At 36.1% G+C, this 52611-nt stretch overlaps 4 protein-coding genes and 1 long non-coding RNA gene across 8 annotated transcripts; 2 read left to right on the top strand and 3 right to left on the bottom strand.

The window, feature by feature from the left end:
• Positions 1-2132: 2132 nt before the first annotated feature.
• LOC105841497 (uncharacterized) lies at positions 2133-18466 on the top strand. Of its 4 annotated transcripts, none has more exons than XR_009973338.1 (4): positions 2133-3309; positions 3563-6153; positions 6239-6482; positions 6993-10090. It is a non-coding gene; the product is annotated as an uncharacterized LOC105841497 (long non-coding RNA). The 4 variants fall into 4 exon arrangements; XR_005244812.2 differs by adding an exon at positions 6695-6707 and having other exon boundaries at positions 2156-6153; XR_009973339.1 differs by lacking the exon at positions 6993-10090 and adding an exon at positions 17070-18466 and having other exon boundaries at positions 2158-6153.
• LOC101744027 (uncharacterized) lies at positions 7226-28648 on the bottom strand. The gene is made up of 8 exons (XM_038011802.2): positions 28501-28648; positions 25269-28291; positions 24216-24319; positions 23477-23628; positions 21367-21655; positions 19677-19814; positions 18441-18678; positions 7226-17140 (listed from the first exon to the last, which is right to left on the bottom strand). Exons 2-8 carry the CDS (start codon positions 28068-28070, stop codon positions 16634-16636), a joined length of 4230 nt encoding a protein of 1409 aa, XP_037867730.1. The 5' UTR covers positions 28071-28291; positions 28501-28648; the 3' UTR covers positions 7226-16633.
• Positions 28649-29841: 1193 nt separating this feature from the next.
• On the top strand, positions 29842-35889 carry LOC101739356 (ER membrane protein complex subunit 2). The gene is made up of 7 exons (XM_038011803.2): positions 29842-30124; positions 31407-31520; positions 32263-32413; positions 32714-32857; positions 32964-33120; positions 33856-33951; positions 34687-35889. Exons 1-7 carry the CDS (start codon positions 30091-30093, stop codon positions 34846-34848), a joined length of 858 nt encoding a protein of 285 aa, XP_037867731.1. The 5' UTR covers positions 29842-30090; the 3' UTR covers positions 34849-35889.
• A 254-nt stretch (positions 35890-36143) lies between these two features.
• LOC101739217 (tRNA (guanine(10)-N2)-methyltransferase homolog) lies at positions 36144-43075 on the bottom strand. Its single transcript, XM_004925208.4, has 9 exons — positions 42847-43075; positions 42400-42774; positions 41993-42127; positions 41579-41768; positions 40745-40818; positions 40070-40208; positions 38716-38914; positions 37640-37810; positions 36144-36299 (listed from the first exon to the last, which is right to left on the bottom strand). The coding sequence occupies exons 1-9, from the start codon at positions 42901-42903 to the stop codon at positions 36185-36187; spliced, it is 1455 nt and encodes a 484-aa protein (XP_004925265.2). The 5' UTR covers positions 42904-43075; the 3' UTR covers positions 36144-36184.
• A 248-nt stretch (positions 43076-43323) lies between these two features.
• LOC101739072 (esterase AGAP003155) lies at positions 43324-46488 on the bottom strand. The gene is made up of 4 exons (XM_004925207.5): positions 45941-46488; positions 44970-45167; positions 43994-44134; positions 43324-43568 (listed from the first exon to the last, which is right to left on the bottom strand). Exons 1-4 carry the CDS (start codon positions 46206-46208, stop codon positions 43396-43398), a joined length of 780 nt encoding a protein of 259 aa, XP_004925264.1. The 5' UTR covers positions 46209-46488; the 3' UTR covers positions 43324-43395.
• Positions 46489-52611: the final 6123 nt, after the last annotated feature.

Here is a 52611-nt window from a genome sequence, read left to right on the forward strand (position 1 = left end):
TTGCTATGCAAGCACTCTAGCCTCTGCTACTGAAATATGTAACATTGATCAATTGAGATCCTTGTGCAGGAATTATGAAATTGTTCAGTCTAGGCTCGTCCACTTTCGAGAACCATCTGCAGCGACTTCCGATACCTTGGCACCAGAATTTGCGTACAAATATGCGACCAAGGCGAAATCGACCTACGACTATAAATCTAGCTATAGTTACAACAAACAGTCGTATCAACCATTAAAAATAAACAGGAACACTAATATTAATCAAAAATATCTACACAGTATTGAAGAAAGTCATCACGATGCAAGGGAAAAATTACCCTATTGTCCTAGGTGCCGCAACAATACGCATAGTTTTAGGGACTGCACTAATACGGAAGTTTTGTGTTTTAAGTGTGGTCGCAAGGGAGTTAAGAAACCTGAGTGTTCACATTGTACTGGCAAACAGGCTCCAAAAAACTAAATTTGCAGAATTGTAGCAAACCATTGTCCCTGGAACATGTAAAGATACACCGTACCAGCCGGGATGAATGGAAGAATTGGTTAAAAACAATTAGTTTATTTTTTAATGGCTACAAGGTTGCTTCAATTCTGCATACAAAACCAACTAACGATAAAAGACCCTATGTTAATATTAAGATACACGATTTGACAGTTTCCGGCCTTTTGGATTCAGGCTCAGCGGTTACTATTTTAGGCAACAATGCTCATAGTGCATTAGTTAGTCGTGGGCTGGAGTTGTGTACTGATGATAAATTGACTATTATTGCGGCTGGTGGACAAAATCTTAGAAGTATAGGCTATATTAATATGCCAGTGCATTTCGAAAACCAGTTCCACATTATTCAGAGTCACGTAGTTCCAGAAGTTCAATCATCGCTTATTTTAGGGATTGACTTTTGGCACACATTTAAAATTTGCCCGAAGTACTTGAGTTCTCTTCATTTCCCCGGCCCTCCATTGGCTAATTTAGATGTTGGTAGCCCAACCAATTTTTTGCGCTCGTATGATTATTTGGACGAATCACAAAAGGCCGTCGTTGACAATATTACCAAGCAGTTTGAAGAAATATCTTTTGAGCGCAAAGGACTTGGACGCACAAACTTAATTACTCACCACATCGACACGGGGAATTCTCCTCCTGTGAGACAGCGCTACTATAGGCTTTCACCAGAGAAACAGAGAATCCTAGTCGAGCAAGTAGACGAAATGCTCCAGCTTGATGTAGTTGAGCCTTGTGAGAGTGCCTGGCAATCCCCGGTATTGCTAGTCACTAAAAAAGATGGTCAGCCGCGGTTCTGCTTAGATAGTAGGAAGCTAAACTCTGTTACAAAACGCGACGCTTATAACTTACCTTACATATCGGAGATATTGGACAACTTGCGAGACGCGCGCTATCTTAGCAGTATTGACTTATCAAAGGCTTTCTGGCAATTACCAATAGCACTCGAAGATAGGGACAAGACGGCATTTTACGTTCCGGGACGAGGGACGTTACGGTTCAAGACTACACCGTTTGGTTTGACCAATGCGCCTTCTACGCAACAGCGGTTAGTCGATTTATTGTTTGGCGACATGGATCACAAGGCGTTCGCATATTTAGATGATGTGATAATAGTAAGTAGCACGTTTGATGAGCATGTTAGTCTTCTTCTTCGCGTGTTAGACAAGCTGCGCCATGCTAATCTAACAATTAATTTAGAAAAGTGTGAATTTTTTCGAAGTAAACTTAAATATTTAGGCTATGTGGTCGACGCGAATGGTTTGCGGACTGATCCGGATAAAGTTACAGCCATTCTAAATTACCCAACTCCTACATGTCGTAAGGACTTGAAACGGTTCCTAGGCACGGCAACATGGTACCGGAGATTTGTCCCAAACTTTAGCACTATCGCAGGGCCGCTTAATAGGTTGTCGAACAAAAAATCAACACCTCCCTTCCAGTGGACAGATGAGGCCGACACTGCGTTCAAAAAACTTAAGGAATCTTTGGTCTCGGCACCTGTTCTCTCCTGCCCAAATTATGATCTGCCTTTCGAAGTCCATACAGATGCAAGTAACTATGGGATAGGTGGTATGCTCACACAAACTATTGACGGGAAAGAGCACCCTATAGCGTATATGAGCATGAATACCGTAGAGCGGTATAATAAAACAATTATTACTTGTATTTCTACGTTTGTTGATAGCGATCATCGGTCATGGGATACTTTTATTCCTAGTGTCCAGTTTGCCATTAATAATTCGGTTAACGAGGCTACTGGTTTCACTCCGTCATTTCTTGTCTTTGGCAGAGAACTAGTAATATGTGGCTCTCATTATACTGATATTGATTTGGGTGATCAAGTTTTGTTTCTACCTCGAGATCTGTATGCCGAAAACCTAGGGTGTTTGAGCTCCATCTTCGATCAAGTTCAGAAATCTTTATATCACGCACACGTAAAAAACACTGCTAACTATAATTTACGCAGAAAGCCTTTTGAATTTAATGTAGGAGATACTGTTTATAAACGCGCTTACGTCCTGAGTGACAAAGATAAGTATTTTAGTAAGAAGTTAGCACCGAAATATATCAAGTGCAAAGTTGTCGAAAAACTCTCGCCACTTGTCTACGTTCTAGAAGACATGTCGGGTAAAAACATAGGCACTTGGCATATTAAAGACTTGAAAATATTAGGTCAACACTCATAGTTTTTACGTTTCGTTTTTGTTGCCCATGTCCATTAAAATCTTTTTTACATTTCTTGCAAAAAGTCGTAAGCCGATTCTTATGACTTATGACTTTCGTTATGCTGTGGAGTCTTATAATTTTGCATATTATTTGATTTATTTTGACTGTTGGTGAAGTATGAAAGGTTGTGTGAAAGGTGATTGTAAGAAATTGATACAAGTTTGAAAATTGCGGATTTTAATTCTAAGATTAAAATCCTTATGCGCGACGGGGGGTAATGTAACGTAATGTTACAACTTAAATTGTCTGCAAAATAAAAAGATAAAAAAAAACCTTAAAACAAAAGTATTAATGTTCAAAGCAGTTATTTTATCGACTGTACCGCTGAGGTGAGAACAATAGTTCCCACCTCCCCCCGAGACGTAGGTTCGGCTGGCGCAGACACTGCGCAGCCGCCGGCAGTCGTCACTAGACTTCCTTATTAGTCTTACGTTTGTATTCGAGTTCAGTTAAAGTTCGTTTTCAAACCTAGACGACTTACCTACAAATAATTTATTTAAAAAATATATTTAGTACAGCAATATCGTGTGCTGTTTAATATTAACACGATTAAAATAAACGGATTCGACCCCGCTTTTAGGGTGAGTTGGAAATGGCATATTATTATTTTTTAACGCATTACTTCTTTTTTTATTTTTTTTGCTAATGATGCACAGGTATATTTCACTTGTTTTTTTTTTGCTTTCATTTTTTATTGTGAATTTACTCCGTTCTGGTTGTCCACTACCACGATAATCTCGCCACAAGATGTGGGTACCTTGCTCGAGTTCTCGTTGGTCAACCAGATCGGAAGGTAGATAAACCAGTTCGTGAAATTGGTCTTATCGCTTCCAGGGTTCATGCCTAGCTGCTTTTTCACGCTTCTTGCTTATTGCTTCACCCGATAACTGCGTGTGCTGAAAAGGTCATCTCCGCCCAGTAACCCGTACCCTGGTGATCTAGCCAGCCCAGGAAACCTCCAGGAGTCCAGACGTGGTGCTTCAGCGGGTCAACCCACGTCCGTTGGCTGCCGGAATTCAGGAGGGTAACCTACAGAGGGAGAGTCAGATCGGCCGTACAACCACACCCTATAAATTTGTGTGCTCAACTGCCGTTTTTTTTTTTGTAATATATATTTTTTTAACTGAGACACTAGTTTTTTTTTTTTTTTTAAAGGAAAGACTAAGCAGTTGTCGCAAGGGTGGGGCAGCCGTTGTAACTATACTGAGATCTTAGAACTATATCTCAAGGTGTGTAGCACATTTACGTTGTAGATGTCTATGGACTCCAGTAACCACTTAACACCAGGTGGGCTGTGAGCTCGTCCACACATCTAAGCAATAAAATAAAAAAGAAAAAAAACGCGGCCCGCCATGTTTTAAAATTTGTAAACTTGAATTTATTTTATCGACTTTCCGTTCGTTTTTCTGTTCTTTTCTTGTTTGTTTTTATCTTGCATTAGTATATTATGAAATCTTTACTTTTTTTAGTTTTATATGATATCCAACGGTGCGTTTATGCCGAAGTTCAAATCACGCAGTCAGGTAAGGTCTACGAACGACGAAGGAACAACATCGTCTAGTAAAAGTTCTGTAGTTCTGTAGTTACTTGATTAGTTAAGATTCGTTTTTGAAGTTATACCTCTTTAGGCGCGTTATGATAAATTGATGAGAGTGAAATTTTACGATGCGCGCGCACCGTGACACAAAATTAACAGAAATGAAGTTGCCCACTAAATCGCTCATTACAATACGACTGACGCGACGTAACTTGGCGAGTCTGAATATAGCAGCAGGTGATCTTTCGCGCAGCACTCGTAAAAAAAAGTGTTATTAGCATTCATTTTTTAGTAATATAAATGACAACATTATTATTTAATATAATTCATACTAAATAGTATTTTTAAATTATTAACGTTAAATATTTATTAAAAATTATTTAATATTTAAAAAAAAACAAAAAATTATAATAAAAATAAAGTATAACTTCTTACGCGCGTACATAAGTACACGCACCCTTTTTTTTGCGAGGTTGAATCGTAATTTGATGTGGGTGACCGCATCCACATTGTTATATCTATGACTCCTTTAACCAGATTACGCCAGCCGGGCAGTCGGATTGTTCAGCCAATCACGCAATAAAATAAGTTTTAACAACCCAAATTATCAAAATCGAGTATAATATATTCTAGACAAAACCGCAATATTAATAATTAAATTAAATAAACACAGACCCGCGTTATCGCGAAACACTAATTACTACGTTTTTAATGTTTAATTATATAATAATTTTTTTATCTAAAAATAAGTATTATATTGACTGGGGGTTTTAGATATCAGGGGGTCTTAGATATGAGGGGTTCTTAATTTGAATAAATCCAATAAATCAACATTTATTTCACATATTTATTTATTTATTTATTTATTACACTTCATGTAAAATTTACATTGGCGGACTTAATGCCTAAGGCATTCTCTACCAGTCAACCAAAGATAGTGCAGAGTGGATAGTGGTAGGTAGGTGCAATGAAATTTATATTAAGTTACAAAAAGTATATACATACATAAATACATACATACATACATACATATAATAGTTTATACAGTATTAAAAGGAATATATTAATGTTCCATGTTTGCCGAGTAGAATTTTCTCTTGTTCCTAGCAATGGACGTCAAATACCAATGTCTTAGCAGATACTGAGTTGCGTCATGATACATGATGTCGATAGGTGAAAGGCTATTTGGTTTAAGCGACATTTTTGCATTTGAGCCACTTAATGTTTAACATTTGGATAAAATATAATAAAAAAACTTCTTCAGCTATTTCAATGTGGTAAACCTAAAGTTCAATTAAAAACATCGAACTATTGATACGAATACCAAATTACAAAAATAAATGTCGCGTATTTAAGCGAAATGTCGCTTAAAACAACTGCCCTTTCACCCCTTAATGCATTATTTTCTTCGGTTTTCGAGAGCCGTAGACATAAACTACTTTTATGGATTTTTTTCGTTAATATTAAACCAGCCTAATAAGCTATTAAACTTAAGTCGTTCGTGACCACGAAAACTATCGAGTATCCCAAATGTCGGAAATAACATTGTAACGCTGGAAAAATTAATTTAGATGTTTTTGAAATTAACGCCATCTAGCGTATACGTGGCGCAGTGTGGGGAAATAAAATAATTTTAATACACTGATTACTTCACTCACTCGACGCTGCATGACGTGACTGTGCGATCTTGTCTATTGTTCGAAGACGAGGTTTGCACATCACTGGCATGCAGAACCTTCGAGAACCGTCAGATTATTACTATAAAAGGACAAGTCACTTTGTCCAAGTCCTTTTTCTATCAACATCTCTCGAGCTGCGAGGTGAAAGTATTCGTAAGCATTTGCCTAAGTCAATTTAATAGTTCCTTGGTGTCGTGTATTAAACCAGGGTAAGTGTTTTATAATTTATTCTCCACACTGTGTCCACAAACTGTAATTAAATAGAATTTAACATCACTATGTCTTATCGTGTAGGTCCTAGTAACTGGTACATAATATGTACAATAGTTAGGGTGCGGAGAGTGACCTTCAGTTCACCTTTAAGATCCCGCAGTACTTTTCTGTGTGGACGCTGCCGGAAGCGAGGTGCTCTGGCAAGGCGATCCAAGAAAGAGTACTTGACTACGGTAGACTAAGAACACACCTGCATTCACAGCCTTGCTCGGATCCAGTAACCCCAGTTGCTGGGAACCCTTTATCGTCTTTTTTAACTAAATCGGTGAGATCTTCATTGTTTCTGATTATTTAATTTTAAATAAATTTTCTTTGTATATCTTTCTCGTGTGTTCGGTATACCTACCGACACACCTGTAACATTGTACCTGACCACTAACTTGGAACTTTGTAAACTTTTGTAATAATTTTAACCGTGTTACCTGTGTAGAATAAACACAACATTGTTATTTTATAATTGTTTTTATTTATTGGTAGGTCTCCCAGAGCGGTAAGTGGTGGCGCCCTGAGATCCTCCTCACAGAGTCTCCTGTTCACCGGTTGTCTACCGGTGGTGACGTGTCTAGAAGTGGTGCGACTCGGCCCCGTGTCTCTCGACCCATAGACCACCATTTGTGGAGTGACGCGACTGGGCCTCATGTAACATCGGCATACCAGGGGCACCCTTAGACACAGGCACGTTACCACATAAAGATAATAAAAAACCTAGATTATGCCGTAAAGTAGTTCTGATTATAAATAATTGTTTTTGAATCTCCCATCTTTTCCATTTCAGATACGAGCACCCTTTTTTATTGCCCTTGTTGGCAGACGAGCGTGCGGCTCACCTGATGGTGAGTGGTTAGCGTCGCCCATGGACTTCAGAAATGCCAGGGGCAGAGCCAAGCCGCTGCCTACCATCACTTGTCTACACGCGGTAGACTATCTCTGCAAGCTGGCCCAAATTAAACTTATAATTACAAATGTCATATTTCGTATTTTTGAAAGAGGTTAAATAAAACAGATTAGTTTAAATCCTTATTAAATATTTATTGCAAACACAAACCCCTCAGTTCAGTGACCCCGCCGAACCGTTCGCAAAGTGTTGCCGTACAAAAAAAAAATTATCTACATTAAATACAGCCTATAACAAAATAAATAACCGAATTCCCTCTTACAACCGAGGATGTTTAAGCTGTAGCGTAAAATCAGCCCACATACTGTAGCTTAGCCGGAAACGATAATTATGAGAAGCACATGACATAGCGAAACAAGTTCTTTTTTTTTTAATTAATTAAAATCGCTGTTTTTAAGAGCCTTTTTATCTAAACTATAAGGACCATATCTCAGTGACTCTATTAAAACAATAAGCACCAACAATATTTTGTTCAATTTTCAGTAGACTACAATCGAAGCGCTTACGACTGTTAGGTCCTTAACAAAACTCCCAATTAGTATTTTCCTCGTTTTTATACATTTATACATATATAGCTAAGTTAATAATAAATTTAACTCATTCAACATTTACAACTTAAAACATGACTTATTGAGATCAGAATGTTTGTAGCGACCTCTATCGGCGATTAGCGGAGACCTGGCAGTAGCCTAAAACGAACAAAAATTAAATTTTAAAAAAAATCGTTCTACCATAGTATTCGGTAAATCAATTTTCGCCGGGCCCAGAACTATCAGTGCGCTTAGTGCGAGATTTTAACGTTCTCGATAGCGTAAAAGTTAACTCAAATTTGTATGGAGTAGGAACGTTTGCCTACGTTTGTCGCTAGGGGCGCTGTTCCGACTGCATACAAATCTGAGTTAGCTTTACGCTATCTAGGACGTTAAAAAACTCGCACTAAGCACTCTAGCCGCTGAAAGAAGTCGCTACAAATTTACATATAGTTACTAAAAAGTCCACGAGAAGATCAAAATCATTTCGATAAGAACATTGCTCAGAACAAACGCGCTTGAAGATTATACATTATCAAACGATAATTGCCTAGTATTTATTGTCGACACGCACATCAAGATATATGAAAATAATAAATTGATCAGGGTAGCTTAAGCTTTCAGTTTAACATTAGCCCACTTACTCACTTTTTAGATATTTATTTATTTTTCCAAACGGGATACATGTTACCATAGACTTTGAAATTTTTAAATCGGAGGTTTATTATTGAACGACGAAAGCGCGCCAAAATTCGATATCTGTCAACAAAACTTTTGTTTCTTGAGGTTGATTGTGATGTGGTAGTAGGGAGGTAATAAATGAAACATCGCTGCAAAGTTTTTTTATATTCATACTCTATCCACATCGCTGTGATACGCAAAAAAAAGGGTGCGTGTACTTGTACGCGCGTAAGAAGTTATACTTTATTTTTACTAAATTTATTTCTTTTTTTTTATTAATCAATTTGAAAAAAAATCAATTAAACAACATCCTCAAACACGCATATTGGACATCCCTTTTCTTGACATCGCATAAATTCGGTAATTCTCGGTACGGTTCGGAAAGTTCACCTGCGGCTATATTCAGACTCGCCAACGATTATTACGTCGGTCGTATTGTAATGAGCGATTTAGTGGGCAACTTCATTCTGTTAATTTTGTGTCACGGTGCGCGCGCATCGTAACATTTCACTCTCATCAATTTTTCATAACGCGCCTAAAGAAGTATTACTTCAAAAATTACAATATAAAAAAAAATTGATGCTTATACGGTTCGTAGAAAGGTATCTACATAATATCGCTTCAAAACAATGTCCATAAACGAAATCGTTTCACTCACACGAACATGTACCGACTTCTCGGGAACCTTTCCTTGTAAAAAAAACATAAGTCCTGTAAAATATATGAACATGTACATACATACTTTACATATTTAAAATATAACTGGTTGAATTTTAGAATCTTTTTTAAATTTAGAATTATGACTTGAATGAAAATTTAGATTTTTTTAATACATACAGGGTGCTATTTTAATTGAATATGCCATTTCGAAAAGGGCACATGTCACATATTTTGTCAAATACGTTTTTTCATATACATGTAGTTTTGAGGCTTACCTACACCCATTTTATAATAATTTCAGTAATTTTCAATTGCTAATTAACACTAAAATATATCTCAAAAGGTAATATTTTAAATTTTACACTGCCTTAGAAAATAATCAGTTTTTTTTCATTTCCTGAACATTTTACATTTTCAGAGATGTGCCCTTTTCGAAATGGCATATTCAATTGAACTTCAATTAAGTTTACTCCATTCAAATAGCCGAGACAGTTTTTTTGTGTTATGATATTTTTTTGGAAATTTTAATCTTTAAATCGCTTTCCCGTAAGTTACAAAAATGTTGCTTAAATCAAATAACCTTTTACCCTTCTATGTGATTTCGACTCGTATTCATTTTATAAATTATATTTGCAGACGTTTCTAATGCGATGACAAAGAAATTAAAAATACTTTTTTTAAAAATTAAAACGCTTTTAATTTTAAATAGCCGAAAAATCAATGTTGAATTTGAAAAGAAATATAATGGTAAAATATTAACTGTATGTCGATACAAGACATGCATAAATAATAACAATTTATAATGATTGTTACGTACGTCTAATAAATAATTTTAATTTTTTGCTTATATACTAAAAGTGATGCTTTAAATATTATGATTTTACTTTAGAGATTGCATTGTATTAATCTGTTTTACAATCATAAAGTTAATCTGAGTGACTTTTCTGATGATATAACTTAAGTATGTATATTTTTTTAAGCAACATCTAACTCAGATTTCTTTTCTGTGTTAAAATAATATACAATGTCTGAGCTTCTCTAAAATTACGCTTGATATGTGAAATATAAATGTTGTTAATTGTAAATAAAGGCAAACGAACATACAAATTCTATTATTTATTATATAATAAAATTACATATAAGAACGTTAAATACTGACTGGTTTGTTTTATGAGTGCTACTTTTGTATCATAATAATGAAAATGAGTAAAATGTCATTTAAAATTTTAAATGACATTTCATAACTTTTTTCTCTATCCGGCTAAGCTAACGTACATGGATTTAAAAAAAAAACACCTTACGCATTAATTTTACTTGCGGGTCCGCTACGAACCATAGACAACGGATTTACAAAAAAAAAAAAAACATTTACATAACCTCAACTTTACACTAGCGTTATTTTAAAACCTTAACGAAAAAAAAAAAAAACACTTCTTTTGTTTTAATTTAAATATAACGAGATCATTGTTATTCTATGCGTAAAAAATTACATTCATTCATTATATGAACACAGCTGGTGTGTTTTTATAATATATAAAGAAGAAGAAGAAGAGGAAAAATAAACGAACCGAGTATATGTAATGGAGTCTACTAAAATATGTATTAGGTGCACGTTTGTGGAATTTTAAAGTAACAATTCTTTGGCGCCACTTCGTGAATCACGTGGAAATCTATCAAGTATTAACTTTAGATACGGAAGGCCTGGTCACCATATTTTTTTTTTTTTTTTTTTTTTTTTTATTGCCTTTGTAGGCAGACGGGCATACGGCCCACCTGATGGTGAGTGGTTACCGTCGCCCATGGACTTCAGCAATGCCAGGGGCAGAGCCAAGCCGCTGCCTACCGCTTAATACTCTCCATAAGCCTCGTTTGAAGAAGGACATGTCATAGCGCTCGGGAAACACCGTGGAGGGGAGCTCATTCCATAGCCGGATGGTACGTGGCAAAAAAGATCTCTGGAAACGCACTGTGGATGACCGCAGTGGCTCCAGGTAGTATGGATGAACTCTACTCCGATGGCGGGCGGTGCGATATATGTCGCAGAACCGATAACCGTTGGGGTTGACGTGTTCTGGAGTGGAGACCGCGAACCGGCAAACTTAGTGTAGGATGCCCTCCTGCTAGATGGAGCGACGACCTGCGTAAGGCAGCTGGCAGTGACTGGATGCATATAAGCCGCGCCAATAAAGAAACGAATCGAAAATGGTGTCTATGTACCTGCACTGACAGATGGTAGGGTCAACAATTAAAAAGAAAGATATCAAGAAAAAGTTGTTTATTGTAAAAAAAATATAAAAAAACAAATGAGAATGTACTTTAGTGCCCTGGCAGAGGGAGAGGTGTCTCATCTGGTATGCAACTTGCGTAAACACTTTTACTGCCCGTCATCTAAGTCGATATTTTTTTTATATTTATTTTGATATTTTTTGAACTGATATTTTTTTTGCATGCAGTACACGCCGTGTGCGACTAAAGACAGCAATAGTTTAGAGTGAGAGCGCATGATCGCCGCCGCCATTTTAGATTCGTTTCTTTATTAGCGCGGCTTATAGAACCGAACATCGGGTTCAGTGGCGAGCTTTGGCCTATGTCCGGCACTGGACTGCCGCAGGCTGATAATGATGGAAGATTGGTTCATTTTTGCGAGATTTAAAAATTTTATGATAGTAAAGGCCTTGCAGCGTAACGTTATACGACAAGTAGCCAATTTGTAGTTGAAGTAAAATAAAGATCATAGCTTATCTTGCAAGGGCTATGCGATACGATGCGATGCGATTTGTAGTGGCAGTGGCTTCATATTTATATCTTTTGAATGAGACTATACGCTTTATAATTGAACTAGATTCATTAGTCATAGTTTATACTCAAAACGAGTTTTTATACGTGTGTCCTTCGTTACACAAGTCGCATTATATCGCGCCGCAACTCGTGGCTCAAAAGATGAACTTTGCGACATCGAAAAATATCACAATAAAACGTTTTCATTAGCAAATTCTTAACGAGCACTTATTGGAAAACGATTTTTTTTATTGCTTAGATGGGTGGACGAGCTCACAGCCCACCTAGTGTTAAGTGGTTACTGGAGCCCATAGACAGGTACAACGTAAATGCGCCACCCACCTTGAGATATAAGTTCTAAGGTCTCAAGTGTAGTTACAACGGGTGCCCCACCCTTCAAACCGAAACGCATTACTGCTTCACGGCAGAAATAGGCAGCGTGGTGGTACCCACCCGCGTGGACTCACAAGAGGTCCTACCACCAGTAAACTCACAAGAGGTCCTACCACCAGTAATATTTTCCGAATTATAATGAAAGCCTGTAGATGTTCCTAAATTAGTCACCCTGACATGATATTAGCTCTCGTTTTTCTGTCTCGAATACGTAATTAATATGAGTGACCAATCATACGTCATGTTATAAATAATCATTCTTCAAAACACAATCCTAATCACACGTCGTGACAAAAACTAGTTCATCCTTATGATCGAACGAAGGAGCCGATATTTTAACGTAAAAAATAAAATTATTTAATACAAGACCGAATGTCTAGACCTTTTTTAAGAGAACTTTTTTTTGCGCACAAAGCTAATCTGAATTAAACACATATTTAAATTTTGTACATTAAATGTGACCAGTATTATGAAATACATTAAAGCATATGTAATAATAATAATTAAAATATTCTACAGAGACAAAAACAAAACCTTTTTTTTTTCAATGACGTCTAAGCGTTATTTATAATATAGATAAACACAGATAAAAATATTTTAAATAAATTGGTTTAGAGTTTATTATGAAACAATTGCGGAGCTAATTTTTTTAAATATTTCAAGATATTATGTAATTTTTCTGCATGCTTTAAATTTTTTTTAATACTGCATGTCTTTTTTCCCCAAAAAATTTCCAACATGAAGTGTTTAATTAATTTAATTAATTATTTAAATTATGCAAATTAATTAAAATTTCTTTACCATTGTTAATTTTAAAACTTTACAATATTTCAATATTTAAAGCATTGAGTTTTATTTCATTGCATACAATATGTACCGGAAATAAAATTTATTTCCACAACTGGCAACCCCCAGAAAAACTCTTTGAAACAAACATGACAGCACTCGTATTCGAAAACAATTACATTTTCAAACAATATTTAAAAAAAAAATCTAAACTATTATTGCACAGCGGTATTGATAATTACAAGTCATTGATTAAGTAGTCATTTTCTATTAATCTGTTTATACATATATAATATTATTTACAAAATATTATGTAGGATTCACACAAGTCTATTTCAGTAGCGAAGCAGAAAGCTTTTTGAACTGTCTCTAGAGACTTTCAAACAAAGTCGATCGACGGTACTTTACAACAAAACTTTGACAATAATTGGCTGCTATGTTTCATGTTACTGGTTTGAAATTTCACGCACAGAATCAATTACAATAAAATTTAGTTTTTTCGGGGTGGAGGTAACTAATGTTTAATTAATATGACAAAATATATAGTGGAGACAAATAGAATAACGCTCTTTAGATGTAGGTCTCCTCAAAATCCAATTACAAATTTTTCTAGACCTCAACATTGCTTTTTGAACTTCTTTTAATAAATTATCACAAATCTTTATTAATTGCTAGATGTATTCTTCATTTTACGGAGCACAGGATTATTTCTGGTTACATTTTAAAGTTTTTTTTTTATAAGTGAGAAGAAAAGTTTTTATGTAAACACAATTAGTATTGTTATGAAATGAGATACCATGCGGTATAAATTATAATTGGGATGCTATAGAAATTTGCGAACTTTCTTCCGTGTAGTTAATATTTACCAAATATGACGTCGCTATGTAATATATATCATTTGACATTCCCTTATTATAATTAAAAGGATTATATGTGTTTTGCTGAGCGAACTAAAACAATCTTTCAGTTTTATATTACACAAGAAAAACTTTAAATAACTAATTTCTTGAGGAATCTGACCTTCGGATAGTGCTTATTCTGATCATCTTTGTTTTCGGACTGAAGTGTCAAGACTACTAGAAACAACTCGTGTGAACAACACAAATAAGAAATGCAGAGTGTAATAAAACCTTTTCCGATTCACGAGGGGCGTACAAGTAAGCGAATAAGATATAACCGCCGCTACTGACCTCTAGATGGAGAATTAATGGCTTGAACACCAATCAACGTCATTGGAAAAATCAGTCTTAATCGAGGCCTTCTTGCCACATTAAATAAAAATGGTACACAAAAGACAGTGGGGCTCCGATAATATGACGTGCCTATAATATATGTATATACAAATTTATTTCAACAAGTAACGCTTTGTACGGGTATATGTTATGGATACATGTGTAATTAATATTGATCAATTTTTTTTTTTTTTTTGAAAAATCATTATATAGTTATGTAAATAATTTCAAACCTGAAATTGAATACGCGATATATATCACAGTCGACGTGGACGAAGCTACGTGCGGAAAGTCAACTGTTTATGAAATGCAAACAAACAAAAGCGAGATAATACTCCACGTTATTTTTAATGCTCGTCTCGGGATAGTATACATTGCCGTCACAGTCAGGGAGCCTCACAAGCGAACGTTAATGGATGCCGTAATACGCAGGTTACAAATATTTCACATCAGCAAAAAAAAAATTTTTCATTTCAACCAGACGGGTCAATGGATTCCAAACTATACACTCGTGGATCGAAACAGTTTTCATTGCGCCCTTACATTTTATTTTATGGTTTAATTTGAATTTCAACAGACTACCGTCATATTAGAAGTTCAATGAGTTGCTGCTACAAGATAAAATGAAAATTATTAATAAATAAAAATAAAAACTAATTATTTTAATATAATATTTACATGTATAACTGAGCTTTAACTCAAAATAGGGTAGTGCACAATAATATTTTGGTAGGTTTTTTTAGATCACGGCAAAAAAAATTATAATTGACGTAAAGCTGGAACTATGTCGTGTTTTTGTTAAAAAAAAATAATAAAGTATCTAACTTTACCAAATGACGAAGCATAAGTGACAACAGATTTCAATTTTTTTCTCCAATACTTATAAAATCAGCACGTCACGAATTAAAAAACGTACGCCACGAATCCAGAACCTTCTTTCTTGTAAAATCGGCTAAAAATACAAAAGAATCCTATCACGCCTTTTTCCTGACATCACCATTTAAAATATTTTACTCTCAATGACCAACAACAAAGGCAAAAATACATACCTACTATAAATAACATATTTTTTTTCAATGATGAATATAATAGTTTTTATTTAATTATAAAATATACTAACTTATTAAGATTTATATTTGTACTACAAGAATGAACGTACCGCTAGTCCGCGGAAATATTGCTTATCTGTTGCTCAGAGGAAGCTTCAACTCCAATACAGTTGAAGCTGCCGATCAATTCACAATAATTTTAGAATTATTAATAATTTTGTTACGATTGAACTCAATATAGTGATTAACATGAGGTTGACAATGTGGGAAATTTAACCGATGGCTTGTGAGGGTCTAGACTATTATAGCTACAGGGTCGCGAACTATTTCAATACATCTATCATGCCCTTCCAAACAACTTCCTGTACATTTTAACCATCATTTTACTGAGTCGATTTTCGTACAGTAGAAACAGTTTAGTGATAATGTTACCAAAAAGGACTGCTTTCGAATAATGTTGCCAACCTCAACTAAAATCTCGCGAAAAACTACCACAAAATATTCAGGCGAATTATATACTGTTATTAATTGCTGCTAAAAAAACTGACCTGTTTATTATATAAAGAGAAAAAGATATAGAAAAAAATACATATTTATTTATTTATATATAGTTCATTGTAAGCGGGGTACTTACACCGAAATGCCCTCAAAATTTATTTGACTAACTTACAAAACTATGACTGTCACGCACGATATTAATCTTACATGTCTTTTAATAACTTAACTATATTCTAAAGCTACATTATATTTACAATTTTTTTTATATTGAAAAATGTGAATAGGTAATCGTGTCAAGGCTCAGCCTTTAAGACGCGGTACTTCTTGGAAACATCAATAGCTTATACGCCACAGAATTAGCATGGAATATAAATCGAATGTTTCGTGAAACTACTGCATGTGGTTGAACAAAGACCGCTCGATAATATCGTGCGCCAAAGTTTTACCTCGTTTACGAAAACCTAGTCGACTCTCACACGCCCGAACCCGTTTACGAATGAAATCGAATGAACCTTCCAACGAACGAATGAAAATCGACGAGGGCGCAGACAACGTGAACCGTAACAACATCGCTTACAACCCATTCGTTTCGTTCACTCTTGGTCCGTATTTACAATTTAAAAAATATATATATATGTATAAATTTAACTAGTTATTTACAATGACGACGATGACGCCTTCAGTTAATATTATTTAAAATACGTATTTTTAAGCGTTTGAGGAGCTCGTTAAGATTTTAATATTACATAATTAATCTATGCTATATTTTTTTTAATTGAAAATCTACCTATTATTTGGATATAGAGAAGGTAAGTATTTAAAATTTAATTACATTTACTAATTTGGCTATTTATATGGATTGTCGCTTACGCGAGCCCCTCAAACGAATAAGTGGAAGAACGTCGGAGGCGCCACTACGCCTCTGTGGCCACGGGCTCCCGCGCGTGGTGGATCTTTATGTGCTTGTTGTGATTAGACTTGTTGCTCGATGTCTTCCCGCAGATGTTACAAGCGAACGGACGGACCCCGCTGTGGACCTTCATGTGCTCGGACAGATAGTAGCTCCGATGGAACGACTTACCGCACTCCTGGACCTTGCAGACGAACTTCTTGGCCGTCTCGTGCTCCCGGACGTGCCTCTGGCAGTTGTACTTCCTGATGAACTTGCAGCCGCAGTAGTTACATGTGTAGGGCCGCACCGACTTGTGCGCATTCATGTGCGACACGTACTCCGACTGCCGGATGAACGCGCCCTTGCACAGATGGCACTTGAAGGGTTTCGCGGACCGGTTCATGTGGGTCCACCGGTGCAGCTTCAGGTTCCACTTAGTGGTGAACGACTTGTTGCAGATGACGCACGGGAAGGGCCGCTTGCCGGTGTGCGTCTGCATATGCGCGCGCAGGTTCGTGCGGATGTACAGCTGTGGGAGCGAGACAGGGAGATTAGTTACTACTCACTCAGTCGGTGGTGCCTGCCATGTATTACAGGTTAAAGTATGAAATTTCCGATTTCTACTGAAAATTTTAAATTCGATTTTATTTACATTTAGCATATTTATTTAAACAAAATATCTATCACTAGCGACCCGCCCTCGCTTCGCTTCGGAAACTGTAATTTATTATTGATTTCTCCACTATTTAATGGATGTTATTATACATATAAACCTTCCTCTTCAATCACTATATCTATTAAAAAAAACCGCATCAAAATCCGTTGCGTAGTTTTAAAGATTTAAGCATACATAGGGACAGACAGATATAGGGACAGAGAAAGCGACTTTGTTTTATACTATGTAGTGATTATTATCTACATATTGTTACCATCAAATAGGAAGGTCATTTATACCTTTGCGATAGAACTCTGGTGATCTAGTTCCTACAAACTGCGTGAAAGCATTTTGTACTGCCTCCTAGGAAGAAAACTTTTATTACGTAGAAAATTGTCTAAATGACCGAAAAAAAATGATAGTCCGTTGGAGCAAAGTCTGGTTAATGCGGAGGGTGACGAATGGTTTTTAAACTCAGTTCCTGTAGAGTTTCAAATTACTCCAATTTTCGAAGTATCCATATTTCTTGTCTAAGCTTAATAAAAAACAACAACTGAAAGTCGCTAACCGAACGTTGCACATTTTTTAAAAGAAGAACCTCATGGGTACCATTTGAAAAAAGTTTCACTCGAAAATCTCAAACCATGAAGGTCCTATGTCAATTCGAAGTACCTATTACAATAGAATATAATGTGGCAACTTCATACTTTAACCCCTATTATTGACTTTTTGGCGGGAACGCGAGGAGTGAAGTTATGTGATTTGTTTTATTTTGTCTATATAGTGTTTCTTCAGGTTTAAATGTGTAGTAACGGTGGTTTATTAACTGTTTAATATTTGTGAAAGTGCACAAATGTGGGAAAATGAAAGAAAGCTGCTGGACGTAGCTTCTCGGGATGTTCCAAAAAGTTCACTGAAAAAATCTCAGTAAATGACCACCATTTTACTGAGATTATATTTCATCCCAGATCATCTCATCTCATTTCATTAAATTTCATTCCAGTAGACTGATGTCTCAAATTAATCATCTTCATTTCATTTCATAGTATCAAGTTTCATAAAATAAAAAAATATATATAAAAGATTAGGCTGTATGGTATAATACATTTGCCTTTCCATTTGGAAAAATAAAAATACTACTAGTTAAGTAAAGCACTAAGATAGTAGCAGAGACCTGCTTGCAGACGGGGCAGGGCACGTCGAGGTGCGGGTCGGGCTGGCGGTGCGTGCGGCGCAGATGGCGGGTGAGCGAGGCGGCGTGCACGAACTTGTCGCTGCAGAGCGCGCAGGCGTGCGGGCGCGCGGCGTGCGTCTCGCGGTGCCAGCGCAGGCGGGCGCGCGACGCGAACACCAGCCCGCACTCGCACGACACCTCGCGCGCACGCACGCGCTTCGAGAGGTGGTGCCGGTCTCTGCGGACGAACGTTATTATTATATATTTACGTTATTATTATATATTTTTTTATTGCTTAGATACTGATAGATAGATTTTAGCTGCGGACGAACTCACAGCCCACCTAGTGTTTTATAGTTACTGGAGCCCATAGACATCACGCAAATGCGCCACCCACCTTGAGATATAAGTTCTAAGGTCTCGAGTAGTTACAACGGCTGCCCCACCCTTCAAACCGAAACGCATTACTGCTTCACGGCAAAAATAGGCAGGGTGGTGGTACCCACCGGCGCGGACTCACAAGAGGTCCTCCAACCAGTATTTTATTCGGTTTATTATAATTTCCCCACTGTATTTTTGATGACTTGCACTGTCACTTGATTTTGTACTATGTCACTAATTTCACTGAGAAGAATCAATCTGTCAAACGAAAAGCACTCACATTAAGCGTTACTTAATACTCACACCGAAAATTTTGTGTACTATATTTTTAACTAATGCTAAAATAAGCACCTTTTTAATACGCTTTTATTAGTTTCAGAGGTATGTATGTTAGTAACGGAAACTTTGAACATGATTTTGACCCCCTTCAAAACGTCGGATTAACTCGAAATTTGGTATACTTATTAAGGACCGATGACAATTATGATGATGATACTTAAAAAAATTGAAAAAAAAAAAGAAAAAATTTAAATTCAACTAAAAAATGAAAAATAAATAATAGTTTACAATAAAATCATTTTTTCTTACACTATTTTTAATTGAAATTTATTAAAATTTATTTTCTATTTTTAGTTGGATTTTATAAAAAAGCAGATTTTGTTAGTTTTTTAAACAATTTTTTTTTTTTTTTTAGATAAACATTAGCCAATATCGCATTCCAGTATAAACACTATTTATGAAAAAAACTATCCTACCTATCGTACTTAAAGTCGGAATTCCAAAAAACAAAATATATAATCTGGAATGAATCTAATAAATTATGTATCGCATTCGCGACGCTCGTCCGCTGCATACCTGTGCTGCAACATATTGGAGTATCTCTTGAAGGTCTCGTCGCAGTGGGTGCACTTGATCGGCGATCGTCCCGTGTGTATGTTGTGATGTTCCGTTAACTTCTGTCGCGTTATGAACCTCTTCTCGCAGACGTCACATCTGAAATTGATAAAGTAAACATATCGACGCTTGAAAGGCAAACGTGATTAAGCGACAATAACTGCTTTGTACATAAATGATAGGCAATAACCATATTCGATGCGCAAAAAAATATATATTTCTAGGTCTATTAAAATCATTTCAATCCTACAGCTACTAGCTAGATTCTACTACAGCTAGATTCCTTAAAATAAAATTTTGTTTTCAGGTATTTCAACTTTAAATTAGTCTACTGTAAAGTTCACGCATTGTCGCTTAGTCACGTTTGCCTTTCAAGCGTCGATATTATTTTTAAATATATTTTTAAAATATTTATAAGGTGATTTAACACGATGAGTATTATAGTTTTACATTGTAAGTTGATTTATAAAATAATATGAGCGTATTGTGTTGCTATTGTTTTTTTGTAATTTAAATTTCTAAATTTCTCTTCTCTGTTCACTTTCTACTTATATGTGATTTTGATTGTGGAAACATATTTGGTTATTGTTTTAGCTATATTTTTTAAAATATTATATGTTTGTATTGTACTGTTTGTTTCCCAAATAAATAAATAAATTATGTACTGTCAGTAGCATCGAGGGGCTATTCTGGCTTCAACGGATATGTAGGCGAACTCACGAACTCAGCCTGAGAGGCTTTGCTAACACGAACCCTAGCAAGAGCCGTGCTTCGCAGAATCTACCACCGGATCGGAATCGCGACTCACTGAGAAAACCCGGCGGAAGACTCAGTGGGCTGTGTCTATTGATTAGTTTACAAACAAAGGGAAGGTACATCAAGACGATGTATTTTTTCTTTTTATTTAATTATGTAGTTTTCATTCAGGTTTAAAAATGAAAGTTTGACAGATTATAAACCAGTTAGTATTTGAGTGTAACTAACCACCGGCAAAAATAATTTTGAACACAATTACTACCTTTAAAAGGACATTAATAACTTGATACATGAATCTGAGTCTTTCTAATATCTTTAATCTCCAACTCTGACTTATAATATTTACAGAAGCGCTTGAACTAATCCAATACTGCATATGTAGTCCATCAATTTAAATGGCACTATTAATATCGATATATATATAAATGAATTGCTGTTCGTTAGTCTCGCTAAAACTCGAGAACGGCTGGACCGATTTGGCTAATTTTGGTCTATAAATATTTGTGGAAGTCCAGAGAAGGTTTAAAAGGTAGATAAATATGAAAATGCTCGAAATTAAATAAAAATAACAATTTTGTTTTCCCTTTGATCCCCTGTGTCCCCCGTCGGACGGATTCCTTTTTTTTGTTTTAAGTTTTTATATTATACAAAAGTTTAGGTCTTTTATTTATCGATTGAGACACAACGAAGTCTGCCGGGTTAGCTAGAACATGTTAAATTTGTCCTATGTCAAACATTTTTTGTAGAACCAACATTTCACAGCCAGTAACTTACTTGTTATAGAGATTGAGAACAGAGGAAGATGCCGAAAAATCATCCAGTGAAGGATAATGGGAGGAGATAGTCACGACCTTCGGACATGAGAATTGCGACTCGTGGAGGAGGATGAACTTACTTGTAATTCTTAATTCCTAAATGCGTCTTTATGTGAAGAGCGAGATTGGCTCTCCTGTAGAAGCACTTCCCGCAGGTCATGCACTCCAGCGGATGTATCTTGAGATGCGCGTGGAAGGCGGCGTCGGTCAGCTGGTCCACTTTGCAGGTCGAACAGACGAAGTCCTTCCTTCTACGTTTCGTTTCCTGCTTGATCAGACCCTCGATCTTCGGCTTGGAGTCCTCCATGTCGTATGACTGAAGTATCGTGGTCGTTATCGAAGCCTTCGAATCGACCGTTATCAGATTACCTGTAATATTTGTGAAGGGGAATTTATGTTAGTAATTCATTAGTAACATTGTTGGCGATAGAGCAAGCGCTTTTGCCGAGAACCAGATTCGTTCATTAAAAGAGAAAGCCAGTTTTTTTCCTGCCTAAACTAGTAAACTAGAAGGTAGAGATGGGTCGCATTTATTAAAACCGACCCGAGTATTAGATATTTTACGAGATAAGACTGTATATAACCCCATTTTGTCATTCCGTATAATCTGTATAAATGCCTAATCCTAATCATTCAAATAATAATCCAACGATCACATTAATCAAATCCTAATAACGAACTCAGAACTTGAGATTAGGAATAGGCAGATTGAGATTGCTTGCTAAGTATTGGTTGTGAATGAGATTAGGAAGATTATGTGGATTAGGTATTCCTTAAGATTAGGAACAGGTGGACCTAGTATCTGATTAACCTAGCACGAACCATCTCTACTAGAAGAGTTATGCCAGCGGAACCGGGCGAGTAGGTGAGCTCTCGGGGTTCTGACTTGGTAACACTAGCCCAAGCAAGAGCCGTGCTTTGCTGAATCTACCACCTGGTCGGAAACGCAACCCACTAAGAAGATCCGGCAAGAAACTCAGTGGGCTGTGTCTATGGGTTATAGGTACAACTATTATACAATACAATCGAAATTACGACCTCATGCCTCAAGATTGGCGATTGTGTTCGCATTGGCAACAGTAACAAAATCATGTAATTCTCTATCGAAGGGATCTTCGTGAATTATTCAAGATCATAATAAATTAACCATCACTGGTGGTACGACCTCATGTGAGTCCGCACGGGTAGGTACCACCACCCTGCCTATTTCTGTCGTGAAGCAGTAACGCGTTTCGGTTTGAAGGGTGGGGCAGCCGTTGTAACTATACTGAGACCTTAGAACTTATATCTCAAGGCGGGTGGCGCATTTACGTTGTAGATGTCTATGGGCTCCAGTAACCACTTAACACCAGGGGCTGGGAGCTCGTCCACCCATTTGTGCAATAAAAAATAAAGTTATATTTTTGCCATTGGAGACAATGCCAGAACTACTTGTGCAAAAATAGTTTTAATATTAACTCTTATGTTTTTTTTTTGTTTTTTTTTTAGTCATATTCTCTAGACAAAATATCTATTCGTTGTTGAATGCATATCATTGCTAAATCGAACTGATAACATGCAGTATTTCAATAGCTGTGATGTGATTGATGGTTCTGATGCATCGATATAAATCAGTTTGAAATATCACATTTGTAAGATATACTTCGAGGTGTTAAAGGGTTATTTAGTTTAAGCGACATCCAGGTGACATCGAGTTATATACATATTCGGAATCAGCAAATTTTTCTCCGTCAAATAATGCTGGATTCGATGTTGAACTTCAATTAAGTGTACATACGCCATTCAAATAGTTGAAGAAGATTATTTTGTTATGATATTTTTTTCAAATTTTTCAATTATAAATGACTCTTCTGTAAAGTTGCGAAATGTCGCTTAAGCCTTTAGCTATAGCCTTTCACCACTTTATAGATGTTTTTTTTTTTTGCTTATTTAGATGGGTGGAAGAGCTCACAGCCTACCTGGTGTTAAGTGGTTACTGGAGCCCATAGACATCTACAACGTAAATACGTCACCCACCTTGAGATATAAGTTCTAAAGTCTCAAGTGTAGTTACAACGGCTGCCCCACCCTTCAAACCGAAATTACTGCTTCACGGCAGAAATAGGCAGGGAGGTGGTACCTACCCGTGCGGACTCACAAGAGTAAAGTAAAAATAAACCAGTAAATGTTTAATTATAAAACATGCGTTACACGCGGCTCTGTTGCGGGCGGCGCTCCGCTCGCGCTTGATGGTCCGCGCGGTGAGCAGGCGGCTGTACGACACGCGCGACGCCGCGCCCCCCGGCCCGCCCGCCGCCGCGCCCGACCCGCCGCGCACCTTCTTCAGTGTCACGTCATCGTCCCTGAAACACGCACGCGTTCGTACATTCATAAAAATAGCCCTAAATTTATGTAAACTGAAATCAATGTTAAATAGAAACATTCAGTACATTATTAGGCATTCTTTAAAATTACTTTTCGATCGTCCGCGACAACGAAAACTGTACAGTAATCGAAAGGACGGAAATAATAAAAGGCAGTAAAAATGCGAGATTACACCATAAAAGTAATTTTAATTATAAAAATAAATAGTTAAAGTACACCCTGTATAAGTAAATACTAAAGCACATGTTAATGCGTATATAGTGTGTATATAATTTTACACACAAATGCGAATGTCCCAGATGTACACACACTAGACAAGACAAGGAATATCCTGTTTATGTATAGTATTCAGACGCAACAAAGCCATTTTTGGTGTCAGTATATTATTTTTCTTATTTCTCAAAAAGGAATGCACTTAACAAAGGACTCTCTACACCACCCTTTGGTTGACTGGTAGATAATGCCTTAGGTACTAAATACGCCACTGTACTTTTGTGCATATTTGAATGAATGAATAAATAAATAAATACATCATTGTTGTATTATTATATTTAGGCATACTAACAGCGTTTCCATCTTCTCCGCAAGATCCACTTCGGAGCCGTCCGAGACCCAGCTCTCCCTCGCGATGAGGTCATAGGGCTCCGACGCGGTAACCTCGGTGTATATCTGTGAATAAAAACGACCAACTAAAAAGACATAACTTGCACGGCACCAATTCTGGTAACCAATCTGGAAAATTTTTGATAATCACCGAATATTAAGCTAATTCAAAGAGCTATAGTAGTTTCATTTCCCTTCACTATTCTGTTAAAAGGAATTTAATGAAATATCTGTGAGTTTGCGTCTAGTGGAGAATTCAAGATTTCTTTAACTTAACTACCTAAGCCACTCAAAAGCAAAAAAATTCAATATCCCAGACTTTTTTAGATAATCTTGTTAATAACAATTTTAATTACAAGTTTCTTGTACAGAATAAATTGTGTAACTACTCAAATCAACTGATTTGCAGCAAATCTATAAAAATTATGTTAATATTTTTAAACATGACACACATAATATGTATTTATCTGTATGGAGATTCATGTAGAGATTTATTTAAAAAATTTCAAGAATTTTAACATAATTAATATACTTCATCTATTAAAGGACTGATACAAAGATATGTATCCTTCTCCATTTTAAAGAATATTAAATTACATGGTTAATATGAACATCACTTGACTGTCCTACACTTAAAGGGACATAACAGGTTTATTGAACTGATATTCTTTTCACTAAAGCTCTTATTTTGTGAGGTAGGTAAAGTCTGAAAAGGTGTAGTTAAAACTTATTTAAAGGTAAGAGGATTTTACATAGTATTGGGTAGTCTGTTAGATTGTTAATTAGAGTATAAGGCACATAACCCAAAATTCTGGCCTATCCAGACCTCACCTAATGAATTCAAAGCTTTGAGCCAAAGCAAAGAGGATTGACTTCAGACAGATGGCTGATGTAAAACTGTATCCAAACCAAATTATAACAATGATACACATGCCCACCACAAATAAAAAAAAATATATATATATTTAGTGATTTTTTTATACAAAATATATGTAAAATAATAGAATTTTCTTACCCCACTCCAAGCCGACTCCATATCGCCATTGCTTTCCTGTCCACTGAGCTCTCCCCGTGCTGGCATACGCTCATCTGCACAAATATTCAATGGAGTATCACCCCCGCTCCTGCTTTCACTTAGTACATCAGCCTTGCTGTCCTTCTCACAACCATCGCCTTCTTTATCTCCCTGTACCTCTCTTCCAGAAAATGCAGAGTAATCTATACCTGTACTATCTGTAATCTTGTATGTATCTTGTATGAAATTTGGTAATACAAATTCATTTTCCTTCTGTGACGGTTCACCCCAAATGTTGTACATTCCATCTTTCTGAGTAATTTCCCTTTCATTACCAAAAGCATCACGGTCCGTTGTGAAATAATCTGGATACAGATTTTCGCCAAAGTAGTTCTCGTTCATCATACTGACAAACTGTTTGCCCTTGGAGGCTGCTTCTAGATCCAGCAGTTCTCTGTGGTTGGACTCATCATCAAAATCTCCAGCTGACATATTACTGTATGGTATGACATGGATTGGTCGCAAGTTGTCCTTAGTTTTAACTGCAGGTGTATCATTAGAAAAGGCACCTTCATTGCTTGTATTCACTTCTTCCTTCACTTGAATTTCAACTATTTTCATGTCATTACTGTCATTTAGACTATTTCGTTGCCCTGGTTCCATTTGCATAGGTGTCCCAATGTCTGTGTTAAAATCATCAGTTTCATCATTTTCTTTAATTTCCTCAACTGACACAGTTAGGAGTGTAGTAGTTTCCATTTGTCCGTTCCTGTCATGCATCATAATGAAATTCTCTGGTGATTTACTGGTTGATGTTGATGGCATTGGCTCTGGTTCATTCTTCTTCACAATGCTGCCTAAAGTTTTAGCATTCTTTATTTGAAGTATTTTCTTGGTCTTCTTAACAAAAATGTTGTTCAATCGTGCAGAATTGTTTTTATTTGATTTTACAGGCAAGGTGGTCTTCTTTACATTAATTTCTTTATTATGTGGAGTTTCAACGGGTCTCTGTGGTTTAGGGGAAATTGATATACGATCAGTGGAATTATCTCCATTCTCTGATAGTTCACTGCATGGTGATATAGATGGTTTCTCATTACATATTAAATCAGGAATGGGACAGCTATCACTAAACTCAGAGTCGATTACTTTATTACATAACTCTTTGTATGGTGAAACATTATTTGCACTTTTCACGTTGGTAAATGTGCGTGGTACTGAACTGATACTGCTAGAATTTGAAGGCGGAATACATTCACTAATATTGTGGTTATCATCATCTAAATCAGGCAGGATTTTCTCTGGTGATCTTGAGGGCTCAGTGCTATCCATGAAATCAGGATCGTTTGACTCTGTTAAATCCATTAAAGTATTTACCATATTTTTGTTATGCTGTACTGGTACTTCAACCTTGATATTGCTGAGAATTTTTAATCCTTTACTTGAACTTGATGCCTCACTCATGTATTCAAGTTTATTTATGGTGTCAGATGTATCTGTTACATCAGATTTAACTGACACACCAGATGATGGCACCACACTGGTTGATGTAGAGGTAGATGAAACTGATTCAGGAGCAATTATTGGACCAACTTCTATGATTAAAGTTTTTGGATCATTTAAATTATTTTTACACAGTTGGGAATTTGGAATTAAGGTATCGGTGTCTGTATAAACAGTGGTAGTACACGATTTAGGAACAAACTGTTGAGGTGGTGTGTACATGCAAGATCCAAATTGATCCAAAACCATTAAGTTCTGATACATTGAACTACTTTGTGCTACGTTTGTCACAGCATCCGGTCCTGTTGTAATCATAGTGGGCATACTTGAAATAAAAGGCTTACCATCTATGTTATGCACCATTTCTCTGTAAATTATTTGTGAATTTTGAGTCACAACTGTTGATAAACTGGGAGTGAAGGCACCTGTTGACATGTTATTGAATTGGGCGCCTGATAATTGTGGAGCTACAACTTTAGCATCAATATGGGCTGATGAATTAGAAATATTTCCTGAGATCAGCATGTTGTTCTGTATATTCTTTTGCACAAATGTTGGTGTTGTCGGCACCATGACATGCATAGGTTTCACTCCTGATGTAATGTACTGTATCCCACCTACATTGGTTTTCAAAAGTATGTTATTGGGCTTTGGTAGAATCTTTACAAAATCTTGGGCTTTCTTATGTCCTGCTGACACAAGATTGTTTTGCGGTGGAAACCTTAAGCCAGCAGCTATTGGTGGTATGTTATATGTTAAAACATTGTTTACATTATCCATGGCAGTATATTCAGCACTCCGTGAATATTTAATCTCTCTATCTTCTTGTGGTTCTTGAAACACTGTAAATGGCTGTTCAAAATCTGACAGTTGAGAACTTTGAAACTGTTGCATTTTATCACTTTTCAATCCATATGACAAAGAATGCTGACCTGATGGAACTGAATTTGTGTCAAAATTAATACTATCTCTAATTTCAGGTGTCTCATTCCGTGATAGAGATGTAATTGATGTTGATTTGGGAGTCCTACTTGGTGGCCTTCGCCAGTAGCGGTCAGGTTCACTGCTTCGCTGTGATCCATTCCATCTGTCATCTGCAGGTGTCCGAGACCGACTTCTGTATGAGCGTTCCGAGTTTGCAGGAGTTGATGTTCTACTGCCGAAACCACTGCCTTTTGAGGTAAGACAACACAAAGCTTTGATAACTTGGTCCTTGGGGTGAGTGTCGAGATGTGATTCCAAACTCATTCCATTGTGAAGGTAAAGGGTGCACACAGGACATTGTATTAATTGATCCATTGTTGGGTGTTTCAATCACAAATTACTGAATGCTTAATTTGTGGTAAGGTCGAACGAAACAGTTTAGTTAGACTTGTTTTTTCACTATTAAAATGCGCGTTCGTAGTCCGTGTGACCCGTTCGTCCAGAGTGCGTGACGTACATATCTACATTTCATACGCAAGGCTCTCGATCAAACACCAACAACACATAACTTCCTTCCAAATACGTTGCTTATCGATCTGCGAAACAAAATACAGTATAAAATATAGGTATCTACATTATAAACTCGCACCCGACAATCGTATGAGCTGCGCAACATGTAAACATGGTACAAAAGAAAACAAAACTTGAAGATAAAGGCCATTAGGACATAAAAAGTCTGGCACCAAGTACAATGAAATACGAAATGAGTTCATGAATATAAGGGTAAGTCAGCTATGGCGTTTACCTATTATATCGTGTGTTGTACATAGTCCATTGCTTCAAAATCATCAAATATTTGGCTCTATTCATTTACGTTTAAGCGTATTCTATAAATATTTCTAATTTGTCAGACATATTGCAGACGTCTCGTTCACGTTCACAATACTTGTTTCGTTCTACGTTACGAAATGTCGATGAACTTTTCAAAATTGTCATTTCCGACGTGTTTTCATCAATTTCTAAATCATTCTGCGTAGAAGAGAACGTAAATGACAAACACGATAATAAAAATTATTTTGTCTGTATACGCCTCGTAAATCAAAGGGTACCAGCCAATAATGGATTGAGTGAAAGGAGGACTCACTGATGTATCCAGCTCTGGTGACCATACGATGGATGAACAAATAATTTTATCATCATCCTCATAAATAAAAAAATATCTGAGGCGCAGCTCTTAACGCCATACATACGATTTGCAATTACCTTGTTTCCTAATGTACTTCAATTAAATTGAGATATTCAAGATAGGGAAGGTCTACCTTTAAAAAAAAATGTTTTCTTACTCTCCTCTCAATCTAATTCCTTCAATGCGTACAATTCTCAATTTTATTGAATGTAAATATTTAATTTAAAATGCAATTTAATTGTTCTTAAATGACTTTGTGGACATTTGTAACAGAATTCCTTACTTTACACTGTAAGGTGTGCAGATCGTATTTTGATTGTTCTTTTTTTGTGGAAAGGAAGGATAACAGGAAATCGGTTATGGGAGAAGCTTACTAACCAGTGCCTGAATGCACTCGTAGGAGACTTATGAGCTCAAAAGCAACTATTTCGTGTTCTACATCGATATCACTGTGTTAAGTATCTCGTCGAACTCTGCGCTGGATCGACAAGTACGGTGACCTGTATTTTATTTGCTGCTAACGTTAGTACTACTAACGTCCTACAGCAGCACTAGGAGTGGACAAGAAGGATCCACGATGACGTATGTTTAAATGGCCTCGGCGGTGATCGGCTACTGCGTGAGCCGAGTCTGAGCGTAGTTGTCGACAGCCGTGATTAGTTAACATGTCGCACCATCACCCAACGACGCTTTCGTAATATACTTACGGATAGATTCGGATATGTACTGATTGACGTAAAAATCCATATTCCTCATGTTCCACATTGTTTCGACGGCTATTCGAAGAGCGGAGTCTTGAAAATTATTTTATTTTGTTGATTTTGTTTAAATTTCTGTAGCACTCTCACTAGGTAGCCACATTTTACATAGAATTTTAAAATTCCAATATCTCTCCTCATTAAATTCCATTTCATTTCATTTCTTTCCCCTTTTATTTTGAATGCAAAGGCTTCGCCCTTTGTTTCAAAAAATTTAGCAATATGAGTCATGTTTCTTTTGCCTGTCTATAGAAAAAAAAAAAAAAATTATGTGCTTTTGCCAGTTTTGCCATAAATGTTCGAAAAAGTTAATTTATGAATTTTAAGATAGTGTTGTATGTCACATAAAATTATTTAGATTTTTGTTGTTGTTAAGTGTTTGTAATTGCTTCAGTCCGTGATATATTATTCCAAGTTTTGGGGGTAAATTAAATTAAAAACAGTAAACAAAATGTCTTTTAATTACGAAGAAATAAGCCACAATGGTAAGCTGTTTAACAGTAATATGATGAATAACTGTGGGCTAGTTATCATATCATGGTTCAGTCTATGACCAAAATTAAATATCTTAATTGAAGTAAATATAGTTCCGGATTTTATAATTAGACTAATAATTATACTTAGGATATAACCTCCCTAATAGAATGTGTGGATTCGCACAAAAACACTATAAAAAGTATACTCTGACCCTTACAATCGAAATGTATGAATTCTTTGCAGTATACATAGTAAGATTGTACTTATATGGGCTGAAAATACCTCAATTACTACCAGTATCGGGTATTGTACTTCTGTTTGTTCATTTTAGAAAGATTACTGTATTAGAACAGTGAATCCAAAAAATGATCTTTGATATAGCTATCATATTAGCAGGTAAACTAAAGAAAAAAAATTTGCTGTCTTAGATGCAGAGTAAATTGACTGAAATGAATATCAAGAATTTTATTCAAACTGCATGACATTTAATTTTGAATACTATAGCAAACACATCCCTATTGTTATCGCTCATGAGCCTCTGAGGAGGATGCATGCAAATGGGGCGGGAGTAGATGCTGGCAAAAGGCCTCAATGCAATTCCATGGCCACCAGTCTTTATTAGTCAATGGAGGAAACGTGTTTAATTGTGTTTTAGATTAGCTAGCCATCTTGTAGTTAATATCGACGGGTGAAAAGCTATTTGGTTTAAGTGACATTTCGCTTAATATGCGACATTTGTCTTTATAATTAAAATACCGTTTTTTTGGTATTATTATCAACAATCGGATGTTTTTAATTGAAATTCAATTAAGCTTAACAAAGTCAAATACATAGTTGAAAAAGTTTTTTGTTACGATATCTTTTCCATATTTTAAACTAAAATGGCTCCGATGTAAATTTGAAAAAATGTCGCTTAAACCAAATTGCCTTTCACCCCTCGATATTAGGTCATTGTTCACACATCAATAAACTACACATTTTACTGTGAGAGTTTTAATTTGTTATAATACAAAATATGAACATAAGTATTAAAAACAGTAGTTTTATATTTTTAAACAATTTATTTGTAAACATCAAGTGTGCTTGCATGTTAGAAGAATCAGCTTAATGTAACTGAATCTACTACTGTACTAATAGCAACTGGCAAAACAAACTCAGCTGTCTGAATTGTTTAAGTCACATTACGTTAACAATGAGACAGTTTTCATTGAGGTCATCATAGATAACAGACCAAGTTGATAATCAGTATTTAGATCTCAGAAATCACAACTTTGAAATATTGTTTTGTAGAAGCAAAGGATCTTCTCCGTCAATGGAGGGAAAACAATGAGAGGAGAGGCAAAGAAGTGCTAGAACTTTGGGATGTGGTTCTCAGAGAAGATGTAAACAAACTTGGAAACGAGAGTTGGTATAGATCTTTTTATGTATTGAATCGCTTAAATTTGCAAATGTACAAGCAGCTCAAATACTTGAGGATAAGTAAATGAAATATAACCGAGAATACATCTATTCACCAGCCAACACACATTGTGGTTTTAGATATTTTTTTTCTACCTTTTCTAGTAACTTCTACTATTCTAGTAGACAATTAATTAGGTTGTAAAAGCACAACAACACAATGCTAGTTTATAACTTTTAAATAACTTATAACCCTGATGTGTGTGTGTTTTGAATTTTGGATTATTGGTCAAACCTGTTCTCAATGGAGTTCAATGCTGATGTTGATAGATCTAGCAACCTGTATGATAATATGGTTTTGTAAAAAGTGCTTCAAAGGTTGTCCTTATGAAGTTTTTTTTATTGCTTAGCTGTATTGCGGCCCATCTTCTCTTAAGAGAGTACTGTATGCTGCTCACCTTTATACATGAGTTTTATAGTATAATGGCTGCACCACCTTTAAAATTCATTACTGTTTCAGTATAAACTAGTTATGCTATCTCATCCTCATCAGAACTGTAGCAACCGTGAGAACTTTGAATGTACCAATCACAGATATGACATAGAAAGACCAAATTCATTAAAATATAATAAAATTTACAGTTGTGGATAGTTTGATTTTATAATAATATCTCATGACTGTGTTTATGTAATGTCTGTAGTGTATAATTATATGCAACACCATCTATATATGTAGCATTTGTTACAGAACACGTTATATTGGAGCAAGTAATCTATGCAGCATTGGACTGTCACATGTACTGCATAGCAATGTTGTGCCTTGTGATGCTATCCAATGAGTTTCCTGGTAGCCTAAGAGTTATGAAATTAAAAGCAGCTGTTTTAGAGGCAGAGGAGAAGTAAGTTATTGTTTGTAGACTATTTTGTTTTGGCTCTAAGATATTCATTACCTTAAGCAATTATTTGTTATTAATAATAGATGATTACTATTAAGCAGTCATGTGCTCCAGTTTTATGGGTCACACATCTTGTCTCAAAGTGAATGACGGTATTCATGTTGTGATGTCTATGGTCTCTAGTATCTAAATGAAAGCAGGTTGGTTGTAAGCTGATCTGCAACATTTGATTTCGTTTCCAGGTACATTTACATTGTACATTTTAAATTAAAAACAGCTTTTCATGCTCATAATATTTTATAGGTTCGATGAAGCTTTAGAATTACTGGACAACATAATCAAAGTAGATGAAACTAATTCAGCAGCACGGAAGCGCCGGATCGCGATTCTGAAAGCTCAAGGTTACATAGTCGAAGCGATCAAGGAACTTGTGGACTATTTGAAAAAGTATGTTTGTTATACTCGTATAATTTTTGAAAGCACCTGTCCTCATTCATATCAAGTTTCACAAAAAATTATTGTGGAATAAAGAAATTTACTCTGTATTATTTAGGTTTATGTCAGATGTGGAAGCCTGGCAAGAGCTTTGCAACCTGTACCTTCAGGTTCAGGACTACTCTCGTGCCGTGTTCTGCGCCGAAGAACTACTCCTCCATCAGCCTCACAGCCACTTGCATCATCAGAGGCTAGCTGATATTCGGTACACAATGGTATGTTAACATAACTACTACAATTAATTAATTTATTGATTAATTATGTAATTGATAATTGGAAGTTTAAGTTCAACAAAAATTATGAAATGGGCTTCAAGTCCATTTTTAGAGCTCTACATTTTACAAACAATTTCACTATAACTAAATTACATATATGAACTACACATATACTTTGTTGTATTTTTCGTAAGCCTTAAATATATCAAAGCTAAACATCTTTCTAAGCTTTTCTTTTCAAAATTTCTCGAACCACACACATACCGGTGTCATTCATGGATCTGTCATGCGTTTCAGTTTGAATTATGGGAGAGAGTTGTACAATACCATTAAGATCTTAGTCTAAAGGTGGTCGGTGGTATTCAAATTGACCTATAGGCTTAAGTATTCACTTAACACCTGGACTGTAAAAAGGGAAACAATTCTCTCATACATTACTTTAGCGATACTTTAATCGTTTCCGCAGCGCACGCAGTGGAAGCTCTCAAAAGGGATTAAAACCCCGATTTTGAAACATTCTTTATTGGTGCTCCGCTTGCATTGGTCTTAGCGTGATGTTATAGCGTGTAGCCTATAGCCTTCCTCGATAAATGGGCTATATAACACTGAAAGATTTTTTCAAATCGGACTAGTAGTTCCTGAGATTAGCGCGTTCAAACACACAAACTCTTCAGTCATATAATATTAGTATAGATATTATATTTAAAACTGTATATTGTCTATTATTGTCCTTAGGGCGGCATCGAAAATCTGGAGTTGGCAAAACTGTATTACTGTCAATCTGTGAAACTCAATCCAGATAATATGAGGTCGCTGCTGGGTCTGTACTTGGTAAGTACATGTGACACAAGCGTTAATCTCATAAAACGAGAACGAAGTGCAAGTGAATTAAAGTAGATATAGAAAAGTGTTTCTCAATCTCAGTGGTGTAAGGTTGAATATCCATGATTACATTTTCTAATTACACCTGTTGTACGTTAATGTTGCCGTGACCAGACCCCGGTGTTGCCAACAACGAATAGAAACTTACAACTTATTCGAAGCTAACACATAGACACGAACAAAGAAAGAAAAAATATTGTTAGAAAATACGATCTGAATGATTCCATAGTTCAGAGGAATGAATAAATAGAACAACTTATACTCCCAATTCGACTCTTGTAAACCCACTAAGTTTCTTCTTGGTGGGTCGCCATTCCGACCCGGTGATAGATTCAGCACTGCTCTTTCTATAGTAAAGGTTAGCAAAATCTCTCAGGCTAAGCCCTGTGAGCCTTTACACACCCAGTGAAGCCAGAATAGCCCTTTGAGGCTATTAGTAGTAGTAAGTAGTAGTAGTAAACAAATTGTGCAATTTGGTTATCAGAATTCAAATATAATAATGTTTTAAAAGGCTATGTATTCTGTAGTGGTCATCCCCACACCTTACAGGCCAGAACAACATAGCAATTACGCAGCAAAAGAAACAGTTGGGTGGTTACCCGAGCAAATTCTCAATACGTCAACATAAACATGTAAAAGAATAGTAACTTTGTTAAAAAAATTACCTTTGTGCCTATTTAACAGACAACAACAAATCTACTGAACCACTACAAATCATCAGGGAACAGTGGCAAGCGCAAGGAAGTGTGGAAACTGTGCCACTGGGCTCAGTCCAAAGCAACCAAACAAACTCAGCCGACAAGTCAACTGTCCCAGATGATGCTATCGTTGGCCATAACTGAATAAATTAATTGGTATTTTTCATTATGTTATGTCTTTTGGGACTCAGCATCGAGGTTTTTGGGAGTCACATTATGTATGTTGATAAGTGTATTTCGGATTAATATCAATTAGAAATCTATTTATAGTAGCATTGCTTAGAGGAATTGCGGATACCAGGAAATTGCAATGATACCTGGTAACTGTTTACCGCCGGATTAGCTCTTTCAATCAATATATACAATATCAAAAATATATTTAAAAAAACACAAGGACAATGTACTACGATACATGGAGAAACAGGGCAACATGTTTTATATGAACTTAACACACTCCGCATTTCCTCTTGAGCTAATTTCTAGAAAATATTTGATACATTAAACATTTCAATAGATATTTGCGATTGTATCTAGTTTAATAATATTATCATTGGGTTAAAAACAAATAAATTTGGTTTGTTTCAAATGGTACAATTAACTATTTACTCTGCACTACCTTTGATTGACTGGTAGAGAATGCCTTAGGCATTAAGTCCGCCAATGTAAATTTTACATGAAGTGTAATAAATAAATAAATTAATAAATATATATATAGTCTTGGATGGTTACTTGCATAATTGTGATGTGTGTATAGTTTGGTTTAAAGTAATGTAGATCAATAAAATCTGGTGGAAATACGAGACCAGGTAGCTTTAGTTTTAATAAATATAACCAAGAAATCTGACTATGAACACCGGCGAACTTCGATATCTATTGACCTCCTGATAAGCAAATTACTTCACAGTATTCGTGTGAGATGCTAAGGTACGCGCCTAAGGTGTTATTCGTCAACATGTATTTGAATATTCCTCTAATAACCGTCTAATTTGATATGAAATAATTATTAATATTCATCGATATAAATTATTAGCTTGGCTCTTGCAATCTGTGTTGCCAGTCTCAAGTTTCTGTTTCACTTCTTATATTTAATTTAAAGCATTTTAAAATGTTTAAATTACGTTCTATAATTTAAAGACCTAATTTAAAATATTATGTAAGTATTTAAATAATAAAGTTGTTAAATTATAAAGAGGTTTCTCTTATTATATTATATAATAACCAAAGAAACTAACCCTGCCAGAGGTGTCCTGTGACAAGTTGCGGGTTCGAGGTTGTATACACATAGAACATATCTTATTAATTATATTATCCGTTTTCTGTAACTATTGCTGAGATTTAAACGAACTATATTACTTTAAAATATTAATATGACTAAACTACACAATCCATAGCGACATTTGACCTAAACTCTACACAAAACAACTAAATAAAAACAAAGTGTACTTATTTTAAAATGATATATTACAGTTTACATTTAAATTGCGCTATGTGACTTCATTACCGAGTCTCGCTTTCACCGCCGCGTACGTGGCTATCTCCTCCGCTCTCCTCTCCTTACGTTCGCGTCTTGTTTCTTCTCCGATTGCAAAGTATTTGTCTCTAAAATACAAATGAATGTTAGTCATCGCATTTTACTGGTGATGGGACCTCTTGTGAGTCCGCGCGGGTAGGTACCACCGCCCTGCCTATTTCTGCCGTGAAGCAGTAATGCGTTTCGGTCTGAAGGGCGGGGCAGCCGTTGTAACTATACCTGAGACCTTAGAACTTATATCTCAAGGTGGTCGGCGCATTTACGTTGTAAATGTCTATGGGCTTCAGTAACCACTTAACACCAGGTGGGCTGTGAGCTCGTCCACCCATCTAAGCAATAAAAAAAAACTAACTTCGGTAACAGTCTGCGAAGTGCGAGTTATTTAACGTTCTCCCGTTCTCATTTAACTATTTAAAGTTATATCGAATTTGTATGCAGTTGGAACAGCGCCCCTAACGGCAAGCGTTCCAATTCCATACAAATTTGAGTTAACTTTTACGCTATCCAGAACGTTAAAAAACTCGCACTAAACACCCTGGTGGGACCGCACGGTTCTGGGACCACTGTGATGTCTACGACTTCCAAAAAAATACCCAATTATGAAAATTTCATATTTGGATTATGATAAAATTTCGGATATTTTTACATGGACGAAACAGTGAGACCTTTGGGGTATTGCACTGACGTTACACAGTAGAAATCGAGACTTATTTCAAGGCTTTCATGTTGTAATGTCAATGTATGTGTATGTGGTTATTGGAACCACTTAACAACAGTAATGTTGACATAACGTCTCACATAAAGCAATAAAAATAATAGCAGTACAAACTGTATTTATTGTTACAGAATAAAAACAAAACTTTTATTTGGGACTAGTGTGTAAAACATCGTAATTTTTAATGTTTTTTTTTTTTATGTAACCCATTCTCTATACACAAATACTTTTCACTTCACTTTTATAATAGACAAGCGGCCTGCTCCGGTTCCGCTCGGGTCTTTAACAAAAATTTCAACGATATATGACGTTTAATTTTTAAAAATAAAAGAACACTTATTGCGGCATAACCATAATAGTTAGACATATGCTGTCGCGTCACTTTTTGTAAATAATAATGTGTTCTACAAAGTCGTAGTACATTATTTTATTCTATCATCAATAGTTTTCGCAGGGCACGCGATGTAAAGAATATTTTAGGTAATTTTTTTACACCTTGGATTACATTATTGGAGTTTTAGTGAGGATACCTAATTTTTTTCAAAAATATTATATCCTACTCGGGAATAGTATAGCTTCCAAACAGTGAAAGAATTTTTCAAATCGGTTCAGTAGTTTCGGAGCCTATTCGATACAAACAAACAAACAAATCTTTCCTCTTTATAGTATTAAGTATAGATGGATAGAAGTTACCTAAAATTGGGAACTCCACTGCTGGGATCAACAGTTACGCTGGATACGTCATCACATATCTTCTCATACGTCAGCAGGCGTCGCGCTGTCAACTTGGTTAAGATCTGTTCCGAGTTTGCGATCAACTTGAGGCACGGATGAGAAGGCAGCTGCTCATCTTGATAGTCGGCCCTTGATCATACAATTCAAAAACAATATTATTAATAATTAACAAGTTTGAAATCATTGTTACCAATATAAAATTCGATCGATCCAATTATGTTCTTATGTCATTTTTGTAAACAAAATTTTATATCGAGGGTTGAAAGGCTATTTAGTTTAAGAGACATTTATCTTTGTAATTAAAGGTGCGTTTTATTAGGAATCAGCATCGGCAGTTCGATGTTTTTAATTGAACTTCAATTAAGTTTACCCCATTCAAATAGCTGAAGAAGTTTTTGTTATGATATTTTTTCCAAATTTTAATCTTCAAATGGCTCTTCTGTAAAGTTGCAAAAATGTCGTGGAATTAAATAAAAATAACAATTTTGTTTTCCCTTTGATGTGTCCCCCGTCGGACAGATTCCTTTTGTTTGTTTTAAGTTTATTTTATAATATATAATAATATTATAAAGAGGAAAGATTTGTTTGTTTGTTTGTTTCGAATAGGCTCCGAAACTACTGGACCGATTTGAAAAATTATTTTTCCATTAGAAGCCGACATTGTCCCTAATGAACATAGGCTACTTTTTAAAAAAAATAAAAATTTTTTTTTTTTTTTTTTTTTTTTTTGTTTCATGTGTGTTTTAATGTTTCCGAAGCGAAGCGAGGGCGGGTCGCTAGGATTTTATAAAAAAGTTTAGATCTTTTATCGATTGAGGCACTACGAAGTTGCCGGGTCAGCTAGTATGTATATATTTTTGTTTTAGCACTATACGAAAGTAATGCAACATTTATTTTTATTGATTCGAACGGGTGAAATAAACTACAAAAATCAGAAGTACCTTCATTCAGAACGTACCTTCCACGTTCTACGAGGTCATTGAACCTACGCGCCTATTTTAATTTGCATATTCGTAAAGGTTCCTAATCCTCACCTAATAACAGGAAACCAACAGACCAGTCTCCCGTTCATCTCCAAATGTCTTGCGGCAAAATTCAACAGGTCACTGTAGATATGAGGAAGGCCGTATTCCACTTTCGAAGGTATGTGATTTGTGAGGTGCTCCTCAGATAGAGTGTAATTGTTTCGCTCTATACCAATCTTCTCTGTTGGTTCGCGAACGCCGTACGGTGCTGAAATTTTAGGTCGTGATGTAATTTAATAAAAAAAAAAAAAAACTCCTTTCAGGTATTGCAACCATCATGCATTTCTGAACTAAGAAACGATGTAGCCCTACTTAATTATTTGTTACTAAATAAGTATAGTTAACTAAGAGTTAACTTATTGAAACGAATCTGAGATTTCGATCTGTTTCAATCAATTCATGCATACATATAATTAAAGACATTAGTGGATATGATACAATTTGTTAATTTTGAGTAAATGAGCAACAAACTTTTGTACTTGTACTTGTTCTTCATACGTAAATCCTTCATCACATGCAATTTCTAAAAAGAGCCTTTAAACCCGGAGATTTAAGTCTCAATCCCGGAGTCTAATATGGTTTATAGGCACTTATCACCTTGATTCACTCATGTCTTCAATTATACTGAATCGATACAACACTAAACAAATATAAAATTTAATACTTTTTGTTTTTAGAAATATGTTGTATAATGTAAGTGTATGTAACGCGAAATTAGCGTGAGTCTCCTGTGAGAGGTCATTGACCCCGCGCACCAGCTGATTTATTATTTGTTACTTTAGTACGCACATAGTGCATTAAAAGATTACAAATATCAAATGTATCACTCCCTATCTTTTACACTGCCCGAAAAATGACCGTAATATTCTCAGGATTTATGTATCTCAGTTTCTTTATTTCATTTTTGGGGTTTTCTTAGCTTCCTTACATCATCCAGAGTGACAGCAACTTTTTATTTTTGGCAGGGACTGTTGTGGTTTTTTCATTTAACATTTAAATTGTTATCGTTTCAGGAAACAACTTTACTAGTTCATTTTAATTTCAATAAAATCTGTGTTAGACGCCTCCTACTAATAAAATTCAACAATTTTTTGTTTACTACAATGGATTGGTATATATTGTTGTATCAAAAAACGTATCCCAAAAAAGTGATAGAGTAAGCAAATTGCAAGAAAGTTATTTGTTATTGAAGAAAACCAATGATTCACTAGATTCTAAATGGTTATGATCACTCATCAACATCGGCATTTATCCCATGCGTTTCTAGCCCTCAGTAGGTCTTTACAAATCTTGCGGTAGCATATCACCATAGTGTAATTTTTAGTTTTAATATTGGGAAATAGCTTAAGTTTTACGAACTCACGATCGGTAATCATAGCGTCGAATTTAACTCCATCCCTCCAGAGCGGCAACGAAAAATCACTGACCAGTATATCAATGTATTTAGACTCCGTGCCATATTGCTTCAAGTTATTCTTAATACTCTCCTCTTTTGATCGTACCTGTTGCAATTGTGAGAGAATGTATCAGTTTATTTATTATTAGTAATTATATTTCATTTTTAGGTATGCTTTTTTTTAAATGTTAATAATATTACTTGATTGTTTCTTAGTTCAGTTGCCTATATGTAATGTTAATTATTTCAGAGTAAAATAATAACACGGAGATAATGTAACAATAAGAGTTCTGTTAGTGTTTGCAGATTAAAGAATAATAATCATGTTTAAGCAGTCATATATTTCAGTGTGTGGGGTGGGCCAGACACAATAACAATTATGTAACAAACATTAGCAATTGCATACGAGTATATAATCATTTTATATTAAAGGGATTGTATACTCTCACCATTTAGTGCAGTAAAAAATGCTGTGAAATAAAATTAAAGCATAACGTAACGAAGATCTTATGTAGTCAAGACTTAGATCTCATACAGACTCAATGTTATGTATGGTATTTCATCTGTTCCAATAAATAATAATAAATCTATTTATTACGTTTACATTCCAACACCACATATATTTAATACATACATTGTTACCTTTTGACCGACTCGTGTTGGTCTCGTTCTACCATGTAGCATCATGTAGTCAATATCTGAACCCCATACGTATGCTACAAACAAGCCAATAGTTATTACATTAGTTACAGAAGAAACAAATACACAGAGACATATGAAGTCATTGTAGCCTAAAGGATAAGAGGGCCAGTGCATTTGTATTGAGCGATGCGAATGTGCCAGTGTTCGAATTCGTACGTAGCTAGTTTTGTAATAAAACATGTACTAGACAATGTTCACAAATGATTTCCACGGCGAAGGAATAACAACATATAATAAATCAAACCCACAAAAAATATAATTTGCATAATTACTGGTGGTAGTGTTTTGAGAGGCCGTACGGGTGGGTACCACCACCCTCCCTGTTTCTCTGAGCAGTAATGCGTTTCGGTTTAAAACATTATATTTTTAAAAAGGGAGAATTAGAACTCATATCTCAAGATGAGCGGTGGGATTGACATAGTTGATGTTTACGGCCTCTGGTGACCACTTCACACCAGGTGGTCCATGAGTTTGTCCACTCAAAAAATATTCAAAAAACCCTCTTGAGTGTGGTACTTTAAATAATCTAGTTTCTTTTATGCTCTATCACGTAAGTACCAAAGAGGCAGGGTGTCCTCTGACTTGTTCGAGAAATGACCAAAGGTAGCTAGAAATTCGATGAGATGGACAGATTTTCACTATAAGAGTGTCTTGGTAGGAGTGACAGTGGTGAAGTACAAGTAAATGATAATTAAGGCGACTTTAAATAATAATTAGTTCAGTTTAAAATTTCTACAATAGCATAGAAGATACAAAAGTTATACAAACAAATACCTCCAAAATGTGCAGCTGCAATCAACAATGAACCAGAGCCCACAAAAGGATCAATCACAATATGACCGGGAGCAATTTGGGCTTGGTTAGCCATCACAATAGCTAGTTGCGCATCCATGCTTGTATTCCCAATGAACTTGCGTTTTTTTAATGAATGAAACCGAATTAAATCCCTTTGACCTTCAGATATCTACAAATTTAAATATTATATTTTAAATTAACTTTGAATTTAGTAAACACGGTGCTTAGGAATGAATGTAAGAAGAAAATTAGAAAAAAAATGTTTTAGACAACAAATCTTATAAATACTAGACTAAGTGGTGCAATAAATTTAGAGCAGAATTTTACACCTTTATTATAACCTAATCATGAAACCTTTAAAGATTTTTATATAAGAAAACATAATTATTTTACCCATTTTCCAAAGAACAAGTCATAAGGTTGTTCAGGTACATTATTAGGATTAACTCCATAAAACTCCAGGTATGATAATGTAATATCTGGATTCTTTAATTTGACTGATCCTTTCAGTGGTAAGTATGTAAATTCCTGTAATTTATATTTATTAATATCTTAATACTGCGCTGTGATTGAATAGTTTCCTACCAAAACTTATGTAAACTAGTATTTTCCTTTTCTTTATAATTTAATGTATTCAAAATAGTTTAGATTTCCTTTGAAAGAATAATAATAAATAATTTGATTTCATAAGTAATCATTCAAAAGTTTATTTTATAGTTTTACCATGGGAGGTTTTGTAAATATTTTTTAAAGAAATTAATGAGATACCATATTTAGCAAATTATTCATTTATTACAGACCTCAATTTTATCCAGTTTTTCCTGGATTGAAAAATGTTTGCAGAATGTTTCGACTTCTATTTTAAATGAACTGTTAGGTGAACAGCACACATCAATCAATTCTTTAGGGCAGATATGTTCAGCACATTCCACATTTTCGAAAATCCATTTAGAGGTGGTATTTTGAAGTGATTTGCGTAAATTAATATGTAATTGGTCAATACTTTTAGCTCTTGACCACAATTCTATACAATTTTTCATCAAAACAGACCGAGAGGCGATCTTTTTCGCACAATCCTCTGAAGGGAGCTCTACAATCCAATACGGCTTCTCCAAACACGGTTTCTCAATGAATTTGATGGGTATTTTGAATAAGGACAAAATACTATTGATTTCCTGAAACATTTAGTAAATGTTTTTAGTAATAATGCAATTTAATTCTGATAACACTAAAAGATAAGCACATACAGCATGTCTGAAATCAACGTGTTCGTGAGCGAACCATAATAAATATCGCCGCCACATTTTAACTTCAAGTACACATTAGTTCCATGAGTTTTTTGTATTTCTATTAACTGTAATTATCTTTTAATTTATCATTAATCTAAGAATGTCACGTGCTGCTGTTTTTATTTTGGTTAGATTTTTTTTCATGTACTAAGGCAGCGCTGCTTGTATCTCGACCTTTAAGCCTAAGTAATTAAAATTTCGGAATGGTAACAATTAATATTGTCATGTTATACATTTCCGACTATCTAAGAACACATTTTGCATAGTAAGCTCTTCAGAATGAAAAAGGTCTTTCTTTGGGTAGTAAAAAATAAATGTGTTTTAAATGAAAACAATTCTAGCTCAAAACGTCGAATATTCTTAAGGAATTTTGGGGACATACATACGCGTCGGTAATTTTTAATATGGAAATGCGGAAAAATAACAACTACATCGCTGACTTAATTATTTAATTCTAATTTAATATTTATTATTTACACATCACAAGTACATATATTAAAACTAAAATTATGTCTTCTCATTTTTATCGGAGCTATTTTCTTCAACTAGTTCCTGATGCCTGCTCTTCAAAAAATCTTGGTATGTATACTTTAGGCCATCAGAACAAGTAACATAGTGTCCGCCAGAGTGTTCTGATACCGTCGGTTTTATGAATATGTTGATTAGAGATTCACTCATTTCTAAAACAAAATAATTTCTTTTAGTTTCTCAACTTAGTTCTTGGGGGGTTCAGCAGGTACCAATATCCAGTCCATTTCCGCCATGAATCATACATTCCAGTTTGAGTGGTGAGGCAGCTGTTATGCATAACAATTAAGACTTGTCAAATAGTCAATTGCAGGAAACCAATTGCCATAGCGAAAAAAAAAATAAGAAAAAAGCTGCCGAGGTAATTTTCTCAGTAACCACTTAAAAGACTACCTATATTTTTCCCAATATTATAATTGGAACAATGAATAATTGCTTCATTGTATAGATCAGAATTACATGAATCAGTTATCTATAAATTTAAGTGTCTCGTGAATATTAGAGGACATACAAATTTTTTCAAACTTTCCCATGTGGGTACCAGATTTTCATTTATTAATTAATGTATAATATGTACCTTTTGGTATAATGGAGTCACTTTCGCCATAAACATGTAATGAAGGCAATGCAATATCCTCATCATAAAAACCTTTATGTACTAAACTCTCTGATCTGAATCCTGACAGAAATATTGCAAAATCGAAGGCATACTTTAAATCTGAAAAAAAAAACATTACATCTTTTAAACTTTCTTTGCATCAATGTATGCAAAATAACTAAGTCGTAAGATAATCTGAATACATGATATTACGAAAAAGATTAGGAACTTTTTACTTATGATTATTGTGCTAGCTTTCTTAACTAATTGCAAAAAGTCAGCATTAGGAGATGTATGATAAGTATTATTATATTCTCGGAATCCAATCTGAACCCTTAAGTCCAATTCTTTTGATTGTTGAATTGGATTTAAGGGTTCAGATTATGTTGTTGTTTGTGTGTGCCACAAATGCTTTTCCACATTTTCTATTTTAAGTAAGGTGGAAAAGTCGTTATACAAAAAAATTGTAACTTTGATATAATATCTCTAGCTGGATAACAGCATCCATACTGTGATGTCTTATGGCTGTGATAGCCACTGAAGACTTAAATCATTCAACCAGCCAGGTCAACAAAGATAAAGGTTAGTTTTGCTCTTTATGCACGCTTTATTTGGCAGGCATTCATGTTGATTTTATTATACATAGCAACCTGGCGATGATCCTGGAATTGTTGATATCCATGAGTGACGACAACCACTCCCCAATAAGTGGGTTGTATGTTCTGCCTACAAATAAAAAGAGTATCTAAAAGGAAAGAGAAGCTGAGGAAGATTGCTAACCAGGTGGACGGACATTGTCAAGGAGGTCACAAACACCAGCATCCTGGGTGCCATTAAGCAGGTCGAATGCAGGCAACATTGGAGGAAGCTGGTGCACAAACTAGACCAAGGTGGTCACGACCCTCAGTAATGCGGAAGCGACGAAAAAGAAGAAAAACATCAATTTTTAACTTACATCCTTTTTGTTGCATGGCCGCCAATAAGCCCACCAAACATGCTCCCTGTGAGAAACCCATAAATCCATGGAAAGGTCCATGCTCCTCCACCACCAACTCAATTAATCTCAAAGTTTCTTCAAAACCCACAGCCGGACCTCCTAAACACTTGCCGCTGAATGTGTTATCTTCTGAATTGAACCACCATGAGCGCGAATCTGTGAAAACAATTAACTGTGGCTTAAATTCAAACATGAATGATCTTCTTTAGAAGTGTAGAATGACATTTTGTTTCCTGAGCCTATAGCATAGCTTTCTTCAAATGAACTTTAAACTCATGGTCTTGGCATACTCCTAGCATTGCTCTCGTTCAAGAACGATGACAACCACTCATCATCAGGTAGGCAGTATGCTTGTGTGGCTGCAAAGTCAATAAAATAAATAAATAATTGTTAGTAGTGTGTTATGTTCTCCCTCTATTTTTATGTTCACTGTTAGATTCTAGTTTCAATTAATAATTTTATTTTTATTTTTTGACATAACTTTCATGCAATATTATTGTTCGTCATTCATTATATACATGGATAAGCAGAGAAAAAAAATCTTAGATGAGGATTGTGTCTTTAGCTATTAATCAAAAGTTATGATTGTTGTAAATGTTGGGTTGCTCTTTGATTTTTCTGTTTGCTTCATAAGCCTGTGACCAAGTAATCTTTTATCGTGGTTTCTGGTGCAAGTAAGACTTTGCCCTTTGACCTTAAATGTAAAACTTTGTAGGTGTAGATTTCAAGTCCTTATAGCTTCTGGTAACCACTTCACACAAGGTGACCAGCTGAATCTATAGTAATAAAAATTAAATAGAAATAACAGACTACTAAATATCCATGGTATTTGATTGCTAGAAGAAGGAATCAAGAGTTTGTGGAATTAAAATTATAAAATTTATAGTTTTCAATATTAAATTATATATTTACAGTAGTAAACAACAAACCTTCACTTCCACTGCCATCATTCAAGACTTTATGAGGGGCAGAAATAAAAGTTAGCTGTGCGTATTTAGCAACAGCCTTCCGGAATGATCCTATTTTAGCTCTGAATACGGTACCGTTCTGCCGGTAACCGTGAAAAGCCAATATTTTTAACTTGGGTTGTTCAGTATCCATCATGTTTTCTGACTGGTTGGAATTTGAATTGTGTTCAGACATGGCTCGTACAAATATCGAGTTTCTGTTAATTACTATACGTTTCAGAGTAACCATAAAAAATTAAGGTAAACGAAATAAACTCTTGATGGACTAACACCAGGCCTACTAGACACCGCTTACATTACTTTAGTCTTTTGGTTAGAATTTGCAGCAGATTTAGTATTTAATTTATTTGTACGCCGCAAAACATTTAACTTACACCAATTCATAAATTAAACAATAATAATAATTTTTTAATTAAATCCCATTGTCTCGCACATTTTGCAGTCCTTAAATTTTTTTTTATTGTCACTTGTAAAAATTATGTGTACCGTATAGTCTACGGTTACTTGCACGCGCACGGTTTGTGCATTAGCCAGTGTCAACTACTAAGATTTTTTTCGCCGTTTTAATTATTTACAGTTTATTAATAATAATAAACGAAGGAAACTGTCCATGTTGGTCATTATTAATATCAGTGTAGGTATGAATTAGATTAGCAGCGTGGGACAGTATTGATAAATTAGGTTGAGAAAGTAATTTGATTAATATAGTCATAATTAACTCTGCAAATGATAATATGAAGTGAAATGAAATGAAGTTGATAATATTATGAAGCAAGGCATGAAATGAAATGAAATAAAAAGAAATGAGATGAGATGATATGGAATGAAATATAATCTCAGTAAAATGGTCATCATTTACCGAGATTTTTTCAGTAGACTTTTTGGAGGATCCCGAGAACTTAGTCCAGCGGCTTTGTTTTATTTCCCACATTTGTGCACTTTCACAGATACTAAACAGTTAATAAACCATCGTTATTACAGGTTTAAACCTGAAGAAACACAAAATAGACAAAATAAAACAAATCACATAACTTCAGTTCACGCGTTCCCGCCAAAAAGACCTGTCAACGTTCAGTAATAATTTCATTATTCAAATAGGTACACGAAAAGTGCAAATATTACACCATACCTACATACATACGAATCTTTCATTTTCCTGTATGAGTCCTCATGTTCGCTCAAACGTTTTGGTGAAGTTTTAGCAATTTCCTTCTTAACATAAAACCCAAAGAAATATATGTGTAACTGTTTAGTATCTGTTAAAGTACTGAAAGTGTATAAATGTGGAAAAATGAAACAAAGCCGTTAGACGTAGCTTCTCGGGATTCTCCAAAAAGTTCACTGAAAAAGTTGCAGTGAATAACGATATAGCAACCCAAACGGTAGCCGCGTCTGACCGCACGGTGCGACCAATCAGGGACTCTCGTTGTCGGCTCCCAGCAAAACTCAAAGAGCAATGAGCAAGGGATTTCTTAATTCTTTTTCACGCCGCGCCGCACACGCGTTCTTTCGGACTCTGGCAGTTCACCCGCACCCACAGACGTACACACACATGCACACCCACACCTCGCTCGCCACTCGCCGCCATTCCTTTCGAACTCGGGATAAGTGTGCTAACTGTAACTAATGAAATTATTCATTAAGTTTGTTTGTGGGACCCCCTAGTACGCGCCTGGGATTCGAATACCGATGCATCCTCCCGATTCACTAACGGTGCTTTTAGGTACCTCAAGCACCGGTCACCGTTCTCGTCGAACCCGTCGCTTGCGACGAAGGGCTCGACGAGCAAATTAACCCACAGACACAGCCCACTGAGTTTCTCGCCGGATCTTCTCAGTGGGTCGCGTTTCCGATCCGGTGGTAGATTCTGTGAAGCACGGTTCTTGCTAGGGTTCGTGTTAGCAACGTCATCAAGCTTGAGCCCCGTGAGGTCACCTACTAGTTAAGGTTCTGCCGAAATAGCCTCTCAAGGCTATCAGATTAGGTAGGGAAAAAAAAAAGCACCGGTGCATCACTCAACACGAATGCACCGGACGTCTTATCCTTTAGGCCACGACGACTTCAAAAGATTTTCATTTCATTTCACATATTATTCACATTCACATATTATTTTTCATGAAAAATATATAAAAGATTACGCTGTATGGTATGTAACCTTTGCGTTGCCATTTGGAAAAAATAGTACTACTACTGGACGTTCACATTTGACAATGAATAGAAGTCAAAATTCAAAACCAAACATCAATGGTTTGCATTAGGGATGTCCGAAAAGCAATAAAGTATCGATATGTGTCGTATCGATATTTTTTGAAAATATCAATGTCGATTTAAATTTTTTTTTTTAAATATCGATATCGATGTATCGGTATGATTTGACAGAGAATATTCGTGCTAATCAATAAACATAATTTTTAATGAATCAAAAACAACTATTAAGAAACAAAAAAAAAAAAAAAATTTAAGAAACTTAAAAACCAAATTTTAAAACAGCAAATCGAGTTGACCAAAAACAAAAAATACATAAAATATGATTTGTTAAAAATATGTTATGTTAGTATTTAAAAAATCTTTTTAGGATTTTTTAATCTTAAAACCTATAAAATGAAACGTTTAATGGTCTGAAAAAAATATCGACTGTTGTAACCTTCTTTTCCATATTCCATTATTTGAAATATACTTCGAACACATTGTCATTTTTACCATCTATCATTATTATATTTTTATGCTATGTCTTGAAAACATTGTTTTATTATATTGGCGACGAGTTAAAAGAAATTAAGATGAACGATGAACAATTCGCATTATTTTTACATGCACAACAAAATCAGCAAGAGCAGATTTTACAAATCTTGAAATTGTTGGTACCAGCAGTTTGCAATACAACAGCCAAGAGCGTGACGAACGACTCTTTTACAAAACATGATACGGATAACAAGATAAGTATAATCAAACATTTCAATATGGATAAATACAATCCAGATACATTCAGAATTGACGATTACATTGATTTTTTCGAAAACAAATGCAAAATTCTTGATATCGATAACAGCGACTTACAGAAAGATTTGCTTCTGAATTTACTAACACCAGAGATATTCCACGAATTAAAAGTAGCTTTAACGCCTGATTTCGATATAGCTACATACAGCGAAATTTGTAACAAATTATTAGACCTCTATCGCATAAAAACGACGAGGTATAGAGCCTTAACAGAATTTTGGAATTGCACTAGAGAACAAAATGAAACGATGGAACACTATGCAAACAGATTAAAAGGTCTTAGTCGGGATTGTGGCTACACTAATGATTTCCTGGAACGACAATTACGTGACCGCTTTGCCACTGGATTGAATCATCCAGATTTAGAAACCGACTTGAAACAAAAATGGCCTGATTTAGTTCAAATGGTAGACGGAATACCACGAGAAGTAACCTTCCAACAAATTTTTACAATCTCTCAATCAAGAGAACAGGCAGAACAAGACACACCAAGAACAAGGATTAAAAAAATAAATAGGAGCAAAACCAAAACCGTACCATTACATCAAAATACAACACGAAAATTAAATCCAATGCATTGTTTACGCTGTGGAAAGAAAGAAAGGCACAGCCTATCACAGTGTTCAGCCAAGGACCATATTTGTAAAGAATGTAACACGAAAGCACACTTTGAGAGTTGTTGCATTAAGTCTGGACGGGCATACATCAGCTATTCAGAAGGGAGCCGAAAATCAATTAAAAAAATAACAAGACCTCATAAGTCCTCAACATCATCATCATCATCTATCAGTAATAACAAGGAAGAAAGCGATGATGAAGTTATCTGCAGCGTCTTGGGTACACGTAAGAGAGAATGACATACCTTGCACTATGGATTGGGACCCCGGCTCTGCGTATTCAATAATAAACACGACATTATGGAAAAAAATAGGATCACCATCTTTACAACCCGCCCCGAAACTTAAGGCCTACGGTAACACAAACTTAAAAACAAAGGGAATTACAAAAGTAACAGTCGAAGTCGACGGACTGCAAAAACTTCTACCTGTGGTCGTAATGAAAAATGCCAAACCAATGTTATTTGGTTTACATTGGAGTGAAGTTTTTGAAATGAAATTTCCGAAACCAGTATACTCCATCAAAACATCAACACCGATGACTCTTAAACAAATATTGGATAAACATGTACAACTCTTTGATGGAAAACTAGGAAAAGTTAACAATTATTACGTAAACATACATGTCAAACCAGAAGCTGAACCGATCCACCTTCCTGCACGGCCTATAAAATTCAGCATGAAAAAAAATATAGAAAGGGAGTTAGATCGTCTGATCTCAGAAGGGATAGTGGAAAAGGTAGATCCTAATATTACACCTATTGAATGGGCTACACCCACAGTTAACATTCTGAAATCTACAGGGGAAGTTAGGATATGTGGAGACTACAGAACTACACTTAATCCAGTACTTATTAAACACCTACACCCAGTTCCGATTTTCGATCAACTACGCCAAAATCTCGCAAACGGTAAATTATTTTCAAAAATAGACCTTAAAGACGCATACTTACAATTTGAAATAGCACCAGATTCGAAAAAGTACTTGACGTTGTCAACCCATAAAGGGTATTTCCAATACAATAGAATGCCTTTTGGAATATCGACTGCTCCTTCAATTTTTCAACATTTTCTGGATCAACTGCTAGGTGATATCACCAATGTAGCTGTATATTTTGACGACATAGCTATAGCAGGGAAAGATCTTTCAGAACATTTACAAACTTTACCTATTGTATTCGATCGCTTACAAAACGCTGGCCTAAAAGTTAACTTAAAGAAATGTAATTTCTTACAGAATCAGATTGAATACCTAGGTCACATAATAGATAAACATGGCATCCACCCAACCAAATCTAAAATTGATGCCATAACTAAGGCCCCAGCACCGTGTAATGCAAAAGAACTACGATCATTTTTAGGACTAGTAAATTTTTACGAACGGTTTGTACCACATCTTCACGGGATTTGTTCGGATCTTCACGATCTAACTAGTGAAAAAAATAGATGGCGTTGGACTGATCATGAAAACAGAATCATTCAACAGTTCCGATCGCAACGCTGTTGAGCCCGGACGCGTTTTCCTGAATAATTGTCGCTGCTGTCGCGATTGTGTGTCTAGTTTGCACGACATCGTCGTTGTCGCTTTGATCGCGACTTTGTTTTGCATTCCGGACGCTCTGTCGCTGGCATCGCGACCTTGATTCAGTAAAGCGTAATTCGAGTTCGTAGTTCTGCAATCGAAAACGACAATTTCATATTATCACCAAAACATCCAATCCATTGTCATTATTATTTTTATTTATCTATCATTTTAAAAAAACAGTCTCTTTCGAGACTAACCCCCACTGCGATCACCGCTTGTTGTGGCACTCACAACCCAGTGGGGCCCCCACCTTCCCAAACTCTCCACCCCAATCCCAGCTGACCGCCGTTTTCACGGCATAGGCATCCCCCCCCTGCAAATCACTGCTGGCTGGTACAGCGCAGGGGGTTTAAACTCCCACTCAGGGGACTCGCCTTTCGGCGAGTTGCTTTAAGTCCCGGGGACGCCCCCCCTGGGCACAACCACCATGGCGGACGACGACCCCACCATGTTCGTCCTTTTCGTCCGGGAGTTTTGCCCGGACATCATGACTCAATTTAAGGCCCATAAAGCCAAATTAGCAGCTCAGTCCCGCGCACCGCTCGCCGCCGCCGCGAATATCCCAGACTCGCCGATGTCGCCCCCCACCCCCGCGCCCGCGTCGATAGCGTCCTGCGCGGCATCGAGCTCCGGCTCCGACTCCGAGTCGGAGATGGAGTTCGAGTCGGCCGCCAGCCCCGAACCCGGAACCTCCGATGGGTTCCAAACCGTCACGCGCGGGAAAAAACGCGCCCGCGCCGTGGAACCGTCCGCGGCGCCGAAACAACCCAAGGCCGCGAACGCGTCGCGGCCAAAAGTCGTGGTCTCTCCCGACTCCCCTCGCCGCGCAACCCCGTCGCCGCGACCCCAACCCGCGTCCGTCCGCAAAATTCCCGCGCCGCCGCCGGTCATCTTGCGGGAAAAGTCGTCGTGGAACCGGGTATCCCAGGCCCTTACGGCCAACAAAATTAATTACTCCCAAGCGCGTAATCTCGCGCACGGGATACAAATTAAAGTCGCAACGCCGGGCGACCATAGGGCCCTCACTTCTTACCTCCGAAAGGAGAGCATAGGCTACCACACCTATGCACTCCAGGAGGACCGCGAGCTCCGCGTAGTAATACGCGGAGTACCTAAAGAGCTCGACGTCGAGCTAATCAAAGAAGATTTAATTAGGCAAACGTACCCGATTATAAGTGTGCACCGTATGCACAGCGGGCGCGATAAATTCGCATACAACATGGTTCTCGTCGCGCTGGAACCAACCGCCGAAGGCAAACGAATTGCCTCAAGCCTCCGCACCGTTTGCGGCTTATCCGGGGTCACCGTCGAGGCCCCATATAAAAAAGGCACTCCCGGGCAGTGCCACCGCTGTCAGTTATACGGCCACTCCGCGCGCAACTGCCACGCGCGCCCGCGGTGCGTAAAGTGCCTCGGCGACCACGCGACAG

The sequence above is a fragment of the Bombyx mori genome, chromosome 6, assembly GCF_030269925.1.
Source record: "Bombyx mori chromosome 6, ASM3026992v2".
NCBI lineage: Eukaryota > Metazoa > Arthropoda > Insecta > Lepidoptera > Bombycidae > Bombyx > Bombyx mori.

What these genes read in the sequence shown, in the direction of transcription:
- LOC101744027 (XM_038011802.2), bottom strand. Translation starts at nt 28,070, where the DNA reads ATGGATCAATTAATACAATGTCCTGTGTGCACCCTTTACCTTCACAAT. An exon ending in TCCAATATGTTGCAGCACAG is followed by an intron (nt 18,679 to 19,676) that starts GTATGCAGCGGA and finishes GTTCGTCCGCAG; the next exon opens with AGACCGGCACCACCTCTCGA. An exon ending in CCTGCCCCGTCTGCAAGCAG is followed by an intron (nt 17,141 to 18,440) that starts GTCTCTGCTACT and finishes TCGCTCCCACAG; the next exon opens with CTGTACATCCGCACGAACCT.
- LOC101739072 (XM_004925207.5), bottom strand. Translation starts at nt 46,208, where the DNA reads ATGGTTACTCTGAAACGTATAGTAATTAACAGAAACTCGATATTTGTA. An exon ending in GGCCATGCAACAAAAAGGAT is followed by an intron (nt 44,135 to 44,969) that starts GTAAGTTAAAAA and finishes TTTTTTTTTCAG; the next exon opens with ATTTAAAGTATGCCTTCGAT. An exon ending in TGACTCCATTATACCAAAAG is followed by an intron (nt 43,569 to 43,993) that starts GTACATATTATA and finishes ATTTTGTTTTAG; the next exon opens with AAATGAGTGAATCTCTAATC.
- LOC101739217 (XM_004925208.4), bottom strand. Translation starts at nt 42,903, where the DNA reads ATGTGGCGGCGATATTTATTATGGTTCGCTCACGAACACGTTGATTTC. An exon ending in ACTTGTTCTTTGGAAAATGG is followed by an intron (nt 41,769 to 41,992) that starts GTAAAATAATTA and finishes TTAAATTTGTAG; the next exon opens with ATATCTGAAGGTCAAAGGGA. An exon ending in AGTGGAGTTCCCAATTTTAG is followed by an intron (nt 36,300 to 37,639) that starts GTAACTTCTATC and finishes TTTGTATTTTAG; the next exon opens with AGACAAATACTTTGCAATCG.
- LOC101739356 (XM_038011803.2), top strand. Translation starts at nt 30,091, where the DNA reads ATGTCTTTTAATTACGAAGAAATAAGCCACAATG. An exon ending in CGAAGAAATAAGCCACAATG is followed by an intron (nt 30,125 to 31,406) that starts GTAAGCTGTTTA and finishes ATTGTTTTGTAG; the next exon opens with AAGCAAAGGATCTTCTCCGT. An exon ending in CGCTGCTGGGTCTGTACTTG is followed by an intron (nt 33,952 to 34,686) that starts GTAAGTACATGT and finishes CCTATTTAACAG; the next exon opens with ACAACAACAAATCTACTGAA.